At 37.2% G+C, this 72,089-nt stretch overlaps 1 pseudogene; it reads right to left on the bottom strand.

Moving 5' to 3' along the window:
- Nucleotides 1-16,243: 16,243 nt before the first annotated feature.
- On the bottom strand, nt 16,244-16,364 carry LOC111759881 (small nucleolar RNA U109; annotated as a pseudogene).
- Between the last annotated feature and the right edge of the window lie 55,725 nt (nt 16,365-72,089).

Raw genomic sequence — 72,089 nt, forward strand, 5'->3', positions numbered from 1 at the left:
TGTGACCACAAGCAGAGGAGAATATCCTTTATCTTTCACTCTGATAATGCCATGACATATTTTATATTGAGGATTACTGATAATGCAACATTTGGTCATCTCATGGACCAATTTCTGTGGAAGATTGCTTGGCATGACTCCAAGGATAAAAAGTTTAAGGACTAATGCATCTGGGGTTAGGTTTGTTACAGTTGGCTTCCTCTTAGTAGCCACATAATGTTGAGAAGCATATTTTGGTATTCCTTCATGATGCTCTAATTTATGACTAGGTTAAAGGAAGTTATTTCTAGAAAAATAATTAAAATGTGTCTGAAAGTCCAGATCATTAGCCACTAGAGATGGAACAGAACATTTTTCAAGTTGAAACATTTTTATATTTAAATGTGTATATCTGAGTAAATATTGTTTATTACATAAAAATTAAAGCACAAAAAATTAGGAGAAGAAAAGAAAATTGTTCATAAATACTCAGCTTCAGATGTATTTTCTTCCAATTATTTTCCTTTGTGAATATAAAGCTTATATAGGTATACTTACGTGTTCTGTTCACATATTTTTTCACACTGTATTTTCGGTAATATCCTGCTTTACTATTAAATATTTATAATACACCTAAACCTATGTAATTTCAAACTTAAAATCCACAATTTCATGTATTTTTCATTGGTTGGTGCAACACAAATAGCTTCTTTCTAGGAGATGACTATTTCATAATATTGCATAGATTAATTGAAACTTTTGAAGCATCACAAGAAAAACATGGTGGAGTTCCTCTAGTCAGGTTTGTCAGGATCACCTAATTCATCTACACACTACATGCATTGTTGTATTCAGTCACAACAATGTTTGTGTAATTTGTTTATTGTTTTAGTTCAATGGCTTTTATTAAATTAAAAGAAACATGAGAAAAGAAGGCAAAAATCCATCCTGAGAGAGTAAATATTTTATAATTAATGCGAAGACTAAAACTTCACCCCTTCTATGTATAACTAGGTAAAATGAATTCCTGTGAATCTTTCACTAACTAAAGATCAGAAAACCAATTTGCATGTAGTTCTAGAAACCACTCATTCCAGAAAAACTTACACTGCAGAATTTAAGGAAAGAATATGATGGTATGGAAAAGGATTTTTTAAATATATTATATTAAATATTATATATTAAAATATTATATATATTATATATTTGAAATATTATATATTTCATGAAGAGAAAAAGCACAATTCTTCTCTTCATGTAAAATTCAGTAATACAGAAAAAAGCTTATTTAGAGATTAAAAAGCCATGCTAATTTATTCATAACTTGTGACCTTGCAGTTTAAGCTAAATGAGACAATTACGGAGAATTTTTTAGATCAATGTCATTTCAATAAGATTTACTGCCTACTTGTAAATCAACATGAAGAAGTTTTTCTTATCAGGATTAAGATTAGTTTTTTAAGTCATTAAATGTATTTTAAAATAATATAAGTTGAAGAAAGAATAATTAACAATACTAATTTTATGACTAACATTTTTGCTTAATTATTATTGGTGGCATTCCAATATACCATCTCTAACAGTAAAATTATTTTGTTGCTAGATTAGATGTAGGAAACAAAAGAAAGATGGTTTGTCTTCCATTTCAACAAAAGTAGAACTTTATCCTTGACAACTATTCAATGCCATTTTCTGGGAAGCAGATTTGGCCCAACAGATAGGGCATCTGCCTACCACATGGGAGGTCCAAGTTTCAAATCCAGGGCCTCCTGACCCATGTGATGAGCTGGCCCATGCACAGTGCTGATGCACAAAAGGTGTGCTGTGCCACAAAGGGGTGTCCCTTGCATAGGGGACCATCCCACACACAAATAATGCACCCCATAAGGAGAGCCACCTAGTGTGTAAAAAGTACAGCCTGTCCAGGAATGGTGCCACATACAAGGAGAGCTGATACAGCAATGCAGCAAGATGATGCAACAAAATGAGACACAGATTCTGGGTGCAACTGAAAGGAATACAAGCAGATACAAGAAGAATACACAGCAAATGGATACAGAGAGCAGACAACTGAGGGTGGGGTGGGGAAGGGGAGAGAAATAAATAAATAAATAAATCTTTAAAAAAAATTCTATTCCTCCTTTTAAATCTTTCAATTTCTTTTGTTTTGAAGCTCTGTTAAGGATTTTATAATTTCCTGAAAAATTTGCCCTGTTTTAAATTATACTGTCCTCTATATCTCTGGAATAACAGAGATCTGCTTTTTCTATTATGACTTTGCACAGTAGTATTTAAATGCTTATATTTAGAAATTTATGTTTTTACTCACTTATTTCTTATAAACATCACATATTTGTGTCCTAATATTAGTAGAGTGATTTACTATGCCTTTTTGTTTTTGTTGTCTGTACTGGTGATTAAATTCAGGATCTTGTACATGGGAAGCCATCACTCAGCCACTGAGCTACATTTGCTCCCCAACATGAATTGTTTTTATTTCTTTTTAGAAGGTACTGGATATCAAACCCAGAATCTCATTCATGGAAAGCAAGTACTCAATCATTTGAGTTACATCCACTCCATATTATGCCTTTGAATTGATGTGTTCAGTCCACTTATTCTCAAAATGATTACTTTTGTGCTATTTTCAATTTTTGTCATAATTTTGAAACTCTGATTCTTCTGTCTTGGGTCTTTTTACTTAATAAAATATTTAATATTAAATTTTATTCATTCTACTGGGTTATTTTACCCATACCTCATTCCTTTATATTGTTAATGATTTCTCTAAAGAATACAATTATCCTGTCAGAGGTTTGCAATAATTAACAAGCTTTAGCTCAGTTCTGCCTGATATGCATTGGGGAAAGCAAATCCCCTTCATCATAAGCCTATGTGTTGAAGGGCAGGGCACTTACATATAGGTTGAACAAAGAAACCATGTAGAGATGGGGCTAAAGGGAGATGGAAACCTTCATTACCTGCATATCAAAGGCAGATAAAACAAACAAACAAAAACCTTTACTCCTTGCAGATCAAAGGAACATCCACTCCTCTGGCATTCCAAGAAAACCTAACTCCCTAACCCACTACCCTCTAGCCATACAAGGGAAAATTTTCATCTCTAGGGCTTCCTATTGACCCCTCCACCTCACTTGGACCTTCAACCCCCTCCCACCAACTATCATTTCCCCACCTAGGAAAGTTCTGTATAAATTCAAATCCCACCCTCCCCCTTCCAGGAGTGGGCTGAAGTCTCTTTTTAGACCCCCTCTATTGGGAAAGCTTCCCAATAAACTTTCTGCCTGCAATCAGTCTCCATGTCCCAGGGAGTGCTGTTTTTCTCCAACATATCCTTAAAATATTTTAGTGCACTTAATATTATGATTGCTTCTGTGGAAACAAGATGGCAGCATAAGTTACTGTAAGTTTCTGTTTGAAAAACTAGAAAAAACTGGTAGAGCCATCTTCCTCAAAACCTCAGAAACCATTAAAGGATTGCAGTAACCATGTGATTACTGATGCAAGAAAATGAATCTTAAAGCTGGTAGCACAAACTGGTCTCTTCCCCAACTCCCTTCCTGTGCTTTCATTGAAGGTCCTTGACTCTGCTTTGGAAGGAGCATAGAAACCCTATAAATACACTGGTGCACAAGTATGTCAGTACCAGTCTATCCTGTGGCAGTCTTAAATCCTGACCCAGGACCACCAACACAGTCTCGCTGTCCCCGAACTTACCCTACAAGATAAAACAGTTTATTAAACCATGTAGGAAACAGATAATTTGATTTGGCCTGGGGCAGAGGATTCCAGACTTTAAAACTTATAATAGAGCACTTAGAAAGGGAGAAGTATGTTTCATTTGGATAGAAGAAGCATGCCAGTTCCATCCAGTAAACAGGGAAATTTCTAAAGCCAGATCATAGTCCCAAGAGGAGATACAAGCTGAGAAAGGAAGGAGAGAAACCCAACTTTAGCCTCAGGCTGATCTTGATAAGAGAACTAAACGCTTAAGGATAACACTAGCCAATACTGAGTCACCTTTTAAATTGAGGAAAAATAGTTTTTTTTTTTTCCTTTTGTTTTTGGTTTGTTTCCTTAGCCCTGATATTCAAGATTATTAAACATGATGGACACAAATTTGAAAAGCAAAAAGCTCAGAGATTAAATCCCTTATTTAAAATATTAAAATATATAGTGTGCAACAAAGATTCACAAGGCAATGACAAAATAAATTATGACCCATCCAAAGGAACAAGATAAAACTTCAATTCATCAAAGACTAGGTGTTGGATATATGTAAGTAAGAATTAGTAAATCTGAAGACAAGGCAATTGAAATGATCCAGGCTGAAGATTTAAAACAAGACAAAACAAAACAAAGATTTAAAAGAGAGAGAGAAAAGAGCCTAAGAGACAGTGGGGCACCTTCATAATAGGAATCTCACAACAAGAAACAGAGAAAGAGGCAGGCTGTTTATTCAAATAAATAGAGGCTGAAAACTTATCAAGTTTTGCAGATGACATGAAAACATATTCACAAAGCTCAATGAACATCAGACAGGATAAATTTGAAAAGAAATGTGCCACATTTAATGTAGTCAAACTGGAGAACACAAGGACGAGTTCCAAAAGCCACAAGGGAAAAAGTAACATGTTATATACAAAACAGTTAATGGTGAGAAAAGTGCCAATTTCTCATCAGAAACCATAAGGAAAGAAGGAAGTAGGGTGGAATTTGTGAGTGCTGAAAGAAAACTTCATCCAATAATTTTATTTCAATAAGACTGTTTGAAATATGAGGGAGAAATTAAGACATTCCCATATAAAAGAAAGTTGAGGTAGATTGTTACTCTAGACCTCTACAAGTAATGCTACAGGGAGTTCTCTGGAAGGAAAGGACACTAGTGAGGTGACCCGACCGGTGGGACAGTCGAACCAGGACCTGAAAGAGGGAGTGGGAATTGGAGGGACAAGAGACAAGAAGAATGGAGACAAGACAGGATTCTGATCAAGTCTCGTTTATTGAGGGTGGAGCATCAGACTTTACACTGAGGGTAGAATATGTGGCAGAGTGTGATTGGTGTGCAAGGCAAGTTTCCATAAAAGGTGATGAAAAGTTGCTAGGCTGCTTGTCATAGGTTGTACATTTTCATGCCGATTGTGGCCCTGGAGCAGTACTGTGCAGGCGCGATGCTTTTTGCCTGGGAGATTATTGTGGAAGAAGAACAGGGAAGAGGAACAAGAGAGGGACCGTCGCCATGTTGACAGGCATGGTCTCTCCGTTAATAAGGTGGGTGGTTTGCCTTGCACACGCTCACTGAGATCCCCTGTGGTCCATTATCACGGCTTCCCACAGGTCCCCCTTTTCTCTTATATTTTGTGGCCACCGTTTGGAACCTGGGGGGAACTGTGCCTGTCTTAGGTCGGGGCGTGCAAACGGTTGGCCTACCCATCATCGAGAATGCAACAGCAGCAAAAGGCCGTGTCTCTGTCTTAGGTCGCTGTGCCTTACAACCGTTCATGCCCAGTTGCCCGTCATTGGCTATCCAGTTCAGCTCCTCAGGGTGTGAGAGATTGATCAGCCGCCTCTAATGGTGAGGCAGGCGCAGTGACTCACACTGGTGGCTAACAACGCACAGCAAAAAATGGGGGAAGTGGAGCGGCCTAGAGACCGGAGGGCCAAAAAACGACCATGGGGGGTGAGATAATGAGAAAAAGGTTTAAGAGAGGTTAAAAAGGGGTGGCTATAGTGGCGGGCTCTTCGGTCGTGATCAGTTGGTATCGGCGCGCATGTGCGATGTACACGGCGTAGGCTGATATAACTTCCACGCGTTTCTGTAAGAATTTAAGAAGACAGGGCATAAAAGCACAGATTATAATGATTATGATAAAGGAGCTGAGCAGGGGTGCGAGCCATGCCATGATGGGAGATGTGATCCAAGCTGAAAAAAGGGGTGAGAGGAGTCAGGAGGCAGGTGACATTTGTTTCGAAGGGTGCCAAAGGAATTGTTTTGCTAACGTAATTATATGGAAGAGTGCCATTAAGCCACAAGGGGGTAGCTGCTAATAGTGGGTGACTAATTATTACGACGATCGTGCTATGGCCTCTGAGTAGGCCCATTATAATTTTCACGATTGGCCATGTCTAGTCGGTGGTAATGGACCTGGAGAGGCTGCATTTTTATGGCATCCAGTTGTTGCTTTAAAAAAGCCATAATCTTGTTAAAGAGAATAGGTCCTAGTGATAGAAGTATTAGTAGGCCAAGCAGAGGTCCCAAGAGGGGGAGTATATATGGTAACAATCCATGAAGCCCACTCCACAAGGGGTTGTTGGCTAACTCCTTCTTTTTTCCAGGTCTTCTTGAAGCTTTTTAACTTTATCTCAATCAATACCAGACTTGTTGGCATAAAAGCAGCACTGTTCTTGCAGAGCCAAGCATATTCCTCCACGTTCTGCTGTAAGCAGATCTAACCCTCTCCTGTTCTGCAAGACTATCTCAGCTAGGGAGTCTGTTTGATCTTGAATATCTTGTGTAGTGCTCGACAAAGCTTGGACATCATCAATTAATTGCTTAGATAATTTTGTATATTGAGTGAGAGAAATTCCTAACCCTGCCGTACCAGTGGCCAGGGCTCCGGAAATGCCTAATGTAACAAAAAGTGGGATCAACTGCACAGCCCTTCTAAAGTGGCTGGCAATATAGTCTATGCTGGGAATAGGTACAGGTTCAGTTCCGTTAATAACATTAACATCGAGGAGGAGAATAGCAAAAGTGCATGTCCCCGTCCAGTTAGACGGCAAGAAGGTATAAGCAAGATTACCGCCACAAACGAACACTGAGCTATTGTCTGCGCAAAGAGCGCCAGATGTAATGGATGTTGAGTTACACTGGGTGAAAGTGAGATGTCCTAAGTGAATCTCACCACTGTTGTTGGTAGACGGAGAGTGCAGGCAAGTGTTAGCATAAGTAAAGATAGGTTGTACTCTAATGGGTGGGATAATGGTACAGGTACTATTAGGACGATAGGAATTCTTAGCTGTAGTTAAAGCTAGAGGTACAGGGGTCCCTATCCGTAAGCATAGCCAGCAGTTCTGTGCAGTATAAGGTTGGGATTTATTGAGCAATTTAAAGGTAGCTTCAAGGATATCGAAAGTTTGAGCATCTATATTTAAGTCCCCAGTCTTAGGTAAAGCTAAGGGATGATATTCAATTTGAGGAAATGAGCTCTTTATGATTTCCTCGATTCTCTCATGGATTATTATTTGCCGGGCTTTGTCTTGTGGGCCCCCTCCGTCCGAGACATCTACAGGAGGGACTAGATTCCAGCAAACAGTGTCTCCCATGGTACCGTGACAGCCGGCTTGGGTTAGCTTACTATTCCCTAGAGGACTGGGATTATTGCTCCAGTCTCCTCCAGCGCTGCCAGATTTGGTACGAGCTAATTTAGCAGTATAATAGGTCTTATTGTTTTCGGTGCACGATTGTACCTCATTATAACAGCTGCTGTGCATGGATGGGTATATAGATTTACAGTGGCAGGGTCCAGGGCAGCCGCCTATGGAGGGAATTACTCTAGGTAGGTTTTGGCAGACCCACTGTTGTTTCCCATAACCTCCGGTATGAATAGTCGGGGCCTGCAAATAGGCTATCTTATTATTATTGCACTGCACAGACTGTGTATACATATTGGGTACGATGATAACCTGACCTCCTTTGCACTCAGAAGGTTTACCGTATAGATTTTCCAAGATCTTCTGTGGGTTGGCGGGTGGTCCCATATCCCCCTGGGCAGTACTCAGAAGGCAGTTCAATGTCCAGATCTTTAAGGGTAGCATTTTGGATTGCTTCGTGTCCTGTAAGAGAACAATATCTTTCTCAGGAAGAATTCTCTACCCTGGATAATTGGTTATTGTTATCCACTTGTTTTACCAAGTGTTCAGGTAGCCACCTGGCTGCATCCAGTTCTTTTGAATAAGCGCAAACTGATCCTCTGCCCCATAGCAGGACTGGGTCAGGGCCGTGCCATGTGTTATCCATGGGATCTTTCCACAGAACTGTGGCATGGTTAGTGGCAGACTGGGGGTGCCAGAAGCGTTCTGCAGCGGAGTGTCTCTTTTTGTCCAAGTTTAGGAAATTTTAAATGAAGAGAGAGAGGGATAGCAGGTTTCTGGGGGATCCTTTGACAGGATACCATTCCCCCTTTCTTATTTTTTCGATGGTATTTTTTAGGGATAAATGGGCTCTTTCAACTATACCTTGGCCTTGAGGGTTATAAGGAATGCCTGTAGTATGCTGTATGTGTAGGTGCTGGCAGAATGTTGTAAATACACTGCCTGTATATCCCGGGCCATTGTCCATTTTTACTCGCTGTGGAGTTCCCAGTACTGCCATGGTTGCCTAATACATGTGCTATAACATTTTTTCCTGCTTCTCCCGTTTGTGGGGTAGCAAAGATGAAGCCGCTAAAGGTATCAACTATAACGTGCACATATTTCAGATTACCAAATTCAGGAATATGAGTTACATCCATTTGCCAGAGGGCATTGGGTATTAAACCGCAAGGGTTTACTCCTAAATGTGGTGTAGGTAGGAAGGTGATGCAGGAAGGACATGCTTTGATGATTTGACAGGCTTGTTCCCTAGTAATTTTGAACATAAGTCTTAAGGTATGTGAATTAAGATGGTGTAGTTGATGGATTCTGATAACTTCATTAAGGGGATTTAATTTGTTATTTAGGCTGTGGTTAACACAGCACACTAATCGAGTAGCTTGATCGGCCAGATGGTTCCCCAGAGTAAGGGGGCCTGGGAGGTTGGAATGGGCTCTAAGGTGGCCAATATAAAATGGGTTATGTCTACTTTGAATAAAAGACTGCAGCTGAGTAAACAGGGAGGCTGCTTCTGATACATTTTTTATTTGAGCGGCTGTTTCAAGGAGAGGGACTGACTGGGCTATATAGGTGCTGTCTGTAAAGAGGTTGAAAGGAGCGTCCTGGAAGGTGGAAAATACAGCTATAACAGCACGCAGTTCAGTGAGTTGTGCAGACTTTGAATGACTTTGAAGTCGCACTGTTTTGCCTTCACAAACATAAGCGGCGATTCTTGAAGAGGACCCATTGGGGAATACTGATAGGGTGGTAGGGATGGGTTGGAGAGAGGTAGTTGTGGGAAAAATGAATTCATGCGTATTTAAGAAGTGAAGCAGCTTATTATTGAGGTAGTGGTTGTCTATTTGTCCAGCACAGGTTGCACAGGCAATAGGCCAGCTATCAGTGGTTTGTAGTAACCAGCTGACTTGTTCCTTAGTATAAGGTTGGATTATAACATCAGGGTCTTTACTGAAATAATGCCTGCTTTGCTCTCTCCCTAGGTGGATAATATCTGCAATAGCTTGGTAGTAAGGATGGATTACCTTTGCGGGGGACACGGGTAAGTGCACCCATAATATAGGCGCCGTTTTCCAGAATACTGCTGTGGGAGTGAGGGAAATTTTACATATGATGAAAAACAAGGGCTGATTGTAATCTATGGATGTGACAAATTGCAAGTGTAGAGCCTGTTCAACTAGTTTTAATGCTTGGCGTCCTTCCTGAGTAATACTCCTAGGAGAGTTGGGGTTAGAGTCTCCTTGTAATATGTTGAATAGGAGTTTTAAATCTCCTATGGTTAGTTTTAGATAGGGACATAGCCAATTTATGTCGCCTAACAATTTTTGAAAGTCACTTAGGGTTTTTAGTTTATCTAGCTTGAGGCTAGCCTTTCTGGTAATGATTTTGTGTCCTGTCATATGGAAGCCAAGATAAATGTAAGGGTCTTGCAGCTGCACTTTACCGGGGGCAATTTGAAGCCCGTGCACTCGCAAGGCTTGCTCCATACTCCCATAACATTGTAAGACATCCTGGCCATTATCTCCGGCTATGAGGATATCGTCCATATAATGAATGATATACAGTTTTTTCCACATTGTTCTGATTCCATTTATAGCAGAAGCTACAAACTTTTGGCACAAAGTAAGGCTGTTAGTCATGCCTTGGGGTAAAACTTTCCACTGATATCTTTTCATAGGCTCTCTAAAGTTGATGGAGGGAAGGCTGAATGCAAAGTACTTTTAGTCAACCAGGTGTAATGGAATGGTGAAAAAACAATCCTTTAAATCTATAATAATTTTGTAATATCCGAAAGGGATGGCGAGAGGGGTTGTAAGGCCCCCCTAGATACCATAGTTTTATTTACTGCTCTTAAATCTTGTAGTAATCGCCATTTACCAGATTTTTTCTTGATAACAAAAATAGGGGTATTCCAAGGAGAGTTACTTTCTATGATATGTCCTGCTGTTAGCTGTTCCTGTACTAGCTGCTGAGCAGCCTGTAATTTTTCTGATGACAGAGGCCATTGATCGACCCACAAAGGTTCATCTGATAACCAGGTGATTTGATCTGCATGGGGTACAGGAAGATCAACGACCCCTAGGATAAATTTCCTAGGCCCTTTTTGTTGTTTTGTCCTGTTACTAGTATAGGTTTGGTAATGCCTGACTCAAATTTTCCCAGGCCTTTTCCTGGTTTGAATCCCTGTGAAAGCATTTGAGCTGTAACTATATCATTGGGGCTGCCCATGAAAAGTCCCATTTGAGAGAGTAGATCTCTTCCCCAAAGGTTAATGGGGAGTCCGTGGAGGACATAAGGCTGTATGGTTCCCTGATTTCCTTCCCTATCCTTCCACATTATTAGCATGGAACTTTTTTCGGGGTTTTGAGTTTGACCTATGCCCTTCAGATTAGTTAGTGTGGGAGAGAGGGGCCAATTGGATGGCCAATTGGCCTTTTTCAGGATAGTAACATCTGCTCCCTTATCTATTAAGCTGGTGAATTCTTTACCATTGAGCCACAGAGTCATTGTGGGTTTGCTGGTGGAAATAGCTTGCACCCAGTAAAGGTCAGAAGAGCCGAACCCTCTATCCCTGCGGTCATTGCCAATGGCTGCATTATTGGTTGGTATTAAGGGGAGAATTAGCAATTGGACGATTCGCTGCCCTGCGGGTAAAGAGGTGATGCTTTTGGGGGCAGAAACCATAACTTTTATTTCTTCAGTGAAATCGTTATCTATGATTCCGGGGGAAATATGGAGGACACTGATAAGGGAGCTGCCCCGTCTGATTATTAAGCCAAAAGCTTTATCTGGTAATGGTCCAAATACACCGGTTGGCAGGGCTTGGACTCCCATTTGAGGCGTTAATACTGTGTGGGAGGAGGTACAGAGGTCCAATCCTGCGCTTCCCGGGGTGGCCCTGCAGGTTTGAAATGGATTGTTGTTGGCGGAAACTGCCCCATAAACTTGTTTTGGTGTCGGGGCCTGGGTCTGGCCCCTCCTCCGGTTTCCCCGAAAAGGAGGGAGGGGGTGTCCTGAGGAGTTGGTTTCGGATCTGCACTCATTAGCCCAGTGTTTACCCCGGCGGCAGCGTGGGCATATGCTAGGAAGTGGGGAAGACTTTGGGTTAGCACGAAGGCGGTGACAGTCTTTTGCTAGATGGCTGGGGTCGCCGCAAGAAAAGCATGCTCTTGGCCCACGAGGCGCAAGAGGCGGAAACGCTTCTTTAAGGGCTGCAGCAAGGACATTAACTTGTTGAGAGGTAGCCTCTTTTATTGCGGCAGCTACAGCTAGGCCCTGTTGTTTTGAAGGACCAATGTCAGAGCAAAGCTTAATGAAGCCTGAGAGGTCTTCCTTTTTCCTATAGGGTCTAATAGCTGCTTGGCACGCTGTATTGGCGTTTTCATAGGCTATTTGTTTTACGTATTCTGCATCTGTATTGGCATCACCGAACATTCTCTCTGCAGCAGTGCAAAGCCTACCCACGAAATCAGAAAATGGTTCCTCGGGGCCCTGAGGGGTAGAGTTTAAGGAGGTGAGGGATTGACCTTCAGTGGGCAGTCTCTTCCATGCCTTAAGGGCAGCAGCACGGACTTGTTCAAAAAGACTGGCATCAAAATGCACTTGTTCTGAGGTTTGTTTAAAATCTCCTGTACCAAGGAGTATGTCCTCAGTCCACCCATTCTTGGTTTTGAGATTATGCTGGGCGGCATCTTTGCAAAATTCACTCTATTCTGATTTCCAGAGAAGATAGTCTCCCACACTGAGAGCAGAGCGAGGGAGGGTGTGCCAGTCGTTGGGAGTGAGCCACCCATCAGCAATGTGCTCTAACACAGAGAGGGTGTAAGGAGCGGTAGGCCCATAAGTGGTAACTGCGGATTTTAGCTCCTTTAAGGCTTTGAAGGGGAAAGGATTGTAGACGCGCTCAGGCTCTGGCTCAATGGCGGCATCATCACCAGCTTAATGGGGACTTCCCGGTCTCTCGACAACAGGAAATGCGAGGCGGGGGAATGTGCACCTGGCTAAAGCGGAACCGTTGCGGCTGAATGGTTTGCGGAAGTTAGTGGCTTGAGAAGGGACAGGTGTTGATGTTGGGGAAGTTTTGGGGAGATTGAGCAGAGGGGGGTTTAAATTAAGTTGGTGTAGCAGGACTGAGCACTGGGACTGGAGCTCCTTTCTCTCCTTTAAAAGAATGAGCTGTGATTTTAGATCTGCGTTGGGGTCTGAGTTAGTAGAAGGAGCGAGAAAGGGGGGTGCAGTAGGGGCATATGGAGGAGGGTGAAAAATGGTGGGGCGCTTTTCACTTTCCGAACTGGAATCCTCGGAATCGGTGTCTAGAGCGTTAGGACCTGATTTACAGGTGACTCGTCCTCCCGGGTTGGAACAAGTCTTTCCTTTAGAGCTACTGCGGTTACAAGGGGGTGGAGCTGGCTCTTCATCACTTTCTATTTTGATGGATACTGAGTCTGAATCTGTGGGGAAGTATTAACGGGGGTTTTGACTGAGGGTGGGTTTGTCCGGTCCTGTGCTAAAAGTTCCTCGTCTTTTGCGACTACGCTAGCGGCAAGGGCATTGGCGTGAGGGACTTCGAGGATGTCATTGATAACATTCCAATAATGGAAGGCTGTAATGGGGATCTTTTCAGGGCCAAAGGTTTTGTAAAAATCCTGCAGAGCGTATCCTACCCTATGCCACCGCTTTTCTTCTATGGTTCCCTCTTGGGGAAGCCACGGGCAGACTTCTTTTAGGAAGGTAAAAAATTTTTGCAACTCTTTTATTTTAACCTTTACCCCTCTCGTCTTTAACGCCTCTCTGAGGCCTTCTATAAATGCCTCATGCTCACTCACTGCTTGTCCCTTATGCACCGATCACTTACCGAGGCTTTGACCGGGAGGCAGGTTCCCTCTGGCGTCCTCTTGTTTGCTAAGGATGTTGATACGGAGGCTGATGGCCTCTCAGTAAGGATCTGGTTTCTCAGCTCTTAACTCTTGACTCATAGAATTGACCCGGCTGGGCTTTCTATCGACGTTCCTCACTGGATCCCTCATTTTCAGGTCCCTGTTCGGGCACCACTTGACCCGACCCGTGGGACAGTCGAAGGAGGACCTGAAAGAGGGAGTGGAAATTGGAGGGACAAGAGACGAGAAGAATGGTGACAAGACAGGATTCTGATCAAGTCTCGTTTATTGAGGGTGGAGCATCAGACTTTATACTGAGGGTAGAATACGTGGCAAGGTGTGATTGGTGTGCAAGGCAAGTTTCCATAAAAGGCAATGAAAAATTGCTAGGCTGCTTGTCATAGGTTGTACATTTTCACGCCAATTGTGGCCCTGGAGCAGTACTGTGCAGGTGCGATCCTTTTTGCCTGGGAGATTATAGTGGAAGAAGGACAAGGAAGAGGAACAAGAGAGGGACCGTCGCCATGTTGACAGGCATGGTCTCTCTGTTAATAAGGCAGGCGGTTTGCCTTGCGCACACTTGCTGAGATCCCCTGTGGTCCATTATCATGGCTTCCCACAGTGGAGCAGACTAGTTTAGCAAATGGGATGATGAACCTAAAACCTGACAGAAAAATATGGCTGTGAAACACATGGCCATGGACCCCATCTGAAAATTCTGAGGGAAAGACCCCATCAGAAGGTTGCTGGAAGAACCTCATGAGAACTCCCCACTTGGAACAAGATTTTGTCTGGGATCTAGGAAAAGTCCTGGATATTCTCAAGGGGCTTTATTATTGCCCCCTGGTGTTGTAGAATTTGAGAGAGTTTCAATTATTTGCGTATAGAGAGGCCAGGACTCAGGAATGATTTTGAGAAGGAAAAATGGTTTATTGATGGCCAGCCAGACTCGGGAACTTTCTGTTTCAATCCCAAGCCCCCAAAAAAGATTTTTGAGTCCCTTTTAAACAGAGAGGAAAGGCCAAATGGTCCTTTAGTTTCAGTTCTCAATAGGCTTGAATTAGCATATATTTCCACATCTTAGGTAAGTTTTTAGCATGGACCTCAGGTATTCTAGATAAGCTTTTAGCATATTTGGTTTGCATTTCCCCTGAATACTTAAACTTTATAGACCTTGCATTGTTAAACTGTTTCCTGGTCACCAAGGGCAGGAATGCAGCCTTTTTATCATCCCACACCCACAAGTCGCAGATAGTTTAGGTTATCTCTGAAGAGACAAAGAGCCTCCCACCCATAGCCCACATCACTGGAAGAATGGCAGGTGGGGGTAATCAATCAAAACAGCAAACAACTGTGATGCTTCCCTCAAAACTAGCAAGGGAAGGAATAATTAATGGTATAAAAAGCAACCACACAAGTTAAATCTTTCTCTCCCTCTGCCTGAACCAGCCCTCAGGTACACATGGGGACTTGTAATCTGTTAAATTCTCCCATTTCTATTATGTTCCCTCATTTCCTTAATAAACTAGTTGCTTAACTAAACTGGCATGTTCTTAAATTGTTTTGTGTAACATAGCCAACAACCTAGAGGGGATAAGTGGATCAAAAGCAGTATAAAAGAATAAATATGGCTGGTAAAGTTTAACAACATGTGCAATTAAAAACATCTGTATTGTTATAATGTGTTTATATGTGTGCAACTCTGCTTCTCATTTGTACAGATTTTATAAAAGTGAATACTCAAAATAATGACAAAAATCTATGGTATAAAACATGTAATGTGTAAACATATCATTTGTAACAATGAAAACAAAGGTATGCAGATAGTGGGGTATAGGAAAAATGTGTATCTGAAGTTCATTTGATATAATTACAAATGAGAGGGATTGTGGGAAGATAGAGTAAGGAATTCCAGAACTCAGTCAATTTAGCCAAAACAAATATTAAATAGGTAGGAGTTTATCTGACACAAATATTTTGAAACTTGGGTGAAGAGAAGAGCACTGCAACTCTTTGAGGTAAGGGAGGGAGGAGAAATCTGATAAATTATGGTAAAGAACAATAAATTGCTCTCTCATCATGGCTGCTACTAGCACACATGCTCCGCTTTCATGGCAGGCTACCCTGAGGTTCAGGCTCTGGGAACCTCCCTTTTGACCAAAAGGGAAATAAAAACACTCTTCTCTAAGTCCACGTGTGGGCTTGGCTGATCACTGATCGTGGCTTTTGAGAAGGATCACTGGGGACCCAGCTCTAAAAGCAGTCATTGTTTCAATAAGCCCCTGTTACAGGCTGTGGCAACCATTGTTTCCACCTGCCCCAGACAAAGACCCTGGCAAAAATGGTTTCAAACATCCCTGAGAATAGGTCTTGGAGGTTGGTACTTAAGGACACAGTGCTTACTCAGGGCACTGGAGGGCAGTTAGTTAAAGAGCTGCATTTGCTTGGCACGGCAAGAAAGCTTAGCTTTGGGTATCAGTAAGAGAATCTCTTGGTATCCTTACTGTACCCATCCGTAGAGCATTTTGGAGTCATTCTGTACCATCTTTGTGGTCCCTGTCACTGATTTAGCTGGGAAATCCTGATTTTAGAAAGGCTTTAGAGGTCTTATATGACCCTCATCCCCTGATGTATATACTCCAACAACTACAGAATGAAGATAGAAATCAATAACAGAAGAGGAAATGGAAAATTCACAAATATGTGGAACTTAACCAAAGTACTCTTAAAACAACCAAGGAGATAAAGAGAAAACCAGAAACAAAATTAGGATATATTTTGAGGCAAATGAAATGAAAATAAAGCATACCAAATGTCATGGGATGTAGTGAAGACAGTGCTGAGAAGGAAATTTGTAGCTCAAGATAAATTAAAAAGAAGAAACTTCTCAAATCAGAGACATAACTCAAAACTGGAAGAACTAGAAAAAGAAGAGCAAATGAAATCCAGAGTGACAAGAAGGAAAGAAATAAGAAAAATATTAGAGCACAGATAAGTGAAATAGAATTTTAAAAAATAGAGGTCAACAAAATCTAATCCAGGTTCTTCAAATATGTAGCATATTATGGATATATTCCTGCTCCTAAAGGAAAGAGGAACAGACATCTTCACATGCAACCCATAGGGATTTTGAATCAATCTTTCAGTCACCTAATTTTTTTTCCAAATGGTATTCTGTAGAACATTTTAATTTGTAATTTATGTCAAGGTCAACTTAAAAATAATGATATGGTTCCTATTAGTAAGAGAAAAAGCCGTCTGGAGCAGAAAGAAAAGGAGCTCCCTTCTGACATTTTTCTGGGAAAGGTAAGTTTAGGGTTACTTAGAAAAATTGCTATTATATGGCAGGAACATTTTCACATAATTAGTGGAAGAAATGAATAAAGGCAGAGAAAGGAGAAATGATCAAATGAGGTCTAAGAAAGGGCACATTTTAGTTAGATGTCTATGTATAGGAAATAAATAAAATAAGACAAAACAAATTAGAACCCACAATCCACCTATTCTAATTAACCAAATATTGTGAGTGACAGCATAAAATATTATAAATTTTTCATTTAATTAAATGTATGACTTCACTGGAAAAGCTCCATGACTTTTCTTTTATATTTTAAAAAAACTATGAGAGAAATGTTTTGCATTAATATTAACTGAATGAAGGTAGGGACAAAAATGTTTATGTAGATGTGATAAAAAGAAGAATTGAAAAAAATTTAAAAAAGTTGATGAATATGATGTAATCAATCTATTATTCATTATATGAGATATATACTAAGAAGAAAAATATCAGCTATGAAAGATTATCTTGCCAACAGAACAATGATACACTTACATCCACAATGACAAGACATAAACTAAATTTAACTTGGAATCTGAAAGTAAGTGTTTCATGGCCAAGCTGAATGATTAAAAGCTATGTGTGATTTAGCATTCTGTCTAAAATATACTCCTCTTTAAAAGAGCAAAATATTTGAAAAACAATTAGATACAATGATAGAAATCAATCTAATTAAATATATAAAATAATAAATATATAAAATTTCCTATAAATATTTCAATTTTTCTTATAAAAACAAACGTGAAAATAGACTGTGGTGAGGGAAGTAACTTATGGTTTATGGCCTGGCAACTGTAAGCTCCTAACCCAAATAGATACCCTTTATGAAAACCAACAGATTTCTGGCATTTTGCATCAGTATCCCTTTGGCTGACTATTACAGCATTTAGTACCAAGGAGTGAAGTTCTTTTGCCATTACTAAAATGCTGGAATGGTTTTATAAATGGGTAAGGGGTATTTTTTGGAGGAATTGTGAGATGCTTGGGACAAAAAGACCTACAATGTTTTGAAGAGACTGTTGATAGCAGTATGGATGCTAAGGAGATCTTTTATGATGCCTTAGAAGGAAACGATGAAACTAGTGGAAACTTGAGGAAAGATGATCCATGTTTTAAAGTTACAGAGAATTTAGCAAGATTAGCTCCTGCTGTTCTACAGAAGACAGAATTTGAATATGGAAAGCCTGGGCATTTAGATGAAGAAATTTCCAAAGTAAACCCAGAGAATGTGGCTTGGCTTCTGCTTGCAGCTTACAGCAAAATGCTAAATGAGAGAGAAATGCTGAGGACTGACCTGTCAGGCACAAAGAAAACAGAAACTGATTCTGGAAATTCCAAGCCCTGGAAATTAAGCTCCCAGATGAAAATACCCCATTGGAGGACTTATTTAAACTTGGAACTGGTAAATCAGGATTGAAGATGCAGTTATCTAGGAAAGACTTGTGGAGAGTCTTACTGTTTGATGTCTTGGAACCCTGCTTACTACATGCCAAACCAACAAACTTTTTGAGAGAGCTGTATGAACAAAACCACTGTTGGCTTGGACTAAAAGAGGCATGGAAAGGAATCCTGGAAGGAGAAACAGCTTTAAGAGGAAAACCATGGAAGCTGAGATCTGGAATTAAGACATCACCATGGACCAAGAGAGGAATGCCACCCATGTGTACAGAGAGGGTGTTTGCCCCAGCAGTTGAAAAGGGTGAATGTTCCCACCCAATGTTTAGGGAGAGTTTTATGACCCCAGGGTACAGAGAGGGTAGAGCACATTCCTCAGGGATTAGGGTGGCTAAAATCAGCACCCCACAGATCTGAGAGGGATGGACATGCCCCCCATGGATTAGGGAAGGCCAGGTGGTCAACTCGTTGCTCTCAGTGGGTTGAGCCTGTTTGCCAAAGGTTAGGGGGCATGTTGTATTCATGTCTCTGTACAAGGGGGGGTTAAGATTCTAACCCAAAGATTGGATAAGTTGTGGCAATTACCCCAACAGTTTTGAAGAGTGAGGTCTGGGGCTTGGTTGACACCTAAATGCTTGATGAGGGTGGAATCAAGAAAATGACCATTGGGCAAGCATATGGAAAGGGTGGGTTTCCACAAGATCACAAGGAGAAGAAACCATCATCTTAAGAATGACTCTCAGACTGAAATTGAGTGGAGGATGCCATGCAGGTTTACTGAACTGTAGGAGTCCCATGACTCATATTTCCCTCACAATTTCTCCTTATAGTAAAGAAAATGCTTATGCTTTCTCTGTCCACTTTTGTATTGGAAACAGATAAATTTTTGTGTAAGTTTCAGAGGTCTATAGCAGACAGGACTTTGCCCCAAGACAAACTGCATTTCTTTAAATTGATTGTGATTCAATTTAGTACTTGCACTGTTATTAATTTAAGGTTTTCTTGAATATTGTAATGTCTTTTTGGAATTCAGAGAGTGGAATGTAACAGTTTGATATAGTTATGAATTCCAAAAATAGATATTGGATTATGTTTGTAATCTGGTCTGTAACTGTGCATGATTGAGTTATGATTGGGGGTTTGGTTGGGCCACATCATTAGGGCATTGAGTCACCACTAGGGGGTGAGGACTCACAGATAAAAGGCATGGCAAAGGACAGAGTTGAGGCTTTTAATCTTGGAGTTTTGATGTTGGGGTTTGATGCTGAAGCTGGAGCCCCAGGAAGAGAGACAGAGCTCTTTACCTGATAGTCTACAGCTGAACAAGTGAAGAGAGGCAAAGCCTAGAGTGCCTCATAGTATACAGTTGACTTTGTGGAGAAAACAGAGGATCTGAGCCCAGAGAAATCCAAGAAGCCTGAAACCTTGCAGACTTCAGCAGCCATCTTGCTCCAACATGTGAAAATAAACTTTGGTAAGGGAAGTAATTTAGGCTTTATGGCCTAGTAACTGTAAGCTCCTACACCAAATAAATAGTCCTTTATAAAAACTAACATATTTCTAGTATTTTGCATCAGCACCCCTTTGGCTGACTAATACAGAAGGTAATGTGGACATAGTTGGGGCTGGGCCATGGGAATTTGACCACTACTTTAGGCAACTTACTTGTGCCTCTGGGCTTGCTAGAGCCTGATCTATAATCTTCTTCCATTTGATGATGGAGTATTGCAGGGCACTGCCAACATAATAATATTTTTGCATCCTACAACACCCTTTCTGCTAGAGAGTAGCTCAGGTCTCATTATAATCAGGTGATCTATATTTCATTAAGAAGCATTTAATATTTCCTATGGCCCAGTAGCTAGTCAAAAGCTGTTTCTTGGGAAAACAAACAAACAAACAAACAAAAACAGTTGTTATTTGCAGAGGAGATTGGGAATGTTGCTCCAAAATCTCACGTATCTGTGTTTCTTATATAGAGGCTTGACAAAGTCTTCAAACAGCATGTGCATTTGCTTCCATTACTTGAAGCACCGTTGGATAAACTAGATCATTTTATGGCCTAAGTGGCAGAATACCATTCATGGTTTTAGGACCTGTGGCAGCACCTGCTCATGTTTCAGTTGTCTCAAAGCCAGCAACTTTTTAGGTTACTGAGTAAGGGAGGCAAAACAGAAACCCAAATGAGAATTATGCTGCCTCCAAAATCCTCAGAGGTCAACTAAGCATTCTGTTTCTTTTTTGATTATATGTATGGCCAGACACAACAGCTTATCCTTTACCTTAAAATGGATATTTAGATATTGTCCTTTCTACTGGATTTCTAGACATTTCAGGGAGGTGGAAATCCCTGGAATTTTTTTGGAGATATTACCCATACTCTAACATATAAATATCTTAACAATAAGCCAAGTGTAGTGGCTACTATTGCCCATTAGGTCCAAGCAGCATACTGTTATTAATGTAATAGAAAAGTGTGAAGTCTTGTGGAAGGGTAATTCAATCAAGGAATCTGCAGATGAGATTAAGTCACAACACTGAATATTTGTTATATTCCTCAGGAAGGACAGTGAAGATGTTTTGCTGAGCTTTCACTATGAAAACAAACTAACAAATATTGATAAAAAGGTTTACCAAATCAGTTGCTGCATACTGAGTAGGTGTGGATGTGTTAATTTGTGAAAGAAGTAATGCCATATCTGAAAGAACAGCTGTAGTTAGAATAGCTCCCTGACTTAATGTACAATAATATACTGTCATTCTCAAAGATCACTCTGTTTTCTACACAGACCCATAAGAGTGTTGAAGAGAATTCTGAGGGACTCATCACATCTATATTCTTCAAGCCCTAAATGGTGGCCCTAATCTTCACCACATATATATAAATCTCTTTCTGAACACTATTATGTTCCATTGATCAAAGTATATATCTTGACAACAATCCCACACTCTGTTGAAAATTTTAGTTTTTTCATAAATCCTAAAATCAGATTATGTCAGTCCTCTAACTTTGTTCTATACTTTCTAAGTAGTTTTGACTATCCTAGTTCTTTGCTTTCTCATATAAATTATAAAATCAGCTTTTATGTTTTGGCAAAATTTCTTTATAAAATTTTAATTGGGTTACATTGAATCTATAGATAAAATTGGGCTGTATTAACTAATTGAATATTTGCTCCCAAATAGCTCCCTGCTAATATCATATTTCTTTCTTTATTTTATTCAGATTCCATGACCAGCTTTAACAATCTGCTAAGATATATAGTCTTGGTATGGACACAGGGATTCATGTAATTTTCATAATTATAAGAATTTCTTATGTGTAGAGGCAGGTATTAGTCTATAGATTAGTGTATGGTATGTCCAAGATGAGGAAAAACAGAAAACACAAACCCTCTGATATTTAACTGTGCCAGTCTTCTAATATTCTAATATTCTATCACATAGAATATCATAGTATTCTATTTACTGTTGAAGCTCTCCTGTATACTTGCTCATAAATTTAATCATCTGTCAGATTTTCAATTAGCTTAAACTAGCTTTCTTGCCACTTATAGGTGTAAGACATTAAAATTTTAATAAGAAACATAATATTTTTAAATTAAATAATTACAAATTATGTCAGAGATTATGCTTTCATATATATATTTCATATAATATTTGTGGAATTGTTGAGGAGTTAAGGGAGTTATATTCTCCATAAGAAAAAATTGGATTTCATTGGACCTGTTATTAATGTAATGCCACATACCTATTATGCATTAGAGTTAGGACTAAAGACTAAGTTTATTTTTCCAATCCTATGTCATATGGTTTTTCCACTGAGGGATAATTTTTTACTGAAATGCAAAGTGCATTCATGTAGATATTTATCTCCTATACTTCAATGTTCCAGAAAGTTTCATGAGTTAATGATTTAAAAATCTCATCTTCCTACTTTTCTTTTGAAGAAGAGAGTTACAGTGTTTTCTATTTATACATCTCTTCTGGACTCCAAGAATGCTTAATGAAATGGTATAAGTACCCAAGTGCATAATACTCACTGCATATTGTAGTTCAGTGACTAGTTCACATTCAAAGGTAAGAAGAATAGCTTTTATCTCACAATATTTTAGAAAGTATAATCCTCAAACTCAAACTAGAGTATGTGTACTAATATTTAAATTTGATATAATGAGATCTAGTTTCACGCTATAGCAGTTTGACACAGTTATGAATTCCAAAAATAGATATTGGATTAAGTTTGTAAACTGGTCTGGACCTGGGTGTGATTAAGTTATGATTAGTGCTCTGAATGGCCCGCATCATTAGGGCATTGAGTCTCAACCCCTTGGTTCATGGGAACTCACAGATAAAAGGCATGGCAAAGGACAGAGTTGGGAGTTTTTGATGTTGGAGTTTGATGCTGAAGCCTTAAGCTGGAGCCCCAGAAAGGAAGCTCATAGAGGAAAGGGAAGCCAGCTCCTGGAAGAAGCAAGTCCTGGAAAAGAAAAAACATTGAGCCCAGAAAGAAGAAAAGCGCTGGAAGGGAGGAACCCAGGAAGCCTGAACCCTTGCAGATATAGGCAGCCATCTTGCTCCAACATGTGATAATAGAATTTGGTGAGAGAAGTAACATATACCTTATGTCCTGGTATCTGTAATCTCCTACTGCAAATAAATTCCCTTTATGAAAACCAACCAATTTCTGGTATTTTGCATCAGCACCCCTTTGGCTGACTAATACAGAATTTGGTACTGAGGAGTGGGGAAGTACTTCTGCAATTACCAAAATGCTGAAACAGTTTTATAAATGTGTAAAGGTTATTTTGTGAAAGAATTTTGAGATGTTTGATGGAAAAGCCCTGGACCACTCTGAAGAGAATGTTGATAGCAGAATGGATAATAAAGAGACTTTTTATGATGCCTCAGAAGTAAATGATGAAACTATTATTGGAAACTAGAGGAAAGGTAATCTGTGTTTTAAAGTTACAGAGAACTTAACAAAACTAACTCCTGGTATTTTATGGAAGGCAGAAATTGGAAATGGTCAGCCTGGGCATTTAGCTGAAGCAGTTTCCAAAGTAAATCTGGAGAATGCAGCTTGGCTTCTGCTTGCAGCTTATAGCAAAATGCTTGATAAGAGAGATATTCTGAGGACTGAACTGTCAGGCACTAAGAAAACAGAAACTGATTCTGGAAATTCCAAGCCTCTGGAAACCAAGCTTCCAGTTGAAAGTGTCCCACTGGAGGACTTAGCTAAACTTGGAACTGATAAATCGGAATTGAAAATGCAGTTATGTAAGGAAGACTTGTGGAAAGTCTTATTGTCTGATGCTTTTGACCCCTACATACTGCATGCTAAACCAATAAGGTTTTTGAGAGAACTGTATGAACAAAACCACTGTCAGCTTGGAATAAAAAGAACATGGAAAGGAGAGATTGAAGGAGAAATAGCTTTAAGAGGAAAACCATGGAAGCTGAGATCTGGAATTAATACATCACCTTGGGTGATATGTACAGAGAGGGTGATTTTGCCCCAGGAGTTGAAGAGGTGGATGTTCCTGTCAGATATTCTGGGACAGTTTTGCTGCTCCAGTATTCAGAGAGGGTGGAGTATATTCCCCAAAGATTAGGGCAGTTAAGGTCAGCACCTCACAGGTCTGAGAGGAGTGGACCTGTCCCCAAAAGTTAAAGAAGGCCAGGTGATCAACTCATTGCTCTGAGAAGGTTGAGTCTGTATGCCAAAGGTTCAGGGGAATGTTGTCTTCACATCACTGTGCTAGGAAGGTTAACACTCTAACTCAAAGTTTGGATAAGGTGTGGCAGTAACCCCAACACTCTTGGAGGGAGAGGTCTGGAGCTTGGTTGACACCCAGATGCTTGATGAGGGTGGAACCAAGAAAATGCCCTTGAAAAGGGTATGTCCCCATATTGCCCCAAGGAGTAGAAACCATCTTCTTAAGAATGACTCTCAGACTTTGAAATTGAACAGAGATGCCCTGCAGGTCAACGGAACTGTAGAGAAACTGTGACTCATGTTTTCATCCCAATTTCTCCTTACTGTAATGAAAATATTTATCCTTCATCTGTCCATTTTTGTATTGGAAACAGATGATTTGTTCTGTAAGTTTCAGAGGTCCAAAACAGATGGGGCCTTGCCCCAAGACAAACTGTATTTTTTAAATTGATTGTGATATGATTTAGTACTTGCATTATAACTGATTTAAGGTTTTTTGAATATTGTAATGTCTTTTAGATATTTAGATGGTGGATTGTAGCATTTTGACATAGTTAAGAATTCAAAAAATAGATATTAGATTATGTTTGTAAATTGGTCTGGACCTGGATGTGATTACGTTATGATTAGGGTTTTGATTGGGCCACATCATTAGGGCATTGATTCCCTATCCCTTGGTTCTTGGGGACTCACAGATGGTAAAGGACAATGTTGGGTTTTTTTTTTTTTGATCTTAGAGTCTGATGCTGAAGCCTTAAGCTGGAGCCCCAGGAAGAAAGCCCACAGAGAAAGAGAAACCAGTCCCAGGAAGAAAGGAAGCTGAGCCCAAGAAGAAGTAAACCCTGGGAAGGATGGAACCTTGAATCCAGAAAGATGAAAGACCTTGGAAGGGAGGATTCCAGGAAGCCTGAACCCTTGGAGCTGTCAGTAGCCATCTTGCTCCAATATGTGAAAATAGTCTTTGGTGAGGGAAGTAACTTATACCTTATGTCCTGGTATCTGTAATCTCCTACCACAAATAAATACCCTATATGAAAACCAACCAATATCTGGTATTTTGCATCAGCACCCCTTTGGCTGATTACTGCATGCTCATTGGATTTTTAAAATTCAATGGCTTTAAAAATAAGTGACTAAGAAAATTACATTGGTGCCTTGCAGAAAACTACATTGATTCACATATAAAAGCACAATTTATGACAAAATAGCACAAAGAATGGGAAAGAGAAATTGTATCTCTACTCCTCAAGGTTTAATAATCTATATAGCAACCATTATGGAGGAAGAACACAAAATTGCCAAATAAGGGATGAAAGAAGAAATAAAACTATAGTTTCCCACAGATATTTAAAAGATAGTAATGGAAAAAATTGTGTTGTTGATGTGGAGAAAGTGGCCACAATAGTTACTAAGGGCAGGGAGAGGGAAGAAGAGATGGGATGTGGGGGTATTTTTGGGACTTGATGTGTCCAAAATGACATTGTAGGGACAGATGCTGGACAATAACCCACTAAATGTTCTGCAGGAAGAGTATAAACTACAATGTAAACTATTATCCACATGGTACAGCAGTGTTCTAAAATGTATTCACCAAATGCAATGAATGTGCCACAATGATGAAAGAGGTTGTTAATGTGGGAGGAGTGGGGTGGGGTGGGTTGTGGGGTATATGGGAACCTTTTATATTTTTTAATGTAACATTTTTTGTCATCTATTGATATCTTCAAGGAAATACAATTAAAAAAACAAATAAAAAATTTTAAAAAGCAATGAAAGGATAAAAAATGACATAAACAAACTTTTATTGTTAAATTTAATAATTTAGATTAAATGTAAAATTCTTTAAAAGTGTTCACACTAGCAAAATAGGTTACCTGAAAAGTCCTATATTCAAGAAATTAAAAATTTACTTAAAAATCTTTCACATGAAATAAAATACAGGAGTTCTTTTCCAAAAGGGAAACCATCACACTTTTCCATCAGAATGGAAGTGGACAGCCAAAGAAGACAAGCTCTTGGGAGAAAGTATTGCAACAACGTAGAAGAAACCTGGGTCCCAAGATTACTTCTCAGAAAAGAACACACTCAAAAGCTGATCAGCTAAAGTCTTCATGGATGTACCAAATGATACTTTACACTTTATTGAGTAGCTCTATTTCTGAATCCTTTTCTTATGCAAGTTTAGCTTGTAGTTTATACCTGACCAGTATAGTTTCTCTGCAATCCAATCACATAACTTGATAGATCACTCTTTCATTTACAGAATTATTTCTTATTATAAAAGGGACCATGCACATATATTGATATGTTGACAAGATTTATCTGGAATTGCCAAAGCCACACTGTCTTCTCTCAGCAACTGAAGAGAATGCCTGCCAGCAATATATTCATATATATATACATATATATATATGACCACTACTATTTTTTGTTTATTTTAAAAATATTTATGAAAGCAATTGATTCTGTTTTTCCTCTCATAATAATATATTTTTGTAGAAAAAACAGTCATGCCATAAAGTGTTGATGAAGAATGTGTGTTCTTCAGTCATGTTGTCTGGATTCAACTCTATGCATTTTCTTTAACCTGTTGCCTGATCACGAACAAGTCATGTAATCTCTTGGCACCCCAGCTTCATCATCTATAAAATTCATCTTTTCATTTTTTGAGACACTATTTTAGGTGCTGGAGATATGGAATTGAAATAGGTAAATATCCTGAATTCAAGAGCTTTCATTGTGGATGAAACAAAAAAAAAAAAAAATCGAAAGGCATAAGAAAACTACATGGAAATTTAGATGGGGTAACTGCTATGGAACACAAATACAACATGGATGAGGGAAGGGGCAGATACGATTTTATGTAAGGTGGTAAGGGATGATCTTACAAGGAAGAGAATGAGAAAAGATCCATGTGGTTTACTGGGTGAAGGAAAATGTAGGAAGAAGAAAAAAATGGAGAAAGTCCAGGCAGTATCATGACTAATGTGTTTAGCATTAGTAGGCCAGTGTGACCTCTCCAAAGTGAGCAAGAAGGCACAGTAATATAGCATAAATTCAAAAATGTAGGAGGAGGGCAAGAATAATTTAGATCGGGAGGCTTTTGAAAAAGTTTTCCTTTTCACTCTTACTGTGATGGGATATCTTACAGGCTTTGTGGAGGGAAGAGAAATGATCCAACTTACTTTATATGAACACTCTGACCTTACATTGAGATTAGACTCAAAGGGTATGAGGGGCAGAAAACAAGAAGGCAAAAATAATTTAATGATTTTAGAATATGGTTCTTTGGGGTAGGATGGTAGCAGAGGACTTACTGAGAAATTGTCTCACTCCAGATATATTCTGGACATAGAACAATAGGATATGGTGATGGACTAGATGACATAGAGAAAATTCCAAAATGATTCTTAAGACTGCCTGACCAAGTAATAGGATGGTTTTCCTACATAAGAGTTATCTTGTTTCCTATGTGAGGTTTATCTTGTTAAAATAAACTATGTAAATTATATCTAAATCCCTTTAAATATTGTCTGGCACCCAGTAGGGGCTGAGTAAATTTAACCTAATTTTTCCATTATTATATAACATCAGCTATTTACAAATAAAACTATAGTACATATTTTGTCATGTCTATTCCATTCTTATTTTATCATTATTTAAGTAATTTAACCTTGATGATACATAGAATTGTGCTATACCATCATGAACAAAACGATATTGTCTTAAAAATGCTTCAGACTACATCTTACATAAAATGTGTGATGCACTAATAGAAATAAGGAAAAAAGAGAGACAATGCCATCAGACCACTGTTTTCACATTTCACAGAGGTTATATTACATTCTATTAATAACATCTTTAATGTTTGCTAACATATCTTCAGTGGTTAGGGTAGTTAACATTTATTGCAATCTAAAGCATGCCCTGAACTTATTATTGTCTCAAATATTGGAGTGCATGTTGAACACCGTTGATAACACAAACCAACAGGAAACAGTTTCAAAATCATAGACATACACATAAAAGATAGCAAGACCAACATAAAGACCAGAAAAAGAAAAGAGCCAAAAATATAAGAATAGACTCATTACATGTACATAATGAGAGATGAGTATAAAATTATATTATTAAAATAAGTGCTTAACAAAGACATCTCTAATTGCAAACATAAAAAAGAGAGCTTGCATTAAAAATAGATTCTAGACAACCTACAGTTCAGAGCAAAAAGAAGACATAATACAGTAAATTATATGGATATTATATATTTTAAATAGTCACATGAAGTCAGGATGTAGAAGAAAATAATGCACTTTTTAAGTATTGGCATAGATTAATGGACAGTGAAGAACTACTGAAAAGTCATAAGCTGATTGCTCCTAAAACAGAGGTTAAACCTTATTTTAATCATTCAAAATTTCTTTTACAAAGAAAAGTTTAATATAAATTAAAACAAGACAAAACACTTGAATTCAAATATATATGTATATATATAAAATACTCATGGCTAAAGTTAAAAATATTCAAGTCCTCAGAAAAATGAAAAATAATACATACTTAAATATATATTGAATAGCAGAGAAAACTAAAATTGAAATTCCAGTTTAAACAGATTAATTTTTAAAAGATTATTTTAGTAACATGCCCGGATAAAATTTATGGGCTGACATAAATTTGGTCTCATTATCAATTCTTAGGTTTATAACTTCTCCTTATTAAAAATTTAAAGCCAAAGATTTAACTTAATAATTCATTTCTTTTAAGGAACATAACACACTTATGGAAATCACTAGAAAGGAAATATTTTATTTTAATTGTGCTGAAATTAAAACAAGAAATATTAATTAGTGAAACTGGTTGCCATGACAGAATGGTAGAGTTTTCACATGGCTTTCATGTAGACATTGAAAGACATTGCTACATGAAATATATATATATGTACATGTATATATATAAAATACTGCATACACATGGATTTAGAAAACTTTAAGTCTTAAATCATTGCAAGAGGTGATTATTGAATTTACACATGTACCAAGGAAAGATTCACCTCCCAATTTTAAATGACAGAGGAATTAATGAGTGGAAACAGAAAGGTGCAAAACAGGAAATGTCAAAAATTGTGAATATAGAGAAGCAGATGTAGCACAAGCATTTGAGCTCCCATCTACCATTTGGGAGGTCCAGGTTTTGATTCCCAGGACTTCCTGGTGAAGGCAAGTAGGCCCTTGTGAGGAGCTGACCTGAGCAGAGAGCTGGCTCACAAAGAGTGCTGGCCCACATGGCGAGCTGGCCGGAGTAGAGTGCTGGTCTATACAGGAGTGCTGGCCCATGTGGTGAGTTGGCCCAAACAGAGAGCTAGCACAGCTGGATAATGCAACAAAAAGAGACAGAGAAGACACAATAAGAAATGCAGTAGACTACAGAGCTGAGGTGTTGCAAGAGGCTGAGCACCTCTCTCCCACTTCAGCAGTTCCCAGTATTGGGTCCCAGTGCACCTAAAGAGAAGACAAGCAGACACAGAGTAATGCACAATGAATGAACAAAGAAAGCAGACAATGGGGTAGGGGGAGAAATAAATAAATAAATAAATAAACAAATAAATAAATAAAATATTTTAAATTATTTTGTATATATAAGTAATATATACGGGCAAATGAACAAAATTCATCTAAAAGACAATATAAAATTATTTTTCTATTTTTTTAATAATGCAAAATATTTTCAAAAATGTCTTCAGTGTTCACACACACTTATTTCTAGAACACAGTTCTATAACAATATTTTATTTTGCTCTAAGACCAGATATTGAAGTGCTGTTTTTAATTTTTAGCTGTTTCTATATGAATAAAATGAACCATAATTATTTATAAAACACTAGTGAACATTTTCAAAGTAAAAGCTATTTTATATTCAATATTTTGCAAGAATGCAAATATTCCGATGATTGTGGCAAAAATTAGTTAATACTGCACTAAATCTTTCCATTTATCTTCTGATTTAATCATTTTAGAATTACTCATTTTAGAATTACTCTTTTAATTGTGCAGTTGAAGAAACAAGATTTAAAGCTTCAGTGACTTCTAAGGGATACACAACTGAAAAGATGGGAGATATACCACCTAAATCCTGAATAGTCCATTCCAAAGCTTCAGTCTTTACAACTGTGCTATATTTCTTCTCTACAGAGTTAATGGTATAGAATCTAAGAGTGCTCTCCATAATAAAATTCTCTGAATTTGGAACATGTGTCATCGTTTCTATGATACAATTTGAAAGATAATACTACATATTTGTTGACATTACTTGACCTATAAAATGCATATATTTAAACCAAAGGTATTACACATATTTCATGGCATCCGATAACTATGTAGATTTATAAAAGTGCACTCTTGGAAATGTTTAAGATCAAGATTGGTCAAACAGAGAATGGCTCAACAGAAATTCAAAGTAATTAAAGGATGCTTCTGTATTTAAAGAAAGACCAAATATTTATCCATTTATGTACAAAAACATGAAATTAAATATTTAGCATCACTGACATTTCAACTGCCTCTTCTTCATGATTCTAATGAGAACATTTTCACTTCTTTATTCTGAAGACTATAAATTTGTTTCAGCATGGGGACCATTATAGTATAAAACACAGAGACTATGTTATCTTATCCCAAGGAGTAGGATTTCTTGGGTTTTAAATAAGTAGAAATCATGGTGCTGTAAAAGATGGTGACTCCCCAGAAGTGGGAGGCATTACTAGAGATGGCTTTGTGCTTTCTTGAAGTGGAATTAATTTTCAGGATAGTGGAAAGAATGGACCCATAGACACAGTGATTGTGGTAAGAGACAATATTTAGGGTGGAGTCATTGAGATCATGATTTCAGTAACAAGAGTGTCAGTACAAGATAGGGCTAAAACTGGGAATATGTTACAGAAAAGTCATAGATTACATTGCCATTGCAGCAATGTAAACTGTTCATGTAAAGAAAATTGACTAAGGATTCAGAAAACCCAATCATTTAAGACAGTGATGAGTGTACAGCAGTGACTGTATAGTGGAAATAATTGGATAGTTAAGAAGATTGCACATATCCTCATAGTGCTCTTAGGCCATTGAATAGAGAAGGAAAAATTCAGTGGCCCCCCCATAAGACAAAAAGAGATATTTGGTGAAGCAGCTGGTGTATTAGTCAGCCAAAGGGGTGCTGATGCAAACTACCAGAAATTGGTTGGTTTTTATAAAGGATAGGAACGTACAGATACCACCCATAAAGCATAAGTTACTTACCTCACCAAAGTCTATTTGGAGCAAAATGGCTGCCAATGTCTGTGAGAGTTAAGGCTTCCTGGGTTCCTACATTCCTGGGGCTTGCTTTCCTCTGGGTTCAAGTTTCCTCTCTCCCTGGGGCTGGCTTCTCTTTCCTCTGTGAGCTTACTTCCCAGATCTTCAGCATCAAACTCCAACATCAAAACTCCAACATCAGAAACCCTCAACTCTGTTCTTTGCCATGTTTTTTATCTATGAGTCCCCACCCACCAAGCGGTGGGAATTCAACACACTAATCATAACTCAATCATGCCCAGGTACAGATCAGATTATAAGCATAATCCAACATTTCTTTTTGAATTCAACAATTATATCAAACTGCTATAGCTGGTGAATGAAATATACTTGGTGGAAATCAATAAATTCTCTAAGGTTTTAGGTATGATGACTCTTAAGTAACTGAGGTCAAAGACCGACAGGTGACTGAGGAAAAAGACATTGGGGTGTGAAACTGGAGATCCAGATGAATTATCAATATCACCCCTCCATTGCCCAGGACAGTAATAAGGTGTACCAGAAGGAGTAACATAAAGAGGACATGCCAGATCTCTTCAGAGTTTGATAATCCCATAAGGATAAATTCAGGGACATTTGTGTCATTCCTACTCTGCATAGTGTGCAATCTTTGTAATCTGTTGAGAAATCAAAGGTATTACTTGACATCAATGACTTGAAATCAATGTTTGTTCATATGAATGATTTGGCATTTTAAAAAATAATTTCTGATCTTATAAATAAATAATAAAATATAGTTTGCAAATCCTTTGCTATTCTACTATGGCAGAAAATGTTGGCTGTCTCTGCAAAGTATAATTGTAATAGAACTCCATCACTCTGCCAAATGTTTGGTTGTAACTGTTAACATTGCACAGATTCTACCTTTTATCTTTTTTACAACAATATTTAATATCTAAAATGAGTCAGTTTGTGTTTTACTTGTAACTTAAGGAGATAGGTTGTAGCATCATTTTTAGAAAAGCTTTCAAAAATTGATTGTTTTCCCCAAACTGTGTTTCCTGTGGTCCTGTAAGTATTAAAATAAGGGGAGTGATGAAAGCAAAATTTGTGTGACTCTTCTAGTTTTACGGACTAGCTCTCACTGGTTTGGCCTGAATGGATCTGGTAGTAAATTTAACTCTAAAAGGACTTGGAGCTTTCTCTTTTTCCAACCCCTCTATTTAAAGGGTGAAGTATTAATATTTATAGTGGAAATAATTATTTTAATCTAATGTATGCAATTTTAAAGAAAAACAACAACAAACACCCTAATGAAAATATTGGGAAAAAAATGTCTACCTGGTTTTGTTCACTTCATCTTTTCTGTCTGTGTTATGTTGATGGAGATAGTTATTTCATTCTTTAATTACTACCTTGATTTCTCTTTTGTTTTTGAAGTAGCTTTAATTTATTTAATATCTATTGTTTCAAACTCTGCCATTTCTTCAGAAACTTCTGGTTATTAGTACTTTTGTGTATCAGGAATGTGCACTCACTCTTTAGAATGTTTTATTTGCATTAAACCAATCTTCAAAGATTTCCTCTTGAAAACTCCACCCTTCCTTAATTTTTACATTCCTTACTATTTTACTAAATATTAAGTGTTCTTCGACAATTTTTGTGTTCACATGTTTGGGGGAACAAGAGTAAAATGAATCTGTCATTATATCAGAAAGTTTGTTTACAACTCACCTATCAAATGTGCCTTAATGAATTTTTTTTCATTTAGATTTCAAACAATGATAGGATTGATATTTTAATATATATAATTGGAAATCTGCTTATTTTTAAATAGCCTGTTGCTCATTTGGAAAAATAAACCAGTGAGCAATATTTTTCTACTGTATTTTAAGAACCACTTTGACCCATTTTTCCTATTCTAACTGAAGAATTGAATTCCATTTGGAGAGTAAACAACTTAAACACTGAAAAAAAGTGGTCAGCAAAATCTGACAAAAAATCTTAGACTATGAAATATAAATTCATTATAAAACAGTATTTGGATATACGCAATGGTAACTCATATATTGCATAATCAAAATGAACTTGACACTGTTCAAAATACTTCCTTTTATTAACATATTTATCCAGGTGAAAATATCACCTCTGAATAAAATTATTATTCTACACAATTTTAGTTTAGAAAGAGAGCACAGTAAGTTAAGTGACTTACCCAGAATCATAACCATTAAGTGTTGTACAATTTGTGATTCTATTAGTATCATTTAATTCGAGACCATTCTCAAAGTTCTATATTCCTACTTATAAATAATTTCCAAAAATCAGTAAAAGGTACTGAATTTATAATAAATAGTGATAAAGAGATTTAATGCATCACTAACTATTCTTTTGTTTCCAATATTACTTAATATAAATGACAGATGAGAAAGTAAAATCTGAAGCTACCTTACTGGTAGCCACACATTACTATTAATTTTCAGAAGATACATTTTTATGTGATTATTAAAACTCAAATTTCTCCCAAAAATATATTTTCAGTATATGCACATTACTTGACGACTCTAATTCTGTCATTCAGTATTTCCATTTCTACAAATCATAGCATTACTTAGGTAAGGCCTATATGATATGTATACATATATAGATACTCTTCAAATAATAATCTCACTTATTTGAGATAAGCTAAAATTCGCTAATTTGAGACTAATACTAAGGGCCAAAGATGGTGAAAATACTCTTACAGCTTTTCTGTCTACAAATGTCTCAATCTTGATTTTGTCTCACAAAAACCTGAAAGTTTGACTATACAATTTTTGTTTCCTTAGAGATAATTTATGTTTAATTTTTTGTGCATGCATTTTTACTTTGTTCTGAGGTAAAATAAACCAATATAAATATTTGTTCAGGTCCTGATCAAATAGAAAATTCACCTAGAAATTATGTCTCATAAGTACAGCAGGGAGCTTCTGTGAGCTACTGTGGACATAAGAAAAGCAAATTGTCTCCTGCCCTTCACCCTCAAAATCCCACAGCACCTCTTCTATTTATGATTGTTGAGAATGCAAACTTTGTTCATCTCTGGGACCAATTTCCAAGGAAGATTGTTTGGTATAATTCCAAGGATAAAAAGTAAAGGATGAATGCTTTCATGTTAGGTTTTTAACAGACTCACTTTCCCTTTATAAGTCATGAAATATTAAGTAGCATTTTTTGGTATTACTTTGTGATACTCTAATATATATGTGTAAAAGAGAAGGTATTTCTTGAGAAATAATTAATCTGTGGTTGAAAGGCCATATCATTCACCACCAAGAATGATATAGCACCTTTTTAACAATGAGCACTTTTATATTTAAAAATGTGACATAATCATTGTTCATTACACAAAAATTAGAATAGAACAAAATCCAAAGGATAATATGAAACTCATTCATAAATGTTGTTAATCTTTGGATGGTATTCCAATTCACTTAAACTGGGAAATGTCTAAGGCCTGAGTAGAAACACATATGATTAGAAGAAGAGGGTACTGAACTCTTGCCTCAGGCTTATCTTTTTGATAGGAGCACTAAACTCCAAAGAAGAGCACAAGCCAACATAGAAGCTATTTGCAAAGACAATGAAAAGGTGTGTTTTTTTGCATTTGTTTGTTTTGTTTAGGTATATGTGTCATATCACTAGTTAGAAAAAAAATTAGGAACTGACAGCTAAGGGACTAAATCCAATAGTTACAGTATGAAAATATTAAACTGTATGATGATCAACAAAGGTTACCAAGAAAAATAAAGAATGAGAAGTTATGGCCAATTCAAAGGAACAGGATAAGACTTAATAAATCATCAAAGAAGAAGACCAGATGTTTGATACTGAGAAGAAAGAATTAGTGGATTCAAAACAAGACAATGAAATGACCCAGGCTGAAGAACAGAAAGGAAAAAAAAAAAAGGCATGAAAAAATTGCATAGAGATTAAGAGACCAGTTGGGCACTCTGCAGAATACCAACATAGTGATAACAAGAGTCAGAGAAGGTAAAAGAAAAAAGGGCAGAAGAAATGTTCAAAGAAATAATGACAGAAAATTTCTTTAATTTAGAGAAAGACATGAATACACCTTCAACAATATTAATGAACAGCAAACAGGTTAAGCTTGAAGACAAATATGTGAGACATACAGAATGCAAGGATAAGAGATAAATTCTGAGACCTGAAAAAGAGAAGCAACATGTTATATAAAAGAAGTCCTTATACATGACTTCCAGGGATTGGCCTCCCTGGCGCTGAGGGATTTTTACCAAAAGCCAAGTAGGGATGCATTTGGAAAAAGACCTTGAACAAAAGGGAGAAATACTAAATATAAAAAAGTTTTTATCGCTAAAAGATTTCAAAGTGAATTGGAGGTTATTCCAGAGGTTACAATTATGCACATCTCAGCAGGATCTCACTGACTGCTACAGTAAACAATGCCTAAGCAGTGGTGCTCCTGAAAGCACTAGAGACATCTGGGCAATGTAGGCAGAGCAGACAACTGTAAGAAATTGGCACCCCATTGGTGGGCCTTACATTGGAATATATGTTAACATATTTCCCCAATGTAATAGAGTTACTCATTTATAATTTCCCTATGCATGGTTCTTCTGCCCTTTCTCTTTGAACCTATAATTGACACTATTCCTCTTAAATGTATATCCCAAAATACTCAAGTCTTTGGGCTGTTCATATGCCACTTGAGCCTGGAAACTCAGCAGAATTGCAGCCAACACCTACTCTCCAGTTCATTGGACTTGCACAGGACAACTAACAAAAGTAAGATGATGGACAACACCCATTCCAAAAAGCAGAGACTTTCTACAACTGCAAGTAAGACAGTTCCATCCATGTGCTCCAAGGGATCTCATCCCCCTCTCAATGAAAAGCAGAGTGGACATCATCATCCCCAAATCCTCAAGATTGAGGAATGAACAAGCATAAGGGGGAAATGCAGCTATAGACACAAGTAGACATATGTTATTCAAGTAATGGAAGAACTTGCAACATTGATATAAAGTCAGTGGTCTGATTGGAGAAGGAAAGAATAGGTGAAACATGGGAACATTTGGGAGACATTGGAATTGTTCTGCATGACAGTGTAATGATGGAAAGAGGCCATTATTCATTTTGTCAAAACTTATAAAATTGTGTCATGCAAAGTGCAAACCATAATGTAAACTATAGACCTTGGTTAGTAGCAGTGTGTCAATATTTGTTCATCAATTGTAACAAATATACTACGCTAATGAAAGATGCTATTAACAGGGGAAAATGTGAGAGGGGGAGGGGTGTATGGGAATCTCTTATTTTTCTATTTAAATTTTCTTAAATCTAAAGTTCTTTAAAAATAAAGTTTGAAAAAGGAAAAAAAATGAAGCCCTTATAAAATAAAGTGCTGATTTCTTATCAAAAACCATGGAAACTTGAGGCAGAGGTATTTAAGTGCTGAAAGAAATCAATTTCAACTGAGAATTGTGTAAACAGCAAAACTATTTTAAAAATGAAGGTGAGAGTAAGACACAAATAGGTAAACAAAAGCTGAGGGAAATCATCATCACTCTAGCTGCCCTACAAGCAATGGTATAGGGAGTTCTGCATGCTGATAGGAGAGTACCATAGACAGTGGATCAAGGCAGCATAAAGGAATAAAAAATCTCTAATGTAGGTAGACATATGATTATGCACTGAAACAGCAGAGACCCACAATAATGAAACATATTGATACTTATGTAGGGAGAACTAGATGTTTCTCTGATCTAGTAACAAATGTCAATACTCAACACTTAATAATGGATAGACCATCTAGATATAAGATTGATAAGAAAATGAAAGACATGAAAGACACTCTAAGTCAACTAGAGCAAATACACATAGAACACTTCACACAAAGAGCCAAATAAACATTTTTCTCTAGTGCATATGGGACATTCTTCAAAGTATAACAAATGTTAGGCTACAAAACAAGACTTAATAATTTAATAAGACTGAAATCATACAATGAATCTTCTCTGGCAGCAGCAAAATGATTCTGGAAATTAATAATACAGCACAACTGGAAGATTTTCTGATTTGTGGAAATTTAAAAAGTATATTCTTATTATACAGTGGTAAGAAAAATGAAGTTGTGAAGCATGTGAAAACATGGGTAAACCTGGTGGATATTATATTGAATGAAGCAATCCAGACACAAAATGACAAATACTGTATGATTGTGCTATTATGAATTAATTATATTGTGTAAACTCATGGAGTTAATAATTAGAATATAGGTCACCAGAAAATAGAAGAAGAGTGGAGTGGAAAGCTAAGGGTTAATCTGTGCAGAATTGGTAAAAAGGTTGTTCGTAAATCTTCAGAAATGAATAGAAATCCTGAAAGCATATCATGGTTTTGTAACTAGCAGTGCTATTGTGTTGGTATGACAGTGGTTTTAAGGGAAAGTCTAAGGTCATGCATAATACTGAAAGGAAAGCTAAAAACTGTAATGAGAATGTATACGAGAGTAAAACCTCATGTAAAACAGAAATATGATTGATATTGTATAATAAGACTGTATTTACAAAATATAAATACAAATATACTAGAAAGAAGAGAAAAGAATAGAAGCCATGTATGGCCAGGGCAGCATAGAGAGATTGAAAAGTCATGAATTTTGGTTGTTGTTTTCTGTTTATTACTATTATTACTGGAATAATGAAAGTGTTCTTAGAATGATTAAAATGATGAATGCACAAATATGTGATTACACTGAATATCATTGATTGTACACTTTGGATGGATTTATGCTTTATTTTATGATACATTTTTATTTATATGTATCAATAAGATTTATTTGTTAAGGAAAAGTTATATTCTTAAAGAAACAATGGGTCAAAAATAAAAAATAAAGACAAATAAGATATATCATGAAATGAATGAAGAAAACTAAACACACCAAATCTTACAGATTCAATAAAGGGACATTTATAACCCTGAACACTTATAACAAAAAAGAAGAAAGATCACACATAGGAGACCTAACTTCACAACTTGAAGCACTAGAACTAGAAGAACAAAATAAACCCAAGTAAGCAATTGGAAGAAAATAATAAAGATTATAGTGGGAATAAATAAAATAGCGATTAAAAACACTATTGAAAAGATCAATGAAACCAAAAGTTGTTTCTTTGTAAAGATCAATAAAACCAATCAAACTTTTGCTAGACTGATTTTAAAAAAAAAGGCAGAGGACAGAAATAATAAAAGCCAGTAATGAAAGGAGGGATATTACCATCAACCTCACAGAAGTAAAAAGTAGTATAAAGAAAAGTTGTGCCCCACCAAATTAGATAAAATATATGAAATTGACCAATTCCTGGAAAGACACAAAATTCCTAAACTGAATAAAAAAGAAATAGAACATCTTACAGAAAATAAAAACTAAAGGAATCGAATCAGTATTCAACTCGCCCACTATCAAACAAAGAAAATCACTGGACCAGATGAGTTCATCAGTAAATTTTAACAAACATTCCAAAACACAATTCTCTTTATATTCCTCCCAAAATGTGAATTGGAGGGAATGTTTCCTAACTCAGTCTATGTGGTAAGCATCACCCTAATACCAAAGGCAGATAAAGAAACCACAGTAAAATTATAGCCAATATCCCTTATGAATATAAATATAAAGATACTCAACAAATTCTAGCAAACCAAATCCAATACCACATTAAAAGAATTATATGTGATCAAGTGGGATTTATCCACAATGTGCAATAGTAGCTCAAAATAAAGGAACCAGTTAATGTAATATACCACAGAAAGAGAATGTAGTAAAAAAAACAAGCAAAACAAAGAACATGGCTTTTTTTAATTGACTTTGTAATAATATTACATTAAAAATATTAAAAATATATATATATATGAGGTCCCATTCAACCCCACCACCCCCACTCCCCCTCTCCTCCCCCCAGCAACACTCATTCCTATTATCATGACACATCCATTGCATTTGGTAAGTATATCTTTGGGCACCTCTTCACCTCATGGTCAATGGTCCACATCATGGCCCATACTCTCCCACATTCCATCCAGTGGGCCCTGGCAGGATTTACAATGTCCGGTGATTGCCCCTGCAGCACCATCCAGGGCAACTCTAAGTCCCAAAGGCGCCTCCACATCTCATCTCTTCCTGCCATTCCCCATACCCATATCAGCCCCCATGTCCACTTTTCCCACTCCACTCCAATGCCAACGTTTCTCTGTGGACCTTGGATTGGTTATGTCCATGGCATCTCTATGTCAAGAGGAGGCTCAGATTCCACATGGATACTGGATGCAATCCTCCTGCTTTCAGTTGTAGGCACTCTAGGCTCCATGGTGTGGTGGTTGTCCTTCTTCAACTCCATCTTAGTTGAGTGTGGTGAGTCCAATAAATCAGATTGTAGATGCTGGAGTCTGTTGAGGCTCAGGGCCTGGCTATCACATTGTCAGTCCAGAGATTCAAATCCCCTAAATATATCTTAAACCCCAACAATAACTGCAACTCCAGCACATTTGCATGAAAGTCTTATGAAGAGAGATCCCATCTGAGTCCAGATTCATCACACATAAACACCAGTTCCAAAGAGGGGCCATCTGACCTGGTAGTTAACCCCATCTGCCATGACCATAACTCCCATGGGTCTCTTTAGCCCTCAAAGGAACCAATACCTGGGGGTTGTATCTGCTTTATCTGTCTCTTAGACTCTGCTCAGTTGTGCATAAGGGCAATCCTTCTGACAGCCTCCAACCTTTAAACCCATCGCTATATGCCATTTCCTAGTAAGGGACCCTGACATTATATTGGGCTTCAAATTTCAGGGAGTTCTGGATCACAGAGTGGTTCAACAATGGCAACGGAGGAATACTGGTATGGGATACCATTGACAGGTGATATATGGCTGACAGGGAGCTGTACAGAATATATGTCCAGGGTGCATGGTAATGTTTGGATATACTCATAGTGGCAACAATTAAAAACCACAGCAAGGGGGTACTGGGTTCCTGGCCAGGGGTGCTCTGTTGTGGTCCCTAGGGGAGCAGCGACAGTCTCCCAGGTGCAGCGGTGGGGACCGGGAGGGAGTGAGGGTTCAACAGTGAGCCCCTGATGCTAATGACTATGCTTGTGAGCTGATAAGCCTAAAATAAGAACAAGGCCTAGAGCAGCATTGTGCCTGGGAATTTCCTCCTGTCAGCCTTCATGTTACTCAAATGTGGCCAGTCTCGAAGCCAAACTCAGCATGTAAATGCAATGCCTTCCCCCCAGCGTGGGACATGACACCCGGGGATGAGCCTCCCTGGCACCCAGGGATCACTATCAACTACCAACTGATGATGCAACTGGAAAATGACCTTGTACGGAAGGTTCAATGTGGATCAGCAGAATATCCCTGTCTACATAAAATAACATGACTTTAAAATGCTGTTTGACCTAATGTAAGGGGGAAATGGAAAGGAGAAATGAGTTTATATGGCTACGAGTCTCTAAAAAAGAACATGGCTTTTTAAATTGACACCAAAAATTATTTGGCAAAATCATGTGCCCTTCTTATGCAAACACTAAAAAACTGGAAATATTTGCCCTGTGCCTATCCCTTTATTGTATGTTTGAAGCACATAACTTGTTCTCTAGGGATCACATGTCCACAGACAGAGGCAAATTGTGCCCCAGGGCAACCACACCAATAAGTCATTTTGATTAAACTTTGTACTTATCATTGTTAATGAAATACTTTAAGGCTTTTTGGATTTTGTGATGGAATGAATGTATTTTGCATAAAGAAAGAATATGGCTTTTGAGGTCAGAGGTTCAGTATGGTGGTTTGAAACTTTTTGTATCCCAGAAAAACATATTCTTAAATTTAATCCTTTCCTGTTGGTATGAACCTATCTATGAGGTTACCACAGGTAAGGTGTGGCCCAACCCAATCAGGATGGGTCTTAATCCTATTATAGGAGTCCTTTATAAGCGGAAGAAATTCAGACAGAATGAGATAAAGCCCCAGGAGGCAAGAAACTGAACTTCAACAGAACCCAGAAGAGAAGGGAGAAACCAGAGATACCTCCACTTGCTATGCCATGTTGCAATTTGAAGAAGAAAGATAATCTGCAGCCAGCTTCTCAAGGAAGAAAATATCATCTTACTGATGCCTTCCTTTGGACATTTTCCTTCCTCAAAACATGAGTGAATAAATTTCCATTGTTTAACAAGACTAGTCCAGGAAACTAAAATAAAGGTTAAAAATCACAAATACCCAGAAACTTTTTAAAAAGAAGAATTTTCCAGTCATGCACATGGGAGATCCAAGGTTCAAACCCCAGGCCTCTTGACCCATGTGATGAGCTGGTCCACAAACAGTGCTAATGTCTGACTGTGATGGAGTTGGACTCAGGTAACCTTTTTTTTTTTTAATTTATTTTTTAATTCATTTTTTAAAATATTACATTTAAAAAATATGAGGTCCCCATGTACCTACCACCCCCCCTCACCCCACTACTCCCCACATAGGTGGCACATGCCTGTAGTCCCAGCTACTCAGGAGGCTGAGGCAGGAGGATCACTTGAGCCCAGGAGTTCTGGGCTGCAGTGCACTATGCTGATTGGGTGTCCACACTGATTTTGGCATCAATATGGTAACCTCCCAGGAGCAGGGGACCACCAGGTTGCCTAAGGAGGAGTGAACTGGCCCAGGTCGGAAATGGAGCAGGTCAGAACTCCCGTGTTGATCAGGTAACCTTTCTACACATGCCTCTTCTGTTACTTTTACTGGACCTGTGGTTGGTGTTTGGGTTGGTCTATACTCGGGAGACCTGGGTCTCTGTACTGTCCATGTGGTGGCCAGGCCCTGGGCCTTAGCAGACTTGTGGCTCCTACCATCTAGTTTCTTGGACTTAACCTGGTCAGTTGACAGGGAGGTAAAGAGGGTCAACCACCACACCAGGGAACCAAGAGTGCCTACAGCTGCAAGCAGGAGAACTGCATCCATCATCTATGTGGAATCTAAACCCCCTCTTGATGTAGAGGGGGACTGGACATAGCCATCCCAGGTCCACAAGATCGAGGAATAGAGTATGGAATAGAGTGGACTTACTGGTGTTCTGCTGGGGAACTATTATGATTAGTAAGGGAAGAAATTGTAATAGTGATGTGGAGAGGGTGGTCACGGTGGCTGCTGATGATCTGCAGAGGGAAGATGAGATACGGTGTGGGGGCATTTTCAGGAGTTGGAGTTGTCCTAGGTGGTGCTGTAGGGATGGATTCTGGACGTTGTGTGTCCTGTCATGGCCCACTGGGTGGACTGGGGGAGAGTGTGGACTACAATGTGGACCAGTGTCCATGTGGTGCAGCAGTGTTCCAGAATGTATTCGCCAGGTGCAGTGGATGTGCTGCAATGATGGAAAATGTTGTTGATGTGGCAGGGGTGGGGTGGGTGGGGTGGGAGTTATATGGAGATCTCATATTTTTTAATGTAACATTTGAAAGAAAATAAATAAAAAATAAATAAAAAAGAAGAAAATGTAGCACTACATCTTCCCAATTTTAAATGTATTACAAAGCTACAGTAAGACCAAAATCATTAAATCTGTTGGAGACTGAATTATGTACCAATAAAATTGGTCTTATCATTACTACATTACTGTGGATGTGAATCCACTTTAAATAGGAAATTTTGAATATGGAATTTTTAAATAAAGATATGGTCAAAACATCAGTTTGGGCTTTAATCCTATTATGGGATTCCTTTATAAACAGAATAAAATTCATATGTAATGCAAAAGCCACAAAAAAGATGGAAGTCAGTGGAGCTCAGAGTAGAAAGGAGAATGGCATTGCCTTATGCATTGCCATGTGGCAAGATAAGAGAAAAGGTAAGGTGAAGAATCACTGTCAGTTAGCCACAGAACACCACAGTGTTTGGGGAAAAAGAACCACCTTTCTGTCACCTTGGATATTGGTTATGGACTTAACTTGCTTCACACCCATGAATCAATAACTTCCCAATTTTAAAAACCATATTGTGGTATTTGCTTTAGCAGCCAGGAATCTAAAACAAACTCTGAGAGGGCAACATAGAGAAATCAAAAGCTCAGGAACAAAAGAAAAAAATAGATAAAAGTTTCTTAATCAAAACAAAAAACTCTTGTGCATCAAATGCTTTATCAAGAAAATATCTTTAAAAAACCAAACAAAATAGTGGAAAATATTTGCAAATCACATAACAAATAAGTGTTTATTATTCAGAATATTTTTTAAAAACCCTACAACTTGACAACAAAAAGATAAATGACAAAATTTTAAAATGGGAAAAACTTGAACAGTTTTCCCCAAAGATGATATAATTGGTCAATAAGCTCATTAAATGACACGCAACATCATTCTAAATAGGGCAATGGAAATTGAAAGTTCAATGAGATACCATTTCACACCCACTAGAATGAATACTATTAAATACAGAAAACAACAAGTTTTGGAGAAGATGTGGAGAAATGGGAATATTTCTTTATTGTTTGTGTGAAGATAAAATTATGCTGGTGCAGCTGCTGTGGACGAGTTGGAGTTTTCTCAGAAGGTTAAGTATAAAAATACCATATTACCTTGCTACCCCACTTCCCAGTATATACCCTCAAGATGTGATATCATGAACTGTAAATGACATTTGCACGTCAATGTTCATGGCAACATTATTTACAATTGTCAAAAAGTGGGAGCAATCCAAATGTTTATCATCATATGAATGCATAAGCAAAATTGGTATATACGCACAACAGAATATTTTTCAACCATACACACTAATGAACTTCTACAGCATGCAAGAATTTAACACATAAAATTAACTCAAATAAGCAAACCCAAAAAGCCAAATATTGCATGATCTCACTGATAGGAAATAATAAGAATATGCAAATTCATGGAGTAATAAATGGTATATGAGTTACCTGGGTCAGGGTTGGGGTTGGAATTGGGAATGCGGAGTGAATGTTTAATTGCTACAGGGATTGTTTAGCATGATGGAAAAGTTTTTTTAATGGATGATGATTATGGTAGCACAACAAGGTGACTATTAACACTGCTAAATTCTATATTTGCAAGTAGTTAAAATGCAAATTTTTTGGTTAAATATGTTACAAAATAAAAATGTATTAAAGCCATAGAACTGAGAAAACCAGCAATATGGTGGCATAGTAAGGAGCTTCTAGAGTGAACTCCTGCTATCAGGCAGTTAGTAATCACCCAGAACTATGTAAAGCACCTTTTTGGGAGCTCCAGGAGACAAAAAGAGCATCCTATGACATCCTTGAAAGAGTGGAAGGAGGAGACTGCTCATCTGTAGAGAAAATTTGTAAGTAGAGCACTCAACACCTCAGAGGCCAGTGGCAGTCCTCCACTGAAGTCACAAGTTGCCTCAGGAGCTATTCTGAAACTGGAATTGGAAGCTCCACTTTCCAAAAACAGGGGAGGAAAAGACAGTTGAGCACCAACTTCAGCTACTGATTAGTACATTTGGCAGGCTAAAGTATAATCCTAAGAACAGCTAAAGTTTGAACATGTTCAAGTCAGAAAGAGGCCAATATTCACCATCTTAACCCTGCACCTAACATGAGTGGAAGCACGGTGGACTGAAAATCACAGTCCTGTTAGGGACTGACTTCTTCCCATCCAGAGAAGACTGCAGATCTAGCATAAACTCCAGCCCCTCCTCTGGCAGGGAGGAAGCTAGGGGGACCTGCATCAGACTCTGGAAAACTACAGGCCATGCCACAGAGGCAGGTGATCGTCCTACTTTGGCAGCACAAGCCACCACAAGAACTATTCTGTGGCTGGGATTGGAAGCTCCATTTCCCAAAAACAGAGGGGGAAGAGACCGCTGATTAGTAAATTTGGTTGGCTAATGTATAAACCTAAGAACAGCTAAAGTTTGAAACTATCCAAACTTGAAAGAGGCCAACAGTCACCACTTTGACTCCACCCCCAGCATGTGGGGAAGTTGGGCTGACTGGAAATCACAATGATGGTAGAGACCAGTTTCATGCACTAAAACTGACCTGTACCCCTAGGCTAGACATCAGCCCCACCAAGGCAAGGATGAAGCTGTCAGGCCCTGTACCAGCCTGTCCAGGTAACTGCAAGTATCTTTGGCTGACACTGACTGAATAATCAGAAGTCTACTAGGGCAACTGTAGTCATTTGGGACTCACACTGCATAGATTGCTACCCACACCTGAAGCTCCATTTCCCCAGGAAGGGATTAAAGGGGCATGAAGCTCATCTGTTTCTCTAGATAGCTACAAGCTAGACCTGCATGACTTGGATGATTCCACATACTTGTAGCTCTGTCCCTACTCCTGTCAAAGGAGAAAGGTGGAAGAAGCTTCATTGGTCACTGGGGCAATAAGGGCAGCTTGAGCCTCCACATCTTATAGCAGCAGCTACATCCTTGGCTCCTATTACACAACCAGCAAGGGAGAAATGGCAGGAAAACTTACGCTAAAGAGAAAAACTGCTCCCAGAATATTCTAGCAAGCCAGATGCCAAAACATCAATAAAAAAATTGCAATCCACACCAAGAAACAGGAAGATATGGCCCAGTTAAAGGAACAAGAAAGGCCTCCCAATGACATAAAAGAGTTGAGACAACTAATGGTAGATATTCAAACCAATCTCCATAATAAATTCAATGAAATGGCTAAAGAGATTAAGGACATTAAGAAGACATTGGATCAGCACAAAGAAGAGTTTGAAAGCAACACAGAAAAAGTAGATGTTATGAGAATGAACAATGAATTAAATTAAAAACACATTGGAATCATATAATAGTTCATTTGAGGAGGAAGAAGAAAGGATTGGTGAGCTTGAAGAAATGACTCTGAAGTAAACATACAAAAGAAGAGATGGAGACAAGACTGTAAAAAATTGAGCAAGTTCTCAGGGAATTAATGATAGCAAGAGATTTGAAAACATATGCATCATGGGTGTCCCAGAAGAAGTGAAGGGAAAAGGGCAGAAGGAATATTTAAAGTCATAATGGTAAAAAAACTTTCAACCCTATTGAAGGACACAGATATTCATGTCCAAGAATCACAACATATGCCCATCCAAAAAAATCTGTGTAGACAAACCCCAAGACGTATAATAATCAGTATGTCAAATGCCAAACAAAGAGAATTCTGTGAATGGCAAGAGAAAAGCAATACATAACATAAAGTGATAGCCAAATAAGATTAAGTGCTGATTTCTCACAAGAAACCAGGAGGCAAGAAGGCACTGGCATGATATATTTAAGAAAGATAATTGAAAGAAAAGAACTTTCAGACAAGAAACTTATATCCAGCAAGATTGTCTTTCGAAAATGAGGGTGAGTTTAGAATATTCGCAGATAAACAGAAACTGAGAGTGTTTGTAACCAAGAGACAGGATTTGCAGGAAATACTAAAGGCTGTGCTAAAACCTGAAAAGAAAAGACAGGAGAGAGAGGCCTAGAAGAGAGTCTAGAAATTAAGATTATATCAATAAAATAACTAAAAGTATCAAAAGAGTGGTAAAAATAAAATATGACAGGTATAACCCAAATATTCAGGCGTAAACTTAACCAATTATGTAAAGAACTTGTATTCAGAAAACTACTACTCAATGTAAAAAGAAATAAAAAAGACCTAAATAATTGAAAGAACATTCCATGACTACGTATTGGAAGACTAAATATCATTAAGAGATTAATTCTACTCAAATTGATATACAGATTCAATGCAATCCTGATAAAAATTCCACTAGCATTTTTCTTAAAAAATGGTAAACATGATTATTGAATTTATTTGGAAGGGTAAAGGGGTCCCAAAGAGCCAGAAACATCTTAAAAAGGTAAAACAAATTTGGAGGACTCTCATTTCTGGACTTTAAATCAATTACTTGCTATAGTGGTAAAAACAGCATGGTACTGGCATAAAGACAGACACATAGACCAATGGAACCAAATTGATGGTTCAGAAACAGATCTTAACATATATTGTGAAGTGATTTTTGAATAGCCTATCAGTCCCACACAGCTTGAGAAGAATAGTCCAACTAACAAAAGGTGTTGATAGAACTGGATATCCATAGTCAAAAGAAGGCAAGAGGACCCCTACTTCACACCTTATCCAAAAATTAACTCAAAATGAGTAAAACTCCTAAATATAAAAGCAAGGAATATAAAAAGCTTCTAGAAGAAAATGTAGGAAAATATCTTCAAGACCTGGTGGTAGGTGGAGGATTCTTAAAGGAGGTAAGAGGAAGACTGTAATGGAGTACTGATGATTAATGTATGTGGAGGTTTAATTAGTTTTACTGTGAAAGTGTGGAAATGTACAGAGTGGATGGTAACACATTATCATGAGTAACAGCTGGTTTATAAATGGGGATGTGACTGAAAATGTTATTCTATGCCTATTGACAGAATGCTAGAGAATAATCTAGGAACTGAATGGCACAAGAAAACCAGAAGTTGAGGAGAATTGTGATGGTACAGATGTAAGAGCATCCTTCATTAGCTAGAGCTAATGTACATCATTATTGCAGGGTGGTGGGAATGTAGAGAAGCAATGAAAGACTACAACTGGTGTGACCTATAGACTGTGGTTAACAGCAATACTATAATATTCTTGTATCAATGCCAAAGATGTACAGTGTTGATAAATGGAGATGTGTGGAAAAAATTTTCCAAATATATATTACAGACCATTGTTGGTGATAATAGTCTGATGATATTATCTCATAATTTGTAACAAATGTTCCACCATAGGGTGGAACATGGGAAATCTACACATGTGTATGATTGTTTTGCATGTTCACAACCTCTGTAATAAAAATATATTTTTAAAAAATAGGGTGAGCTTGGGGAAAATACACCAAATGTAAGATATGGAATATAGTTGGTAATAATATTTTGATGATGCTCTTGCACAGATTTTAACAAGTATTTCACAACAATGCAAAGTGTTGTTGGAGAGATAATGTATGAGACCCCTGTATGATATTACATAGGTTTATTTATATTAACCTATGTTAATATAATAATATAATAATATAGTATATATTACTATATATTTATTGTTTAAGCATGCTCTTCCATGAATGATATATTTCAATAAAAATATACATTATATATAGAGAGATATTTGAAAAAATAATAATGTGGTGGGTTGGGAAAAAAACATCAAATGTAAGATAAAGCCTATAATTTGTAGTAATTATGACAAATTTCTTTCATAATTTGTAACAAATGCCTCACGACAATGCATGGTGTTAGTGGAGAATTAATATATGGGGGTCCTTTATGATGTTATGCATGTTTAGTGTGTAAGTTCACAATTTTTACTGTACATTTATTTTTTATGCATATTCATATATAAATGACATAAAAATCATAATTATAATAATAGGGTAAGTTGTGGAAAATACTTTGGCTAATAGTAATATTTTGAGGATGTTCTTTAATTATTAGTTAAGACCAGGGGGCAAGGTGGCATCATTTTAACTGTGTACTCACCATATCTCTCACACAAAAAAAGGCGGAATGGGGGCAAGATCCTGCCTGAGTGAGCTGTTTTGGGAACCCACAGAGCAGGAATCTTCAGGGCATTTATTTGGAGAGAGAGCTAGATAAAGAGATAGATTGCCCAAGATAAAACACGATGTTTTTTGCCACTGAGGCTGGAAGCTACAGGATGGCTACGCCCCACCCTTAAGGCAAAGATGCTGTAAACTCTGAGCCCTAACTTCCTGGCCACCCAGCAGGAGGGAGCATTCTTCAAAAGTGGGAGGGTTCTAGGCAAGGTTGGAGAGGGATTTTCTTTCTGTGGGTTTGCTTCCCTGGATCCCCTTTGAGCTTTGAGGAGCATACCAGCTGACTCAATGTGGCACCAGAATGAGAGGGGGTGAGGCAAATCTGCTGAGGCAACCAGATTTACCTAACGGCCCTGAGATACAGAAAATTGGCCTAGGAGAGGGCAGACTCAAGAAATTGACTAGTCCCATGCTGAAAAATATCAAAATTTCAGCCCTCTGTGGCAGGAAGGTAGTAGGACGTGCTTAATAACTTCTAAGAGCTTATTTAGGGTCTCGAGAGTGGTCTGGATGAGGGTTGAAAGTCATGTGTTCTATGGTGAATTCAGTCACCAGGGTTCCATTTGAATTTCAAAATGGGGCTCAACAGGAGAGGTGAGGGGAGTTAACCTCACACAGGCAATTGCATTCTGCTGCCCTGGGAGAGAAAGCAATAAGAATAGAAAGGGGTCAGGGACAGACTCCTAATCAGCAGTAATCTTTCCAACTGCAAAGAGTCAAACTGGATAGTTTTCTGAGGAACTAACTGACCCGATGAGAAAGTTTAGCTCGGCGGAGGAGTTTCCACCTTGAATATATGAGTTCCCTAGTTCAATTCCCTGGGATATCACTGGGATATCAAATAACTAGCTGATACTTTAGGACAGGGGAAACCTAAACATTACTTTTGTATTAGCCTCTCTGATGTTTTTTATTTTTCTTTAAAAAGGTTAATTAAGATAAAATTAACTTAGTTTACTCACTAAAACCAATTTAAAAACCTGCAGAAGGAAGGCTGCATGGTAAATCATTGATGAACACTGGCAGTCTGAGAAGCTCCATAGGGACCTGTAGCAATTAGATATTATTGATGAATACCAAAAAGAAATATTGGATTATGTTTGTAATCTGATCTGTACCTGGACATGATTGAGTTATGATTAGGGTGTTGATCACAGATAAAAGACATGGCAAAGAACAGAGTTGAGGGTTTCTGATGTTGGAATTTTGATGTTGGAGTTTGATGTTGAAGATCTGGGAAGTAAGCTCACAGAGGAAAGAGAAGCCAGCCCCGGGAAGAAAGGAACCTTGAACTCAGAGAAAAGCAAATCCCAGGAACATAGGAACCTAGGAAGCCTGAACCCTTGTAGATGTTGGCAGCCATCTTGCTCCAAATAGACTTTGGTGAAGGAAGTAACTTATGCTGTTGATATGTTTCTTGCTTGCTGTGTTTCCTCTTCCTTGATTTTCCCTTTTCTGTGTATACCAGTTTGTCCACTAATGCTCTCTATTTTCCTTCCTTCATTACTCTTTCTTCTGCTTTCTGTTGTGGTTCTATCTCACTTTGTTTAGACCACAATTTTTCTGGTTGCTATTTGTCTCATCTTTTCTGTTTTCTTTCCCTTATTAACTTTTTTCCTTTTTTGACTTTTCTTTTTCCTTCTCTCCTCATCATTCTGGTCTTTTAATACATTTTATCTATTTTTTCTCTATTTTGTTCCCCATTTCATTGTAGGTACTCCACTTTTTCATTTCTATTACTCTACACTGCATATATGAGTTATATATTCATTTCTTAGGTCTTACACAGTTACTCTTCTAACTTTTACTGTAATTATTAATTTTATCCTTTTTATTTTATTACCTCTTTTGCTTTCTCTGACCTTAATATTTTTCCTTCAAGGGAACATAGAAAACAGCAAGGAATTAGAACACAAAGAATTGTGTCAAAAAGAAAACTTAAAGTACACAAAAATAGCACCTAAATAAAACCCTAGAGTAGAGAGAGAAGCTAATCAACTGACTAAACCCATCAAGATAAAAAGATGACCAGACAGCAACAAAATATTTTAAAACATACCAAGAAGGTTACTTCTGGTCATGTGCCCTCAGAATTCTCAGAGCCAGCAATGGAGGGAAGACGCCCTAGTAACAAAGCCAGTGTTGACAGTGGCTGCCACTGGATGTCAGCCTCTTCCTGACAGCAGTTCTAAGTGCAGTGGAGCTCGACCAGATCCAGCCCAGTTAATTTTGCCCTGGCCAGGGCCACAGTTTCCACCTGCAACTTTTTGATAACATGGCAACTTCATCTGAAGGTGTTTTACTGATTGTAAAGGAGGTGCATCAAAAGAAGCAAGATGGAGCAATATACCTCATGGCAGAAAGAATTGCTTGGGCACCTGAAGGCAAAGATAGATTTAAAATCAGCCATATATATGTGGACATTAAATGCCAGAAAATCAGTCCAGAAGGAAAAGCTAAATTTCAGCTTCAGCTGGTCCTGTATGCAAGGGATACAACTAACTTCCGTTTTTCCAATGACAGCACAGCAGTGAAAGAGCGAGATGCAGTATAGGACCTTCTTCAGCAGCTGATTCCTAAATTCAAGAGGAAAGCAAATAAAGAACTAGAAAAGAAAAACAATGCTGCAAGAAGATCCTGTTTTGTTTCAGCTTTATAAAGACCTTGCTGTGAGTCAAGTGGTCAGTGCTGAAGAATTTTGATCCAGTTGTTTAAATGCGAATACAATGTATAGTTCATCCACATCCAATCATAAGCAGGATGCTGGCATTCCTGCAGCCTTTCTGGGAAGCAGATGTGGCTCAACTGATAGAGTGTCTGCCTACCATATAGGAGGTCCAGGGTTCAAACCCAGGGCCTTCTGGCCCATATGGTGAGCTGGCCCATGTGCAGTGCTGCCATATGCAATGAGTGCAGTGCCACACAGGGATGCCCCCCATGAAAGGGTGCCACACACTCATGGAGTGCACCCTGCAAGGAGATCTGCCCTGTGAAAAAAGCACAGCCTGCCCAGGAGTGGTGCTGCACATGGAGAGTTTATGCAGCAAGGTGACACAACAAAAATTACACAGAATCCTGGTGCTCCCAAGAATGCAAGTGGACACAGAAGAACACAGAGTGAATGGACACAAGAGAAGAGACAATGGGGGGCAGGGAGAGAGAAATAAACAAAATAAATCTTTAAAAAAATTTTAGTATTAGATTCTTTAGTATAAAAAGAAAAATAAAAAAACAACCAAAAAATAAATAAATAAATAACCATGCCAAGAAACAGGAAGACATGGCTCAGTCCAGGGAACAAACCATAAACCAGGATGAGGGATACAAAACATTGAAAAACTAATCAAAGCTGTCCAAGCAAATATAATAGACCAACTTAATGAAGTGAAGGAACAGATTAAGGATATTAAGAAGACACTGGGAGAATATACTGAAGAAATTGCAAAATCCATAAAAAGATAACCGATATGATGTAGATGAATGGCACAATCCAAGAAATTAAAAGCAGATATAAACAGGCAGAGGAAAGAATCAGTGATGTGGAAGACAGTATGTCTAAAATTTTAAAACAGATAGTAGAGGAGAGAGATACAAAGAAAGGAAAAAAATCCATCAGGGACTTAGGGATTTAAACAACAATAGAAAATGCACAGACATATGATAGGCATCCAAGAGGGAGAAGAGAAAGGAAAGGGAAGAGAAGGAGTGTTTGAGGTAATAGTGGCTGAAAATTTCCTAACCCTATTGAGAAAGCTATATGCACATGTCCAGGAAGCACAGCACACCCCAAGCAGTATAAATACCAGCAGGCATACTTCAAACTATATATTTGCCAAACTTTCCAATGCTCAAGAAAAAGAGAAAGTACTGAAGGCAGCAAGAGAAAAGAGAACCATCACATACAAGGGAAGCTCAATAAGATTAACTGCTATTATCTCATTTGAAACTATGGAGGCAAGAAGGCAGTGGTTTGCCATAGTTAAGGTGTCAAAAGAAAAAAAGCATTTCAGGCCAAAAATTCTCTATCCAGCTAAGCTGGGATTTAAAAATGAGGGAGACTTCAAAATGTCCACAGATAAAAATTAAGAGAGCTTGTCAATAAGAAAACTGCCCTTCAAGATACACTAAAAGGAATTCTGCAGGTCAAAAGGAAAAAACAGGAGAGAGAGAGTTGGAGGATAGTGCAACAACTAAAAAGACAAAAAGATAAATAATAACAGCAAATGGCATAAAGAAGCCTAAAGAAAATATGACTAATATAAGTAATGCCTTGAATGTAATAGCACTGGATGTTAATGGAACAATTCTCAAGTAAAGAGACACAGACTGGCTGAATGGATAAGAAAATATGACCCATCTATATGCTGTTTACAAGAAACCCACCTTATATCCAGGGATTCAAGGATGATGAAAGTGAATTGCTGGAAAACAATTTTACAAGAAAACAATAGCCAAAAATAGTGGGAGTAGTTATACTAATATCAGACAAAATAGACTTTAAATGCAAAACTATTCTAAGAGACAAAGATGGAAACTTTATATTAGTAAAAGGAGTAATCTTTCAAGAAAAAAGCTTTTATGCACATAACCAGGGTGCCTCAAAACACATGAGGAAAACAATGGAAAAAATAAGTGGAGAAATAGATGGCTGTACAATTATATTGTGGGACTTTAATACACCATTACCAACATTAGACAGAACATCATGACAGAGAATCAATAAAGAAACAAAGACTTTGAATAATGTATTAGAGGATCTGGACCTGATAGACGTATACAGAACACTTCACCAAATAAAGCAGGGTATACATTACTCGAGTGCTCATGGATCATTCTGCAAGATAGACCGCATGCTAGGACACAGAAAAATTCTCAATAAACTCAGAAAAATTGAAATTATACAAAGTAATTTCTCTGACTATAATGGAAGAAAGCTGAAAATCATGAAGGACTAGAGAACCAGATTAGTTATAAAAATATGGATGTTAAACAACATACTTTTAAACAAACAGTGAGTCAAGGAGGAAATTTCAAAAGAAATCATTAACTACATTGAAATGAATGAAAATGAAAACAAAACGTCAAAACCTATGGGATACAGAAAAAGCTGTATTCAGAGGGAAATTCACACCCATATATGTATAGATCAAAAAAGAATAGTAAAAATCAAACATCTAACTGCACACCTGGATGGATTGGAACAAGAGCAACAAACTAACCCCAAAGGAAGGAGGAAGAGAGAATTAGCCATGATTGGAGGAGGATTAATGAAATAGAAAATAAGAAAGCACAAGAGAAAATAAGCAAGACCAAAGAAGGGAATATCACCACTGACTCCACAGAAGTAAGGAGTATCATAAGAGGATACTTTGAAAACATATATACCAATGAGAAGGATAATTTAGAGGAAATGGACAAATTCCTAGAAATAAACAAGCAGCCTACATTGACAAAAGAAGAAATTGATGAACTCAACAGACCAATCACAAGTGCAGAGATAGAAACAGGCATGAAAATCCTCCCAACTAATAAAAGCCCAGGATAGCTTCACAGGTGATATTCTACTAAACATTCCAGAAAGTACTAACACCAATCCTGCTAAAATCTTTCAAAAAAAAAAAAAAGAAGAAGAAGAGGAAGTAGAAGGAACATTGCCTAACTCATTCTATGATGCCAACATTATCCCAATACTAAAGCCAAACAAACTCAGGAAAGAAAATTTACAAGTCAATCTCTCTAATGAAATTAGATGCTAAAATACTCAAGAAAATTCTTGCTAATCAAATTCAACAACACATGAAATGAATTATACACAGTGACCAAGTTGGTTTCATCCCTGGTATGCAAGTATGTTTCAACATAAGAAAATCAATCAATACAAAACACTGCATAAACAGATTGAAAGAAAAAAAATGACATAATGGTCTCTATAGACACAGAAAAAGCATTCGACAAAGGTAGCACCCTTTCCTGATAAAATCACTGCAAAAGATAGAAATAGAAGGAAACCTTCTGAACATGGTAAAGGGTGTATTTGAAAAACCCACAGTTAACATGATATACAATGGTGAAATCCTAAAAAACTTTCCCACTAAGATTGGGAACCAGACAAGGATGCCACTATCACCACTCCTATTTAGCATTGTGTTAAAAGTACTTGTTTGAGCACTGAGACAAGAAAAAGATTTAAAAGGGACCCAAACTGGAAAGGAAGAAGTCAAAATTTCACTATTTTCAGATGACATGGTCCTATATATAGAAAGCCCTGAGAAATCTACAACAAAGCTTCTAGAACTTATAAATGAGTTCAGTAAATTCACAGGTTATAAGATCAAGGTGCAAAAATCAGTGCATTTCTGTACACCAATAATGAGCAATCTGAGGAGGAAATCAAGGAAAAAATACCATTTACAAGAGTAAATTTTTTTAAAAAAATCAAAGACCTAGGAATAAATATAACTAAAAATGTAAATGACTACTACACAGAAAACAGCACAACACTATTAAAGGAAATCAAAGAAGACTTAAATAAATGGAAGAATATTCCCTGTTCTGAGATAGGAAGACTAAATACCCTTAAGATATTTATCCTGCCCAAACTAATCTATGGATTTAATGCAATCCCAATAAAAATTAACACAGGAATTTTTACTGGTTTGGAAAAGCTAACTATGAAATTTTTTGGAAGGAAATGGGTCCCTGAAATACCAAAGACATTTTAAAGAAGAAAAATGAAATCAAAGGAATCACACTACCTGAATTTTAAATCATACTACAAACTACAGTGGTCAAAACTGCATGGTATTTGCACAAGATTAGACACACTGATCAATGAAACAGAAGTAAGAGTTCTGATATAGATCCTCGAATATAAGGTCAAATGATATTTGACTGGCTCTGCTGGTGATTAATAATGTTGCTTTGGTTCCATTCATGTCCAAAGAGCATTAGTGTTCTTACCTATAAGACTACACTAACTTATTTTGTTTGCATGTTACCATGTAGATCACATAAGATAATGAACAAAAAAATTACTAACCTTCAGGTCAATTTTAGCAAAATATAGCATTATTTTACTGAAATTTCCAAAAAACATAATGTGGTGGCAGATTAACTATATGCCAAATAACATAGAATATTGTGATTAGTTGTGATTACACTCAATAGAATTATATTTTAGTTTATATTTAGTATCATATGACAAACATATATATGGCTTCAAGAAGAATTATTTAGCTTATGGCTTGGGGACCATTCCCTGCTAAATGTTTTGATGGAAAAAAAACACAACTTTATGACTATTTTATTTTTGATAAATAAAATGGAAGTCATATTTCAATTGTATGCCTCCTTCATATATAGCCAAATAATTAATATTACAAAATATTTAATGTATCTTATATAGAAGCACTCTGAAATCTCACTATGTTCATGAATTTGAACTTGATGTGTCTGACACTTTTGGTCAATCTTAGTTATTATTTGTAAAATATGAAATTATATTTATAAATCACCTAATTAATGGAAAAATAGATTCACTACATGGTTTTAGAAGCCCTTACTTTATCACAATTTCTTGTCTCAGAAATGCTGGTAAAGTGTACAATTGTTATGTTGCTGAAACTTCTGTGGTGTATCTTAGTCAATATGTATTACATAGTGGTTTCCTTTAGCAGACTATCTTTTGATAACATTTTTTGAAATTTGATTGCATATTTTTATTACCTTTCACTCTTCCACTTGCTATCCTGTTAATTCTATTTTTACTTGACCATCCCCAGAAAATGTTTTATAATGCATTCCATGCATTTTCATAAAGAGAGAAAAGTGTAGAGAGATGAAAAAGGGAAGGGGAGAGAGAAGGAATGTGACAGAGAGAGGAAAAGTGAGAGAGAGAGAGAGAGAGAGGGAGAGAGAGTAAAAAAAGGAAGGAAGAGAGGAAGGAAGGAGGGAGGAAAAGAACAAAGGATGGAAGGAAGGAAGGGAGAATGGAAAATAAAAAAATGGAGTAGAAATAAAGAGAAAAAGATAATGTTCATAACAGACATATTTTGTCAACAAAAATTTAATTCATAATTCTCTTATTAATTGATATCTTTATATCCATTCAAACTAAATTAGAAATTATTATAAAATTTGTTACTGTGTGTTTGAAAGAGACATGGGTAAAATGTATGAATTTACTCAGAAATAGGAATTTAACCTAATAATATATTTTTACTCTAGAATTTTCTAAGGATCACATAAGCATTTTTTTGTTTGTTCTGTAACCCTACATTCCTGAAGCTATTTATTTTATATAAAAAACGATATATCTTCTCCTACATTTGAAGGAGCTTTTCTGGGAAAATAAAGTCACATTTTTTTCTCATTCCAGTGATTTTAAACTGATTTGCTCATTCTCTTCTTGATAGATAAGCATCCCAAGATGGCAAAATCTTAGAACACTTAATGTCATGGATAAAAATTAGTTGTATATAAATGAATTCAGCACAGCCTAATTTATGGCAAAGATTTCATTCCATTAAACCCTGGAAAAAACAGGACTCAATTAATTAAGAATGGTCTGTGGCAAGGTGAGGGAAGAATGAAAAGTGGTACTATATTTATATTTCACTCCTAAGTACACTGGATTTTGGATTTTTGTGTCCAGTCACTAAAGTTTTCAGTCCATATACAAATGCCTCTGTAATATTTTCTTTACTATTATGTTTTGATACACTATTCTACCTTTTTGTTACACTGAATGAGAAAAAATTTTGCTTGCACAGAGGAAAAAAAAACACTATTTGTAACAATAATGTAATTTAAATTTTTTAGAAATACTCTTGTAAACAACTTTATTAGTGATTGTAAGATGACATTTATTTCAGAGTTATCTTAGAGACTATATGAAATTGTTGTGATTTGTTCTTGACAGAAATATGTTCCAAAAATATACCCAAGGACTTTGCAGGGATAGTGAGCATATGAATAGAGTCATTAAGGTAAAACTTGCATAACAATACTAATGCTATAATAAGCAGCAAAGGCTCCAGATAGATAACATATTGATACAGTTATTAGATCCTTTTTTTATCTAGTAAAAGCTAATTTTAATGGAGATAAAAATTAGTATAATTATTAATACTCATAATTAGTATAACATTTCCTTTTATGCTATTATCATAAAGCATGGCATCTTATGGAATTATTATTAAAGTCATAATAAAATAATAATAAACACCAGGAAGCTCAGAAATATATATGAATTTAAGGGGAAATGCTAAATCTTAGAAATAGCAACTGCTAAGGCTTGACTCCAGTTGCTGTTAATTATTAATGCTGCCACTTTTGACAGGAAAGGACTTACTTTGGCAGCACATGAAATAAAGTTAGATATAGCCTGGGATTAATTGCTGCTGCTCAGTTTATTGAATCATTGCCTATAGAGTTTCCATTAAAACTCTTACTTTTGACCAATTTCCCAGCTATCACACCCTTTTTCATGGCATACAAGGTACATCTACCTCCAGAGCACTGTCTGTTGCTCTTTCATCACTGCTCCTGAAGGACTACTGAAATGGGATCCTTGCTAGGAGAGAGCACAAACTAGTTGGTTGTAAAAAGAAAGCCATGTTAAAAAGTTGAAATGTAAGTATAACTGATCACCTTTTTAAGTCACCATGAAACATTTTAAATTAAATGATTTTCACAAAGTTAATCGTTAAATTTAATAAAATCTTGACATGTGAGCGTGATTGCTCCTAGTTTACAATTAAGACCAGTAATGAAAGGCATTTCATGCACATTATAGCATATTTAAGAATATCACTCAGATGTGTACTTTCCAGTAACATTTTTGGAAAAAAATTGCAATATTCATAAATCTTTGTGAAGTATAATATGATGTGTAATAATAAGAAAACAGATGTAGAAAATCAAACAAAGTTAACTAGAGAAGGAACCATATGAACTGGCAGCTTTTTGTTGTTGTTGTTGTTTTTCATTTAACCAAAAAGTATATGAAATAATTTCTTCATTTATTTTAATCAGAGAAGTACAATCATTTTGGCCCAACACTTTTCCAAAAAAATCCTTAATCACCCCACCAATACAACATTTATGAATGTAGACAAATTATGTCAAATATATGCCTGTCTGTTCAAATCCATTCATATAAAATATTCATTTAGACTCTTACATTGATATTATTTAATCTTTGTGTAAATGATTTTCATTAACCATAATCAGATGTCATACCCTTAGGATCTGATGTCTAAATATAACTTCACAATTTTTACAGTAAGTTAAGCTTCCATCATTATGTTAACTCCCCTTTTGGAATCCCTGTTGTGTACCTCCAGGAAGTTATTTACTTGTTTCATGTGTTCTCACACACTCAGATCTCTTTTGGACAAAGCCTTGCACTGCTTGCATCAACACCTTAGATTTTTACTCCATCATTTACTTCCTACTATTCAATCAGAGGACTTAATTAGATCTATGCTGAAACACTCAAACATATATTAAGATTATATGATACTATTTACTGAATGTGTAAGTTAGGTCCTGGAAAACAAAGAAAAGTATAGCATAAAGAGTAATTTAAAACTGGTTACTATGCACACTTGCTAGAAGTTCTCAAAAGCTAGCCTAACTTTGGGGGTTCCTCTGATGTTCGACCCTTTCTCAGTTTCTATTACTGCCATTTTCCTCTATCTATGAGAAAAGACCTTGCATTTAACCATTATTCCTAAATTTTTGCAGCTGAACAAATTCCTGAGAAGTGGTTTCACATAACCTCAACTCACATGTGCTTCTTCCTTTATTCTGTATTGTTTATTTTTTGTTCTGAGATTTGTTTATTTGAAGGTATTTTTTTAAATATTTATTTTTATTTATTTATTTCTCTCCCCTTCCCCACCCCCCCCACCCCAGTTGTCTGTTCTCTGTGTCTATTTGCTGCATCTTGTTTCTTTGTCCACTTCTATTGTTGTCAGTGGCACAGGAATCTGTGTCTCTTTGTTGCGTCATCTTGTGTCAGCTCTCTGTGTGGGTGGTGCTATTCTTAGGCAGGCTGAACTTTCTTTCATTCTGGGTGGCTCTCCTTACAGGGCGTACTCATAGCATGGGGGGCTCCCCTACACGGGGGGCACCCCTGCGTGACACGGCACTCCTTGCGTGCATCAGCACTGCACATGGGCCAGCTCCACATTGGTCAAGGAGGCCCGGGGTTTGAACTGCAGCACCTCCCATGTGGTAGATGGACGTCCTAACCACTGGGCCAAATCCCTTTCCCTGAAGGTATTTTAAAAGTAGAAATTTACTTTTCTTGCAGTGAATTTCACTCTACTCCCTAAAGGGAGGCTTGTCTTACACATGCATGATATCAATTTCATCAGAACAAAGTACCAAAGAGTTGATTATTTGTTAAGTATGAACTTGAAAGCCAATCAATGAATTTCATGACTTCATTTTCTAATCAACTGTGCATATAGAACTCATACATCTCTATTGAATCAAGCTCAAGTTTGATAGCAGAATTTGGTATAAATATATACTCAAACTTCTAAAAACAACAACAACAAACAAATTTTCAGATTCACAACACTGACTATGCTATGGACAACAAATTGTCTTGTAAAGAAATTAAGCTGCCTGAAACCACAGCATCTTAAAATTTATTTTCATGACTATGATCTCCTGAAATGATTTTTCTGAAGTAAAGGAAAAGCTACATCAAATGTATTTCTAGATATCCATCACTTACAATAATTATAATATTTGCATAATTCCTGGGTCATTTTTTAAGAGTTCTACCATTCAAACAAGGGTTTCAAATTATTAACGTAAAGTTTCAATCAAGTTTTTCTCCTGGTTTAACAGTTTAAGTGTTCTTTCAAATTTACAAAAATAATCTTTCCATGGGAAGAGAAGAGGTGAGCAGCAAGTGCAAGCTGTAATTGCTTATGCATAGAAATAATTGATGGATAATTCATTCCAACAAATAAGGCAAACACAGTTGTCAAGTTAATATGCATGAAATGCCACTTTTTCACTATTTTTCCCTAATAGTAGAATACAAAGTGTGAGAACTACCAGTCTGTTATGATTTTCTCTCTCAAAAGTTAATATCGAATAGTGATATTTTTAACTCTTAAGGTAATAACTTTTCAATGTTTATATCTTAACTCAAATATCTTTCCCTCGAGTGTGAATTAATTGATTTCCCTGTCCTATGGTACCGCATTTTCAAATCATTTAAGTCATTACTTAACATTTGTTTTTGTGAATATTTGATTACTATCTAGCTCTAGTACAGCACTGACACTGTAATTTGCATAAAGACAAGAATTGTATATGTTTGTCCCCAGGGTATAACATATTACCTGGAACATATAGTGTATTAAAATATTTTTGAATGAATGGTAAGTCACAGAATGAGTAATAGAGGCAGGTATTATCACTTATATGAGCTTTGTATTTACTGGATGTAATGTAAATGCATTGCATGTACTAAGAAATTTGTCCCCTTAACTCTAGGAGGCAGTCCTATTATTACCTATAATCACGTTTGGAGAAATAGAGTCACATAAAAATTCTGAGGATATGCTCAAGCCCGTATTGTTCTTAGAGCGTTATCATGATTCATACCTAAACTCACTGGCTACAGAGTCCCTGCTTTTAAGTACTTCAGTACATAGAATGCAAGAACAAAATATTCTTTATACTTTGCTAACATTATCCGGCCTCTAGAAAATGCTTAATGAAGTAGTAAAAGTCTTCATTTTGTTAATGTCAGAAATAAGAGTGTAAAAGTGAATCTATGTAAGAAATATTAGAAAATTAGTTTCTATTGTTTTTGACAAATCATTCAATTGACTGATATATGTAGAATTTGCTGTTTTTGAGCCTGAATGATAAATATCAAAGACATTGAAAGAAATAAAATTAATATTAAAGGAAGATGAAGATAATAATGACAAATAAAATGGTGGATGAGGTAGAGAAGATTGTAAGAGAAATGGGTGAGACCAGTTATATGTACAATGAGGTTCTATTATATTTTCAATGTGCAATACTAAAACCATGATAGATATTGTACTGGAAAATGTGGAGTTTTCCAGAGATATTTAAAGCTACAACAGTGAATAAAATTTAAATGGAGGTAAAGAACTTCAAATTTTACATTGGATTTAGAAATCAGCAGAGTACATTTCCTCACACTTAAAAATGTTAAAAAGCCATTAATCTTCCACAACACAACTGTACCTTTCTACAGTCCCCCAACAAAGACTATTCCTATTTCTCCACATACTCACCAAAACTTGTAGTTTTTTCTCTATCTTTTGTTAATAATGACCATTCTATAAGGTTTGAAATGATATTTCAATGTAGTTTTGATTCACATTTCCCTAATAGCTAGTGATATTGACCATCTTTTCTTGTGTTTTTTAGTCATCTGTATTTATTCTTTGAAAAATGTCTGTTCTTTTGCCCATTTTTAATCAATTTTATTTAAATGTATTCATATACCATACAATTAATCTAAAGTTTACCATCAATGGCATTTGATATAAACAGAGTTGTACATTCATCATTGCAAACAATATTAGTGTATTTTCATTACTTCAAAAAGAAAAACAAAAGCTATACCATTTTAGTCACTTCTTAATTCCTCTGTCATTTGCCCTACATAACTGCTCATCTATTTCCATCTCAATTCATTTGTATTTACATTTTATATAGATGGAGTCAAACAATAGATAGTACTTCATGCTTGGTTTCTTTCACAAAGCACACTTCCTTTTAATTATAATTGAAAAATATTAATATGTTACTATCTCTTATAGTTCATATTTTGCTTAGGTTCTATTCTGCCCAAGTATCACCCTATTATTAACATTTTATATCAACATACATTTTTTGGTTTCAGAGCAAAACATCCTTATATGTATATTATTAATCACACTCATTTTCCACAATGCTATACACTCCCATGTTTCTTTTTTTTATCTTTACTTCTACTGATGTACATATCCATAGACATTACCTTTCAACTACTATTATTGTCCTGTATTAGTGCTTGTGGCAGTTTAAGATGATTTTTTGAATCCCAAAAAGAGGAAGATTATGTTTGTAAATGAATCTATTCCTCTGTGTGTGATACCCTTTTATTATATTAAATTCAGTTGAGGGGACTTGCTGTGTCTGATATAAAGAGATTTATACAGGAGCAGAGAGAGGAAAAAGGGAGCCATCATATTTGATGTTACAATGTGAGAGAAAGGATTGCTTAAGTATGAAATCTCCAAGAGGCTGGGACCACGATCAACTCAAGAAGACACTAGCCCTGCTATATGTCTGATAGTATAGAGCTGAACTTAAAATTGGGAAGTGGGCAGAAATTCAGCCTTGTCATGGACTTTTCAAGCCTTGGAACTGTAAGCTCTTACCCCAAGTAAATACACTTTATAAATATCCTTTCTAGTATTTTGCATTTACATTCTTTTGACAAATTAAATCAGTGCTGCTAATTACAAACACTATAATGAGCTTTCATCATTTCTATTCATTTCCAAATATAGTTTTTACCAATTCTATATAGAATAAGCCTCAGTTTTCCATTCATTTTCCTCATTCTATCTTCTGGTGACCATATTCTAGCCATTAATGCCATGAGTTTGCTCATTTTATTAGCTCATAAGAGTTAAATCATACAATATCTGTCCTTAAAGGTGGCAGACTTGGCCCAGTGGTTAGGGCATCTGTCTACCACATGGGAAGTCCGTGGTTCAAATCCTGGGCCTCCTTCACCCATGTGAAGCTGTCTCATGTGCAGTGCTGATGCACGCAAGGAGTACCAGTGCCACGCAGGGGTGTCCCCGTGTAGGGGAGCCACACGCGCAAGGAGTGTGCCCTGTAAGGAGAGCTGCCCAGTGTGAAAGAAAGTGCAGCCTGCCCAGGAATGGTGCTGCACACACGGAGAACTGACACAAGATGATGCAACAAAAAGAAACACAGATTCCCATACCTCTGACAATAACAGAAGCGGACAAAGAAACAAGACGCAGCAAATAGACACAGAGAACAGATAACTGGGGGGGGGGGGGGGCGGTTGGGGGTAAGGGGAGAGAAATAAATAAATAAATAAATAAATAAATAAATCTTGAAAAAAAAATCTATTCTTATGTGTCTCATTTGCATCACTCAATGTAATGTCCACCTTCGATTGGATTGTTTGTCTTTTTATAATTGAGTTAAGTGATCTCTTTCCATTATCTTGGATATTAAACCATTAATGGATATTTGGTATCCAAATATTTTCTCCAATTGAGTAGGCTGTCTTCAACTTCTTGGTAAAGTCATTTGATGTGCAAAAGTTCAATTCTGAGGAGCGTTGTATTTGTCAAGGTTTTTTTTTTTTTCTTGCTTTTAGTTTAAGGTCTAAGAAACTACCACTTTCCAAAATTTCTTGAAGTTTTTTCACTACATTTTCTTCCAGGAATTTTATGGCTCTGGCTCTTATAATTAGGTTTTTGATCCATTCTGAGTTAACATTATAACACTGTACTTCCCCTTTCAACCACAATCACATCCATTTATTGGTGCTGTTAATTATACTCTCAGTAATATGTTACCATCACTTCTAAACATTTCCAAACATTTATAATCAAACTTATGAACTGTGGAGGGCAGTTTGTGGTTTCTCAGGAAACTAAGTATAGACATTCTGTATCATCCGAAAATCCCACTGCTAAATATATACCCAGATAAATTGAAAGCAGGGACACAGAGAGATATATGCACACCAATGAACCTAGTGACATCATTCACAATTGCTGAAAGGTAGAAGCAACCCTGGTGTCCATCAACAGATAAATGGAAAAATAGTATGTGGTATATACATACAATGGAATATTATTCAATTGTAAAAAGGAATGAAGTCCTGATGCATGTGATAACACGGATGAAACTTGATGATCTTACATTGCATAAAATAAGTGAGACTTTAAAAGGACAAATATTGCCTGATCTCACAGATAGTGAGCAGACTCATGGAGTTAGAGTCTAGAAGACAGGTTACCAGATCAAAGGGGAATAGAGATTGGTGAGCTGATGATGAATATGTGCAGAATTTATAATTAATTGATAATAATGGTTTGGAAATAGACAGAGGTCATGGTGTTCAGTGATATGAGTGTAATTAATAGTGCTGAACTGTGAGTGTGAATATTGTTGAAAGGGGACATTTGGGCAGTACATAATGCTAGAACAAATGCTAGAGGATAAAACAGATGACTACAATTCAATGAACTCTGAATTTAAGATTGTGGTTAAAAAATACAAATAGTAAGAATGTTCTTTCAGTATCTATAAAAAAGTCACCTTACTAGTACAAGGTGTTGATAGTGGGGTGATATTTTCCTAAAACATACTTCTTTCCTATGAGTGTGTTTGTGCCCTTGATAGTCACCTGCACAGTAGCTAACACAATATTAAACATCTATCCAGGGGAAGACTTGCTTTTTTCTCAAATAAAATAGCAAAAATATCTGGAATATATGAACCTTGACTAGCAAAGGAAAACAGGCCAGCTTTGCCAGAGTCGGCTGGCAGGCAGCTGTGACAGCCGTTTGTCTCTTCACTCTCCTACATCATTACTGCCACTATTCCCGGAAGTCTACCCCCAGTTTTGAGGCCAATACTACCATTAAACACCTCAATTTTCATAACTATCTAGAAGACTCATGGGGCATTTTCTTCTCCCAACCCTAGAATTTTACCTCAGTGTACACACCAGAGTTTGGCAGAACTACAAAGTTGGCAGAAGAATTTGCCATGAAGAATATTAAGATGACTGTCCCTTCAGTTAGACAACTGGAAAACCATCTTGCCTAGAGCAAGGATATCAATGTGTACAATGGTGATGTGTGCACAGAAACATTAACTTTTCCCTTCATTAATAATTGGAATTGGGATCTTGTCATCCTGTTGAAAATACTGGATCCTGCAGAGAAGGATAAAAAAGACATGCCTCTGACAGTTTATTTGGTGTTTTCCTTGGTCCTGATAAGAAACTGATGTTGTCTATTTTCTGTCCAGCTAACAATGAAAGGAACTTTAATGAAAGTCTCAGAAAAAAATTCTCTTTTCAGCTGATGACAGAAAACTACCCCAGTTGATTAAAAGGATGGAGACAGTGTGAGGTCCTTCCAACCATCCTTGAAAAGGAAGCCAAAAATCTTTTCCCTAAAGACATCTCCTCCAAAGAGCACTCATCTGACAAGAAATACCCTCCTACACTACCCAGCCTTAAGTCTCTCTGGGAAATTTGTGCTGGAGCTGCTCGCTTAGCACAGTGAGCCAGAGGATGCCATCTGCCAATCATGTTTTTCTGCAGCAATTCCATAAAAACTCCCTAGTGTGATCACAGCCAAGGTCTTTAGGTTGATATACTACAGGCTTACTAAAGAACAATGGCACTAAAGACTCTTGGGATTCTTTACTCTGTGTCTTCACCAGTTTTCTATTCTGTTCATATATCTCTCTACTCTGCTGGCTGTCCCTGAAATATATTTTCTATTTGGGACTAGAATCTAATTCTGGAGTTTATGATCAACAAGTGCAAGTAATATTGATGAATGAGAAAGCCTGTTTTGCTCCATCATAAAGTGGATAAGCTTTGTAGCTGTCCTGATCAAATCCTCTCTTCTGTTAGCCATTTTGGAGAGTAATAGAACTTGAGATTCAACTTTCTCAGAAAATGCCAAAGTGTAAAATCCAAGAACTTAGAGTAAACCAGATACTCTTCAACATTCAGTCTTTTAACCACAGCTGGGGGTGGGGGTGGGGGGCAGATTTTTCTATTCTGCACTTTTCCAAATGCAGTGAATTTCTATCAAAACAGGGAAGCCAAAACAGTCAGTCCTTGACTAACAGGGATTTATATCAGATAGTGGGAGTTTGTATAGTGAGTATCATGTGTCCCTCACACAGTATTTCTATGCAATTTGCTGTAATGTATGATAAACATAAAAGATCACAACTTGGATATTGAAGAGAGGATGATTTAAAATGTTTTATTATAGGGAAGCGGACTTGGTCCAATGAATAGGGCATCCACCTACCACATGGGAGGTCTGCGATTCAAACCCTGGGCCTGCTTGACCCATGTGGATCTGGTCCATGTGCAGTGCTGATATGCACAAGGAGTGCCCTATCATGCAGGGGTGTCCCCCATGTAGAGGAGCCCCATGTGAAGGAGTGCTGCCATAAGAAGAGCTGCCCAGTGCAAAAGAAAATGCAGCCTGCCCAAGAATGGTGCTGCACACACGGAGAGCTGAAGCAGCAAGATGACACAACAAAAAGAAACACAGATTCCTGGTGCCGTTGATAAGGATAGAAGTGGTCACAGAAGAACACATAGCAAATGGACATAGAACACAGACAACTGATGGGGGGAGGGGAGAGAAATAAATAAAAAATAAATAAAATAAAATAAAATGTTTTATTATAGAACTATTCTTTCATTGGGTGGATATTTTCTGAATTTTGCTTTTTTTTGAGTGGTGTGACAGTTTAGTATTGCTTATGAATTCCAAAAACATGTTGGATTGTGTTTGTAATATTCCTCTGCACATATTTGATTGTCTTAGATTCAGAGGTTTCACTTTTACTTTAATAATTCAATATTAGGGCTTTTATTTGACTAGATCATTAGGGCACACAGGGTTGAGTCCCCACCCCCTTAGAGGGGATAAACAGACTCTCACACAGAAGTAAATACACGGAGAAGAATACAGACTTGAGTTTTGGAAGCTGGAGGCCTGAAAGAAAGCTTAGTTATTTGCCTGATAGTTTACAGCTGAAAAAACCAGCCCACTGAGCAGCTGAGCTTGGAAAAGAGATGAGCCCTTCAGCCTACAGCTGAACTCATGAGAGGCTGGGACCACAGAATTTTAAGAGGAAGAGAAAGGCTGAACCCTGGCAGACATGTCCTGCCATTTTGCTTCAACGCATGACAAATTACTTTGTGTGAAAAAGTACCACTTATTGTACCTTAAGTTGGAGTCTTTAGGGTCTTGTGACTGTAAGCTTCTACACCAAATAAATACTCTTTATAAAAGTAAACAGAATTCTTGTACTTTGCATCAGCAATCCTTTTGCTGACTAATTCAGATGGGCTAGCAAATAAAATCCTTTATGAAAACTAGGGGATAAAAACACACACAAAAAAAACAGACCAATATGCCAAACACTCTGTCTTAATGTTTGTACTTATGAATCTTTTTATAAATTTTTATTAAAGTTAATAGGTCACATAGAATGTTACATTAAAAAAAAAAACATAAGAAGTCCCCATATAAAGCACACCCCACCACCCCACCCCCATCATTTTTGTAAATTGTATTTCTTTCAAGACACAAACACGAAAAAAATTTTACATTATAAAATCATAAGAGGTTCCCGTATACCCTCATCCCCCCACCCCATTCCTTCCTCACTAACAACCTCCCCCTTCATTGTGGCACACTCATCACACTCAGTGAACACATTTTGAAGCACTACTGCACCATGTGGATAATAGTTTACTCTGTAGTTCACCCTCTACCCTGGTACATTCAGTGGGTTATGGCAGGATATATAATGTCCAACATCTGACCCTGTAATATCATTTAGGACAACTCCAAAGTCCCAGAAATGCCCCCTCATCACATCTCTCCTTCCCTCTCCCTTCCCTCAGCAACAACTGTGGTCACTTTGTCTCCATCAGTGATACAATTTCTTCTATTAGTAGTCATAAAAGGTTTATAGTTGAATATCAGTAAGTTCACTCTAATGCATATTTTATTCCTCCATTCTGTGGTCCCTGGGATGGTGATGTTCATCACTCTACCTCTATATCGAGAGGGGTGTTAGATTCCACATGGATGACAGATGCAATTTTGCTTGCAGTTATAGGCACTCTCTGTACCCTGGTTCGGTGATTGACCATCTTCACCTCTTTGTTAGCTGACCTGCATAAGTCCAATGAACCAGAGAGTAGGAGTTGCAACCCTGCTGAGGCTCAGGGCCCAGCTGCCACATGGACAGTCTAGAGAGTCAAGTCTCTTGAGTACACACCAATGCTAGCATCAACCAAAGGTTCAGTAAAAGTGACAGAACTGGCATGTGTACAATGTTCACATCTATGTCCAACTCCATCACACTCAGGGACACAAATTCCAAAGTAGGGCCCATTGACATGATACTGAGCTCCAGAGCTATCTGCCATGACCATATCCCTGTGGGCCTCCATAATCCTCAGGAGAGCCAGTACTTTGGATTGTATCCACTTTGGCTGTTTCTGGGGTCCTCCTGGGGAGTGTATAAACATAACCCCTCTGATGACCTCCTGACTCTTTTTTGAAGATTCTTAGCCATATAAACTCATCTGTCTTTGCCATGTCCCCCTTTTATTCAAGGTCAAAAAGCAGTTCTTAATACATGATCATACATATGGGCTGATATATTCTGCTGGTCTGAGTTGACCCTTTTATTCAAGGTCTTTTTCTATTTACATCACCAGCTGGTGCTTGCCAGTAATCCCTTGGCATCAGGGAGGCTCACCCGAGGAGTCATGTCCTACACTGGGGGGAATGAAATGCATGTACATGCTGAGTTTGACTTAGAGAGTGGCCACATTTGAGTAACATGGAGGCTCACAGGAAGTAATTCTTAGGCAACCTGCAGCTCTAGGCCTAGTTCATATTTCAGGCACACAGACTCATAAGCATTGTCATCAGCCTCAAGGGCTCATTGTTGGAAAATCCTTCTTTGTTGGCCTTTGCCATTGCACTTGGGTACTTATGAATCTTATTCCTTTAAAAATGAAATTTAGCCTATATTTTTTAGCTGTTATGAAATCCTTTATTGTAAAATTTTAAAATAAATAGTAAAATAGATTGAAAGAATTTAAAAATTTTAAATGAGAGTGCAAGGCCAGATTAGATTTAATATAATCAATTATAAAAAATAGGTAATAGCACGGCAGACTTGGCCCAGTGGTTAGGGCATCCGTCTACCACGTGGGAGGTCTGCGGTTCAAACCCCGGGCCTCCTTGACCCAGGTGGAGCTGGCCCATGTGCAGTACTGATGCACACAAGAAGTGCCGTGCCACGCAGGGGTGTCCCCCACATAGGAGAGCCCCATGCACAAGGAGTGCACCCTGTAAGGAGAGCCGCCCAGTGCGAAAGAAAGTGTAGCCTTCCCAGGAATGGTGCTGCACACATGGAGAACTGACACAACAAGATGACGCAACAAAAAGAAACACAGATTCCTGTGCCGCTGACAACAACAGAAGCAGACAAAGAAGATGCAGCAAATAGACACAGAGAACAGACAACTGGAGTGGGGGGAATAAATAAAAATCTTAAAAAAAAGAGGTAATATAGCAAAACACATGAATGTATACACATGAATGTATGTAATAATTCAATGTAATAGAAGTAAATTATAACATGATTCTTATTTTTATATTATAGCTCTAATTATTAATACATAATAATCTCTAAGAACTTAATTATTGGTTTAGTTATTTATTCTCTGCTTAGGTCATAATTATATCTAGATAAATCAAACTTCTATTTGGGAATTCTTCACATCTGATTGGAATGAATTACAACAGATAATTTGCTAACTCACAATTCTATGAAACACAAAAATTCAAACTCTTGTTCAACAGTAGTCATGTTAAATCATAATTGATCCAGATAGATTATTTTAATTAAAGAGTATGAATAAGAAAGGGTTAAAAAAAAATGAAGTATCCAAAAATATATCTCTTCTCCAGCCCTCATCAATTAAGCACAAGTGAGTTTTTTGGGGATGAAAAATTATAGAATACTGATCACAGGAACAATTTGTCAATTGCACTAAGTAATTATTGTTCATACACTATAATGTTGTTATTTTACATTTATCTGGTCTACTCCAGCTCTTATTTGGTTACTATTTGCATGGAATAGCTTTTTCCAACCCTTCACTTTTAACCTGGTTGTGTACTTACATCTGTGGTAGATCTCTTGTAAATATACAGATGGCTCATATTTTTTGTCCATTCTATCAGTCTATGTCTTTTATTGGGAGAGTTCAATACATTAATATTTAGAGTTATTACCATAAATGCATTACTTTCTTCATGTATTTTGTCTCTCAGCTTTCTGTTGTCATATCATTCAATTGTCTGTCTTCTTATCCTTTTGTTTATCCCTCCTAATAATCTCCATTTCTAAACTTTTCTCCATATCTCTCACCCTTGTCATTTTCCTTTCAGATTGCTTCACTCCCTTTAGTATTTCTTGCAAATCTGGTCTTTTGGTAACATATTCTATCAGGTTTGTTTGTCTGTGAAGGCTTTGAACTCATGCACTTTTTGAATGACAACTTTGCTAAATACAGAATTCTTGGCTGGCAGTTTTGCTCTTACAGTGCCTTTAACACATCATACCACTTTCTTCTCTCTTCCATGGTTTCTGATGAGAGGTCAGGACTTAATCTTATTGAGTTTCCCAAGTTTGTGATGCTTTGCTTTTCTCTTGCTGCATTCATAATCCTCTCTTTATCTCTGATTTTTTCATTCTGAATAGTAGTTGTCTCAGGATAGGTCTATTCGGATTTATTGCTTGGGGGCCATTGTCCTTCTTAGATAGAGATATTTATGCCCTTTATAAAGGTTGGGAAGTTTTCAGTCCTTATTTCCTCAAATATTCTTTCTTCCTTTTCCATTCTCTTCTTCTGTGAAAATGATAGTGAGAATGTTTGTGTGTTTCACTTTGCCATTCATTTCCCTGAGATCCTTCCATTTTCCCCATTTTCTTCTCTTTCTGTTTTCCTGTCTTTTTCAGTTCAGATGTCTATCTTTAAAGTCAATACATTTGTCTTCAAGCAAATCAATCTATTTGCCCTTAAAGTGTGTTTAATCTCTTCCATCATATCTTCCATTCCCATAAGATCTGTTATTTTTCTTGGCAGACTTTTAAATTGTTCTTTATGCTCTCCCCATGTCTACTTTTTTTTTTCCCAAAATTCTCCCTAGTTTTATTTTTATTTTTTCAAATTCTACTCAATTTACTCATTTTTTAAAAAGATATTACATTAAAAATATATGAGGTCTCCATTCGCCCCCACCACCTCCACCCCACCACTCCCCCCCCCCCCCCCAATAACACTCTCCCCCATAATCATGTCACACCCATTGTGTCTGGTGAGTACATCTCCGGGCATCGCTGCACCCCACGTCCCATTTTCCACACCATACCCCACACTTTCCCACATTCCATCCAGTGGGCCATGGGAGGACATACAACATCTGGCAATTGTCACTGGGGCACCACCCAGGACAACTCCAAGTCCCAAGAATGCCTCCACATCTCTTCTCTTCCTCCCCTTCCCCACACCCAGCAGCCACCATGGCCACTTTTTCCACACCAA

This window comes from Dasypus novemcinctus, chromosome 10 (assembly GCF_030445035.2).
Source record: "Dasypus novemcinctus isolate mDasNov1 chromosome 10, mDasNov1.1.hap2, whole genome shotgun sequence".
In the NCBI taxonomy this organism is placed as follows: Eukaryota; Metazoa; Chordata; class Mammalia; order Cingulata; family Dasypodidae; genus Dasypus; species Dasypus novemcinctus.